Raw genomic sequence first — 72089 nt, forward strand, 5'->3', positions numbered from 1 at the left:
TCTTTGTGTTGGTGATGTATCATTCCACCGGCCTCTTTTCCACTCTGATAGACCGGTTTGGTCGGGATGTTGCTCCCCATATACCCATCATCCTGGCCAGCCTCTATGTGCTTGTCCCCACCATGCTCAACCCGATCAAAACCAAAGAGCTTCGTGACAAAGTGACCAAACACATCATCACACTGTGATCACAGTGCACCTCTGAATTCTAACTGTGTGACAGAAGTGGGAAAGTTTCCTCCTCATGAATCAAAATGGCTTTCTGCCACTTTGCTCACATTGTGGAAATTCACATTTGAAGGAATTCATGACATTTCACATCTTGTCTTTCCATCCCCAAGTGCAGCTCTCTCCATTGCTTATTTCCTGCTCTCTGTCACCTGATCTGCTTAACTGTCACTTGAAAGTGATAACCTCACACCCGCTTTATCCTGCCTTTCTATGACTTTCAGAGCACCAGCTTTCTGGTGGAACATCAGTCCCTGTGTGAACAGGGTTCACCATCAGTTAGAAAAATGAAACTAAGCTTTCAGATAGCCACAAAGAATTCAACTAAATGTCAATCTTCTTTTTCATGTATACAGTGATCTGGTGAGGAAGGAGTAAGTCCTTCAGCTGTGATCAGATGGCAATGTGGCATCTTTTTGCCATTAATGTTTGACACCTTAGATAAGTGGAGCAGTAGGGCAGAGTATTATCTATGGATGATTGGTCTTAAGACTCAGGAGAAGCAAGTTCTTATGTTTTGGGTTGAAATTCTTTAAAACATAGAATTCACTGAGGATAAGGGCATTTGTGAACTTGGTCATTTGCTCTACTTTTTTGACAGACAGTAGTGATGCAATCTTGCCTTTCAGAGACTAACAGCAACCAATTAATTGAAAACAAAGTATAGACATCAAGTAGGTTCACTACATATATTTTGAAATGAATAACATGATAATCTGAGTGACAAGGAGTGTTTACTCTGCAAAGTGAAACCAGACTTCTAGATGTTTTTGCAGATACAGACTTAATATGACAAACCCTCTGATGCTTATAAGAATGTTTCTGTTGTTTCATATACATTTTGGGCTCTGTTTTTTGCTCTTTGAGTTATGTGACTCACCCTGTTCTTTGAAACACTTGCCAACTGACAATCAGGATAAAAGGAATGGGGTTTTCGATTTCAATTTGATATTTTTTAGCTTAGTTGGTAATGGGATGAATTCTGCTGAAGCTCATCATGCTTTGAAAATTAAGAAACAAACAAACAAACAAACAAGCAAGCAACCCTGTACAAGGTGTGTTACAAAAGCAGTTATGTTATCTTTGATGTACAAATCAATGTGTCACTTTTAAAAAGTATGTTTCCGTAAATAGTTTGATCTACATTTGGGTGAGTGCGTAAGGGACTTTGAGCTCTTCATGTCCGAGAAATCTCGCATCTTTTCAAGATGGGATGGAGGCAGAGGAGCGGCCGTGAAAACCACAGGGCCCAGAGATGCAGTCAGATGGCAGAGCTGAGCTGGCGGCAGAGCAGCAGTTCTGAGCAGAGCTCGCATAGTACCTGAGCATGTGTGCCATCAGGGAGCCAGCGCTGAGCTTCAGCAGGGAGCTGCATGGCCAGAACCAGTGTATTGGATGCTGGATGTGTAAGAAGCAACATGACAGCCGAGCAGTATGAGCTGTTGTGGGGAGCAAGGCAGAGTCATGGGCACAGGGTCCAGCACAAAAAGAGGTCACCAGACCACAGGGCCTTGTAGTCTGGATTTAGAAAGTGGACATGAGTATGTTAGGATGGCACGTGGGGTGGGTGTAAGGGTCCTGACACTGACAGCCTGATGACATGTGGCACTTCCAGAGCTCATCTGTCACCTGCACTGTCACCGCACCACAGCTAAAGCCTGTTGAAAAAGGGCCTGGTTTTCTGAACAACTTGCTAGTGTAGACCCAGCCATTTTGTATGGGGTTTATTGATTGTTCCTCCCTGGGCTTGTCTCCACTTGCCCCCAACTTCAAAAGGGGCATGCTAATCAGGGCAACGGGAGATTACTAATGAAGATTAGTAATGGGGATTAATGAAGAACTCCCCCTTTAAAATGTGCAGTGTGTTGGGGGATATGATACTGTCTCTGTGTTTTGATCATGTTGCTAATAAAGTCTTCTTTTTTAAAAGGAAAAGGACGCTTCTGACATTTCTGCTCTGGAGGCAACACATATTTTAAGCAAGAAAACTGAAATTAAACATGAGGTAAAATCTTTATAATTAAAAGAGGTTCACGAGTGAAAGTCGGAAAGACAGTGGTACAATGAGACACACATAAAGTGTGAGGAAATAGAATATATAAAATTTGTGAATGCCCTGCAGAAAAAATGTAGCTCATTATAAACCATTTTGTGTTTGCTGTCCTTAAAATAGGAGTTACAGAATAAGGTCTGACATTACTTATTAATGTCTTTCTCATATTCACATGAATTGAAGCTCTTTACTCACTGAGCAGTTTTTCAAATTTCCCCCCCCAAAGAAAAACCTCTTCTTCCTGTTTTGGTTGCCAACCTCTGACCTAACCTTTTCTTACTGGTCATCTTGCACCAACTCTTAGAGCTTGGTTTTTATCAGGATCATCTTAAAAAAAATGTTTCATCACCAGCATTGCTTAAATGAACTGAAAGCACTCAAGGGCTACGTCTACACGTGCACCCAACTTCGAAATAGCTTATTTCGATGTTGCGACATCGAAATAGGCTATTTCGATGAATAACGTCTACACGTCCTCCAGGGCTGGCAACGTCGATGTTCAACTTCGACGTTGCTCAGCCCAACATCGAAATAGGCACAGCGAGGGAACGTCTACACTGCAAAGTAGCACACATCGAAATAAGGGAGCCAGGCACAGCTGCAGACAGGGTCACGGGGCGGACTCAACAGCAAGTCGCTCCCTTAAAGGGCCCCTCCCAGACACACTTTCATTAAACAGTGCAAGATACACAGAGCCAACAACTAGTTGCAGACCCTGTATATGCAGCACGGACCCCCAACTGCAGCAGCAGCAGCCAGAAGCCCTGGGCTAAGGGCTGCTGCCCACGGTGACCACAGAGCCCCGCAAGGGCTGGAGAGAGAGTATCTCTCAACCCCCCAGCTGATGGCCGCCATGGAGGACCCCGCTATTTCGATGTTGCGGGACGCGGATCGTCTACACGTCCCTACTTCGATGTTGAACGTTGAAGTAGGGCGCTACTCCCATCCGCTCATGGGGTTAGCGACTTCGACGTCTCACCGCCTAACGTCGATTTCAACTTCGAAATAGCGCCCAACACGTGTAGACGTGACGGGCGCTATTTCGAAGTTACTGCCGCTACTTCGAAGTAGCGTGCACGTGTAGACGCAGCCAAGGAGACAATTAGCAAATTCATAAAAGTATTTGTTGTCAGAGAAATCAGTGTGTTAAAGAAAAACAATCCAAAAGAGCTCAGTAACATTGTCCTTAGTCTGAGGCCAATGAAACATAGGCAAAACTCCCCCCGGTGCTCAAGTTGTCCAAGGTGTCCACAAAACATCAGCAACCAGAAACAATGGAAAATCACCAAGCGTCATGAAGCTGAAGTATATGCTGGTGTTCTGCAATGCCGAATGACAGGATATGTTGAGTTGCCACTGACGGGAGACACTGAAACATGCCAAGCGATGATCAGCAAGGGGGAGAAATGTGGTTTAGGATGAAGTGATGTTAGGTATGAGGAACTCCTCCAGCTGTGAACCTTGACCAATCTGGGATAGAGCACCTGTAATAAATGAGGAAGTAGCCTGTCCCCTTCAGGTAACATAGTTGAAATTCAATAGCCAAAGATCATCACTTTCTCCAGATGTATTCCTTCACTTTGTCACGAAGCTCTTTGGTTTTGACCCCATAAATCACAGGGTTGAGCATGGAGGGGATAAGAATACAGAGGTTGGCCATGATGACGTGTACGTGGGGAGCGATACTCTGACCAAACCGTGGTGTCATAATGGCAAAAAAACTGGGAATATGATTAAGCAGCAACACACTAATGTGAGATGAGCAGGTGTTGAGGGCTTTCTGGTGGATTTTCTGGGAGGAAATTCTGAGGACCTCTCTGATAATCTGATAATAAGAAAGAGAAATGAGTGTCAGGTCTAAACCAACGTTTACAGATATGATCACCACTCCATACGTACTCTGGACTGTGTAATCTCCACATGAAATCTTTGCCACAGCTATAGGCAGGCAGTGTGTGTGTGCGATAATGCGGTTGCCACAGAATGGCAGCCTGATGAGGGACAGCGGCAGAGGTAGCACGAAGAGGACTCCTCTTATTAAACTGACCAGCCCTATTTTAGCTATACAATCATGGCTTAGAATGATGGTGTACCTCAGAGGCTTAGAGATAGCAATGTAGCGATCAAAGGCCATTGCTACAAGCACATTTGACTGTATCACAACAACTATGGTATAGAAGGCAGCCTGGGTGAGGCAGCCACCCCAAGTAATGACTTTCAAGTTGAACCAAAATATACACAGTGCCTTCGGTATGACAGACGTAGTAGTGATGATGTCTGTGAGCGCCAGCATGCAGAACAGCAGGTACATCGGCTTGTGCAGGGTCTGATCTTTGCCTACAACAAACAGAACTGTGAAATTTCCCAACAGGACGACTATGTAGCATATAGAGAAAGGGATGGAAATCCAGATGTGTGCATGTTCCAGACCAGGGATGCCTGTTAAGAGGAATGTTGGTGCTTCAGAGACAGTGAGGTTGAAAGTTGCCATTAGGTGGATGATGAATCAATGGAGCTCAGAAATGCGTGAGACACCTGGACAGAAACAGAAGTACAGCAAAGCAGGTCATACACTTTACATCAAAAGCACAGTAGGTATCTCACGTCTATTTAACAAGCTGGAAAGGGAGGTGAGCACTAAGGTAGCATCATTTGCAGTGTGCAGCGCAACTCCCAGTCCTGCCAACTTCTCTGAATACGCCCACAGCCTGTCTCACAACCTCCCCGGCTCCCTCCTCTCACACGTACTCCGCCTCCCTGCTCCCTGAACCTCGGTTGTACCCTCATATCCCCAGCACTCACAACCCCTATCCCAGCCACACACTGACACCCCTCACGCAGGCCAACAACCAAGTGCCAGAAACCACAGTGAGAGCTCACAGAAACAGCGCCTCAGACCATGTTCCACACGGCGCCTGCGGCACCATGGCAAAGGGGGAGATCAGCCTCAACTCCCCCTCTGGTGGCAAAGGGAGCTCAGCGGCAGCAGCTCAGCCTGTCTAGGGAAGGAGACGAGATACAGAGGGAAGGAGAGAAAATGTGACTGATAGAATCATAGAGCTGTACAGCTGGAAGGTACCTCAGGAGCTCATCTAGTCCAGCCCCCTGCTGAAAACCGGATCAAGCCTCAATAAATCATCCCACCCATGACTATGTGAAGCCGGGACTTTTAAAAGACCTGTTGGGGTGGAGATTCTCCCACCTCTCTTGGAAACACATTCCAGCCCTTCACCACTCTTCTGCTGAAATAGTTTTTCCTCATATCCAACCTAGTCCTCTCATTTTGTAACTTTGGACCATTGCTCCTTCTTCTACTGTTGTCACCATTGAGAACAGTCTCTCCCCTTCCTCTTTGGATCCCACTTTCAGAAAGTTGAAACCTACTATAAAATTGCCCCTCGGTCTTCTCTTCTGCAAACTAAATAAGCCCAAATCCCTCAGCTTCTCCTCATAGGTCATGTGCTCCAGCCCACTAGTCATTTTTGTTGGCCTCTGTTGACCCCTCTCCAATGCATCCACCTCCTTTCTGTACTCAGGGGCCCAGAAATGGACACAATATTCCAGATCTGACCTCTCAAGTTCCAAGTAGAGGGGAATAGTAACTTCTCTAGATTTCCTGGAGATGCTCATCCCAATGCACCCCAATATGCATTAGTCTCACTTTGCTGCAGTTTTTCTGATTCTTATCTCAGTTCTCATTGTGTCTGTTGGCTTTATATTAATTTTACTGGGTGTAAATCAACTGTGATAGTGGGGTAGGACCGGTTACATAATTCTGCTAAAGTAGGTTATGATTGGCTAGTAAGATTCCGCCAAAACAATTGGTCAAGGTAGAACCAAAGAGGACACAAGTTTCCTGACATAAACTGGGGTCCAGGAGTGAAAATATCAGAAAGGCAAGAAGAAGAAGAAGAAGAAAAGCTGGGAGAAGAACTCACCTTCAGGACACAGCCGAATACCAGAGATACCAGAATTCCCCTGCCTGACCATGAGATGCAGCACTCGGCATTCAGAGACACTGACTTTGTCCAGCATGTGCTCAGCATGTATTCCACTTGCTGGGTAATTGTCAATAAAGAGGGAATAAGCATCTGACTGTGTAAGGCTTTATCAGTAACAAAGATCCTGCAGATCCACAGGAAGTTTCACACTGAGCCTTCGGGTCTGTGGAAGGGAGGGAATTTGAATTAATAGGGCTACCCCTGGAGGCCTAAGAATTGGGTAAAGGTGTGTTACAGTTCTGAAAGTCCCTGAAAGGAAGAACACCATTTCTGTGGCACTCTCAGACTGAAGATGGAATCTGGAGATTTCAGAACATGTAGGCACAAGCTTTGTAACCAGGGAAACCTGTATCTATCTGGAAAGACCCAGTGAAGGGAGAATGTGAGAGCAGACTGTGGCCACTGTGTGACTCACTCTTGTGAATCCCCTGCTAATGTAAAAAAACAGCAGAAATATCAACTTTCAAGAGTTGTTGGAGTACAGACTAACACGACTACCTCTCTGATACTATTCACACTGCTAATGCAGTTACTCACGGCAGGAGCTTTGGCTGTACTTTCCAACAGTTCAGGGAAGTTGCTGAATTCCAAAGTTTCACAGAACCAAAGCAAAAAATCACATGAACGAAAAGAGCTGGTGAGACAGCGAGAAGGACACTGTCAGAAACAGGGAAGAGATTTAAATTATTATTTATTTATTTGTTTGTTTATTTATTTATTTATCTCTTATTTAAATTATTAAATTTTACTTATTTATTCCACAGCCTCCCAGCATAACCCTACAGTGTCCCTGAAGCCGCTCATGCTCCCCAGCGCAGGTTGGCCTCCTCCCGGTCATGGCGGAGCCTCTCATCCGCTACCTCCACCTGCTACTGGAAAGTCTTCAGAGTTGTCTAAACTTTTCCTCCATATACCTGTTGTTTCAATGTAACCTGTTAAATCTCTCTGTGTTTCTCACAATCACCAGAAAATCAAGCTCTGGTGAAATCCTGCCCACATCGATCAAGACCCAAACCCTTGAATTTCTCCTCAGTCTTTGGAGCTGACATTAATGCAGAAACAGGCAACTCACCACAATCCCACTGAGCCAAGACAGGAAACCTTCCACTGGCAGTAAGGCAGGGATAAGGGAATCAGCATATGAATCTCACAAGCATGACACTCAGCAGGCGAAACAATCCGTTTTATAATTCCTCTGTTCACTCCCTGTGGGCTTTCAGGTTGGCCAGGATTCACAGACTATTCCCACGGCTCTGTGTGCTGAGGGATGAGCACAAATTAAACCCTTGGAGGACTGCAGCCTGAAAGCCTCCGCTGGGGGTGAAGAAATTTTCTGGAAAGAGGAGTTCAGCTTGTCAGGGCAAATTGGAAACCAGCTTTCCAGAGTGTTAGAGGGATGAAGGAGAAAAAAAATATTCACCTTTTTCTGTGATGACAGAAAAAGAAGCAAAAGCTCAAACTGCAATACATAATGGTTAGTATGGACATTTGGAAAAGTTCCGAACTCTCAGGCTGTTTGAGGACAGGAATAAATTGCCTCAGAAGTTTGTGCAATCTCCACAATTGGAGAATTTTCAGAGTTCTTTAGGCAAACATCTGTCATGGTCTTATGACCTTTCAGGGTCCCTCCACAACTAGTGTTCTATGATTCATGAGTCTTACAAATGTTCCTTTGAGTTTGTTATTTGTGAGCTTTATTTTATTGTGTTCACTCCTGTCATTGACACTGTGGGTGGGAATGCTGCCACAATATTCAGGGCCAGAAACTGTGTTCAGGTGATTGTAACAGTGTATACTGAATGTGACCCATGCCACATCAGTCCATTGGCCTCAGAAACATCACTGACTCCCTGTTTGTGAACGTGAATTGAGTCTGTTTTGGTTCAACAGGTTATAGTATCCTGAACCTGAACCAGAAGCATCAGTCTTCTCTACTTACTCTGTAGTCCCTTCATGAGTCTCAGGGCATAAATGACCTGTAGTTCATCTCACATGATATCCCACATTTCACAAGGAAAGAGTCAAACCTGGGTTCATTTCTGTAGGGAGGCATTTTTGGCAGGTGTGCCCTTCTGGGGAGAGCTCAAACCTGAAAATGTTCTACATTGGCTACATCTACATAAAAATGCTACTTTGAAGTAGCCTTTTTTGAAGTAACAGCATGAAAATAAGCTACTGTGTACACATCCTCCAAGGTTGGTTCCGTCAATGTTCAACTTCGAAATACTGAAGGGGAACGTTGAAAGGGGCTGCCCCGGATGGAAGATCAGAGCATCTACACACACAAGCAGCCCAAGAGCTGTTTAATGCCCTCCTGAATCATGCCTGCCAGGTGTTGGAGAGGACCTTTGACCATTTGAAGGGCTGGTGGCGCTGCCTCCTCACCCACCTGAACATCAGCCTGCAGAACATCCCCCAGGTTGTGGGTGAGTGTTGCATGCTCAGCAATATTGTTGAGAGGAAGGAGGAAGCCTTTGTCCATGGGTCGGCAGTTGATGAGGGCATAAGCTGATCCCAGCCTGCTGTCTTGTCCAGTCGCCAGGCCCACGAGAAAGGTCTATTGATCAATGCATAAGACTAAAAATTAGCTATGAAGAAAGAAATATCAATACATACAGAGTAATTTATTTACCAACAATTGTAGTATTGTACACTGTAAACTTACATCCTATTTGCTGTATTTATTTATAATTACTTTCAATACACAGTATTTATGGAAAATGTAAACAAAATTTAATAGCGTCGATCTCAACGTCGAAGTAGCGTACAGCACGTGTAAACGCGATGCATGCTATTTCAACATCTTGCCAGCTACTTCGAAGTAGCCACCTAGCGTAGACGCACCCTTAGAGTTAAAATGCTGGTTGAGATTTCTGCATGATAGAATGCCGGCTACGACAGGGTTTCCTGTACATGTCCCCGGACTGAGAGTTTGGCAAATGTTAGAAACCATATGGTGACTCCCAGTGTTGAAACAGACAAAGCAGAGTGAACATTCTATGTAGTTTCGCACTTCTAGCTATCAGAGGGGGAGCAGTGCTATTCTGTGTCTGCAAAACTAATGAGGAACCCTGAGGTATTTTAAAGAGCAACAGATTTATTTCGGCATAAGCTCTCGTGGGCAAAGACCCACTTTATTGGATGCACCTGACAAAGTGGGGGCAGTGACAGTATTTGCTGCCTGTACTTAGTTTTGAATCAATTTGTTTCTATTTGTCTCCAAAAGGCAACATTTCATCCTGCCTGTCTTTGGCAGAAGTAGCATTCTACTGGTAGGGTTCAAACCTTCCACCTGACAAAGTGTAAACATTTGTTTTGTTGGTGAAGGCCCACCAAGGGGTGAGCAACGGCAAACGTCAGCAGGGTGCGGCATTCCAAAGGGGCACCCAGGTCCCACCGTCTCCCACTGGTGCTTCAGCAGTGTCCTCATTCCGAGTCTCTGGGCCTTTTGAAATGCCAGACAGTGCTGCTCTGCAGGGCTCTGAAGGATTGGCCATCTGAGGCATGCTGCAGTCTGGGCAGCACTCTGGCATGAATGCTCAAGAACCCACCCCTGCCACCCTATACCCCAAAACTTAGGGGGCATAGAGCCAGGTCCCCCATAACCTGCTTATCTCAGGGCCTAGGCTGGCTGGCTGCTCTGCTGTAATGGTGTAAAATACACAGAGCACATTTAGTGTTGTTTCAGGTAGGCCCTAGCACAAGGTTTTACATCCTGAGACTCCAGAACCACGTGAGGCTCTTTAAGGACTTTGTTGTGGCTTCCAATGCTGTCACTGCAAAGCATGAAAAATCTCCTGATTAGTTCTGATAAATGGAGAATGTCTAAAAGCCCAGCAATGAACAGCTCAGATCGCAAGAGGAAACGATATGTGACCTTGAAACGGTGGATAACTCCCCCTTTAAAATGTGCAGTGTGTTGGGGAACATGATACAGTCTCTGTGTTTTGATCATTTTGCTAAAAAAGTCTTATTTTTTAAAAGGAAAAGGAAGCTTCTGACATTTCTGCTGTGGAGGGCAGCACACATTTTAAGCAAGAAAACTGAAATTAAACATGAGGTAAAATCTTTATAATTAAAAGAGGTTCGTGAGTGAAATTCGGAAAGACAGTGGTACAATCAGACCCACATAAAGTGTGAGGAAATAGAATACATAAAAATTTGTGAATGCCCTGCAGAAAAAAAGTAGTTTATTACAAGCCATTGTGTGTTCACTGTCCTTAAAATAGGGGTTAGAAAATACGGATTGACATTACTTATTGAGGTCTTTCCCACATTTACAGGAATTGCAGCTCTTTACTCGCTGAGCAGTTTATCAAATTAAAAAAAAAAAATCTCTTTCTCCTATTTTGGTTCCCAACCTCTCCCCTAACCTGATGAATGTTTTCCTACTGGTCATCTTGCACCAAACCTTACAGCTTGATTTTTCTCAGGATTATCTTAAAAAACAATGTTTAATCACCAGCATTGCTTAAATGTACTGAAAGCAATGAAACAGAAATTCGTAATAGTATTTGTTGTCAGAGAAATCCATGTGTTTAAGAAAAACAATCCAAAACAGCTAGGTTAGCTTGTCCTCAGTCCGAGGCCAATGAACAACAGGCGAATCTCTCCTCTGTTGCTCAAGCTCTCTAAGGTGTCCACAAAACATCAACAAACATGAAGTATGGAAAACCACCATGAGTGAGGAAGCTGCAGTATCTTCTGGTGTTCTTCAAGGCAGAGAATGGCTGAATGACAAGATATGTGGAGTTGGCACTGACGGGAGACACTGAAATAGGCCAAGTGTTAATCATAGAGTCAGAACTCAGCAAGGGTGAGAAACATGGTTTGGGATGGAGTGATAAGATGTCAGGTGTGAGGAACGCCTCCACCTGTGAACTTCGCCCAAACTGGGACACAGCACCCCTAATAAATGAGGAAGAATCCTTTCCCCTTCATGAAACATAGCTGGGGTTCAATAGACAGATATTATCACTTTCTCCAAATGCATTCCTTCACTTTGTCACGAAGCTCTCTGGTTTTGACTCCATAAATTATAGGGTTGAGCATGGAAGGGATAAGAATATAGAGGTTGGCCATGATGACGTGTGTGTGGGGAGCAATGCTCTGACCAAACCGCGGTGTTATAATGCCAAAAAATCTGGGAATATGATATAGCAACAACACAATAATGTGAGACGAGCAAGTGTTGAGGGCTTTCTGGTGGGTTTTCTTGGAGGAAATTCTGAGGAGCTCTCTGATAATCTGACAATACGAAAGAGAAATGAGTGTGAGGTCTAATCCAACATTCACAGGTACAATCACCATTCCATACATACTCTGGAGTGTGTAATCTCCACATGAAATCTTTGCCACAGCTATAGGCAGGCAGTGTGTGTGTGCGATAATGCATTTGCCACAGAATGGCAGCCTGATCAAGAGCAGGGGTAGAGGTAGCATGAAGAGAACACCTCTAATTAAACTCACCAGCCCTATTTTAGCTACACATGCATTGCTTAGAATGACGGTGTACCTCAGAGGCTTACAAATAGCAACGTAGCGATCAAAGGCCATTGCTACAAGCACATTTGCCTGTATCATAGAAACTATGGAAGAGAAGACAGCCTGGGTGAGGCAGCCACCCCAAGTAATGACTTTCAAGTTGAACCAAAATATACACAGTGTCTTTGGTATGAGAGATGTAGTAATGATGATGTCTGTGAGCGCCAACATGCAGAGAAGCAGGTACATCGGCTTGTGCAGTGTTTGCTCTTTGCCTACAACAAACAGAACTAAGAAATTTCCCAACAGGACGACTATGTAGCTTATAGAGAAAGGGATGGAAATCCAGATGTGTGCATGTTCCAGCCCAGGGATGCCTGTTAAGATGAATGTTGGTGCTTCAGAGACAGTGAGGTTGAAAGTTGCCATTAGGTGGTTGATGAATCAATGGAGCTCAGAAATGGAGACACCTGGACAGAAACAGAAGTACAGCAAAGCAGGTCATACACTTTACAGCAAAAAGCACAGTAAGTATCTCACGTCTATTTAACAAGCTGGAAAGGGAGGTGAGCACTAAGGTAGCATCATTTGCAGTGTGCAGCGCAACTCCCAGTCCTGCCAACTTCTCTGAATACGCCCACAGCCTGTCTCACAACCTCCCCGGCTCCCTCCTCTCACACGTACTCCACCTCCCTGCTCCCTGAACCTCGGTTGTACCCTCATATCCCCAGAACTCACAAACCCTATCCCAGCCACACACTGACACCCCTCACGCAGGCCAACAACCAAGTGCCAGAAACCACAGTGAGGGCTCACAGAAATAGTGCCTCAGACCATGTTCCACACGGCGCCTGCGGCACCATGGCAAAGGGGGAGATCAGCCTCAATTCCCCCTCTGGTGGCAAAGGGAGCTCAGCGGCAGCAGCTCAGCCTGTCTAGGGAAGGAGACGAGATACAGAGGGAAGGAGAGAGAATGTGACTCACAGAATCATAGAATTGTAGGACTAGAAGGAACCTCAGGAGCTCAACTAGTCCAGCCCCCTGCCGGAAGCAGGATCAAGCCTCAATAAATCATCCCACCCATAACTATGTCAAGCTGGGACTAAAACACCGTTTGGGATATGGAGATTCTCCCACCTCTCTTGGAAACACTTTCCAGTCCTTCACCACTCTTCTGGCCAAATAGTTTTTCCTAATATACAACCGACTCCTCTCTCTCTGTAACTTTCAGCATTACTCCTTGTTCTACCATTGTCACCATTGAGAACAGTCTCTCTCCTTCCCCTGCAGAGCCCCGTTTCAGAAAGTCGAAGCTCAGTATAATTTTACCCCTCATTCTTCTCTTCTACAAATCTCTGTGTCTCCTCATACGTCATGTGCTCCAGCCCACTAATTGTTTTTGTTGCCCTCTGTTGACCCCTCTCCAGTGCATGCACACCCTTTCTGATGCGGGCCAAGAACTGGACACAATACTCCCGATCTGGCCTTTCTCGTGCCAAGTAGAGGGGAATCATAACTCCTCTAGATTTGCTGGAAAGGCTCCTCCTAATGCACCCCAATAGGCTGTTAGCCTCCATGACTACAAGAGCAAGCTGTTGACTCCTATCTAGCCACTCATCCACTGTAACCCCCAGCTCCTTTTCTGTTGCACTTGTACTTAGTCAGTCAGTACCCTGAAACAATGCTTGGCATTCTTCGGTCCCAAGTGAAGGATTCTCCACTTGTCCTCATTGAAACTCATTACATTTTTTTGGCCCAATTCTCCAAATTGTCTCAGTCACTCTGGGCCTATCCCTACCCTCCAGTGCATCTACCTGACCCAATAGCTTAGTGTCATCTGCAAATTCGCTGAGGTTGCAATCCATCCCATCATATAGGTCATTAATAAAGATGTGGAAAAGTACTGGCCCAAGCTCAGATGCTTGGGGCATTCCATTTGAAATCAACTGCCAAACAGACACTGAGCAATTGACCTCTACCCATTTTTAGCATCCATCAAGCCAGTTTCTTACCATCTTCCTGCCCATCAGTTCTCCCAGGGAGTTGAAGTTTGCTCTTTTAAAGTCAAGGGTCTGGAATTTACTGCTCACCCTTCTTCCTTTTGTCAGAATCCTGAAATCTACAATCTCATGATCACTGCAGCCCCGGCTGCAACCCACGTCTGTTTCTCCTCTATTTCATCTCTATTTGTGAGCAGCAGGTAAAGCTGCGCACGGGCCCTGTTGAGTTCCTTCAACACTTGTACCAGGAAGTTATCCACAACATTCTCCAAAAACTTCCTGGATTGTCTGTGTGCTGCTGTATTCATCTCTCAACAAATGTTTGAGTGATTAAAGTCTCCCATGAAAACCAGCACCTGTGATTTGGAAGCCTCTCTTAGATGTCTGAAGAAATCCTCTTCTACCTCATCTATCTGATATGGAGGCCTGTGGCAGACACCAAATGCAACATCGTTTCTGTTGCTTCTGCCCCTAAGCTTAACCCAAAGACACTGAAAGTCTCTTCTCCCTCCATATACTGGACCTCTGAGCAACGATACTGTTCTCTCACATAGAGCGCAACTCCTCCTCCTTTTCCTCCCTGCCTGTCCTACCTGAAAAGTTTATACCCTTCCATGGCACTGCTCCAGCTATGTGAGTCATCCTTACAAGTCTCCACTGTTCCAATCACCTCATAACTTCTTTGGCGGTGCCAGGGCCTCTTATTCTTCCTGTTTGCTTCCCAGGCTTATGGCATTTCTGTACAACTACCTTAGGTAAGAAACTCATTGGCTTACTCTCTCCTTTGGAATGTGTGGTCCTCCTTTGTTCTACCATCTTACTTCCCTGCTAAAGACTAAGAGGAGCCAGAGGTAGGAACTCTTCCTCCAGATGACACAAAGTGTTAATGTATTGCAGCCCATTGGAAACTCAGACCTTCTGAGGTTACTTGTAATTGCTGACATTTGCTCACATTCTCAGGAAGCTCCTGTGGGGGTTGCTCAGGGAAGTCTCAATGGTCTGGAAGGCAGATATTGTCAGAACCAATCAGCTGCATTGCAGTCCATGATACATTGACTTTTGAGATACCTGCTGACCTTAGTGCACTTCTCTGGTCTGTGCACTAAGTAGGATGTCCATTCCCTATTGACCTGGTTTCAGGCTCCCTGACACTGTGTTCTAGATACTGCATCTCTTCCTCAGAGCGCTCACACCCACTGTGCATCCCTGCAGCTGTCCCACTGAGATTGCCAGTGCTCCGATTTTCTCTACGCCAGATTCAGAAATATGATTTTCTTTTCATGCTGTCTTCCCTCAGACTGAAGTTGCAGAGGCACAGAGCGAACAGACCTCTCACCCTCCTGGAGAGAAACTCTTATCCCCATTATGTTGAAACTTAATACTCATGAGTCTGAGATTTCAGCAATTGTCCTGTCAGTTCTTTTTTTGACGCACATAAACTTACCTGTCCTTTGACGCCAGGGGATTGCTCCAGCTGAAGGCACTGGAGGCTCATGGGTGGTTTATATGTAAGTCAGTAAATGTTGATTTAGGTTAATCTAAAGGGGTTCAATATTTCACTGTTTTGTTTGGCTTTCATGGAATACAAAGCACTGCTCTATAAGGCTGAGTCAACACTACATTCCCCTTTCGAAAGGGGAATTCAAATGAGCTAGATTGAAAGCGCTAGTGAAGCAGTGACTTACAAATCACACACCTCATTTGAATAATGAGTGTGATCGCATTTCCAAAACAAAATGAACCACGGACAAGAGGGTTCTTGGAAAACCACCCGATATTCAAAAGAACCCTTCTTCCTGAAAAAGTAGGAAGAAGTGTTCCTTTGAAAATGGGGTTTAATTTGGAATGAACACCATCAACACAACATTTTTTGCTTTGGACAGAGCCTCCCCTGGAAGCTTGACTGTGTGAGAATATGCAAAAGTGGCATTAGATCTGTAAAACACCACTTCATTTACATTTTTGATCTCCCTCATTAGAATTCCCCTTTCAAAAAGGGAATGTAGTATAGATGCAGCCAAACAGTATTACCAGCTGTTTTTTTCTATAACCTTATGGAAAATCTGTCCTTTGCAGCCAGAATGAAGAGCAGCCACCATTAACTATAAATCTGGGAGTCACATACTCACATTCCATCTACGTTTGATTCCAGTAGTGTCACACCAGGCAATTAGAAGGAGATGTCTTCGTCATGCCACCCATCATTACCAGATAAAAAACAGATCTCCAGATGGGTAATGAATACTTAAATAATAGCTTTTTAAGTGGCAACAAATTACTTATTAATAGCCGAGGTTGATGACTACAAGAAATCCTGTGGCACCTTGTAGACTAACAGATATTTTGGGGCATAAGGTTTTGCGGGCAAAGACCCATTTCAGCGGATGCATGAGTGTCCATGAAAGCTTATGCTCCAAAACAGGACTTCTTTTTGTCCTCAAAGATACAGACTAACACAGCTACCTCTCTGATACTTGTCTTCCTTTGGTGATTATTCTCACTTTCCTGCTGTTTGTCTGTCTGATTCCTATCTCAGTTCTCATTGTGTCTGTTGGCTTTATATTAATTTTACTGGGTGTAAATCAACTATGGTAGTGGGGTAGAACTGGTTAGATAATTCTGTTCAAGCAGGTTATGACTGGCTAATCAGATTCTACCAAAACAATGGTTCAAGGTAGAACTAAGCAAGTTACAATATTCATTACATAAACCACACTCCAAGAAGGAAAATATCAGAAAGGCAAGAAGAAAAAGAAGAAGAAGACAACCTGGGAGAATAGCGCAAGTCGAGGAGACAGCCTAAGATCAGAGGTGCCAGAATTCCCCTGTATGACCACGAGATGCAGCACTTGTCATGAAGAGACACTGACTTTGGCCAATAGGGGAAGTCAGCCGGCCTCTATCAGGATTGTTGAGCACAACAATGCGTGCGCAACATGTATTCCACTTTCTGGGTAATTGTCAATAAAAGGGAAATATGCATCTGACTGTGAAAGGCTTTATCAGCGAAAAAGATCCTGCATATCTGCAGGAAGTTTCACCCTGAGCCTTTGGGACTTGGTACAGGTGGGAGTTTAAATTAACACATTTACACCTAGAGGCCTAGGAATTGGGAAAAGGTGTGTGTGTCCCTGAAGAGTGTAAAGGATATTGAAACAGGTGCAGGTAAAAGTTCCTCTGGGGTGCACAAAGTTCCTGAAAGGAAGCCCCCTGTTTCTGTGGAATTCTCAGCCTGAAGATGGAAGCCAGAGATTTCACAACACAAGGACACTAGTTTTGCCCTCAGGGAAACCAATAACCAATAAGGAAGTGAGGAAACAGATCAATAAAGCCAGATATGTACCCAGAAGCCACGTGCTACAAGACAAGGCCTCGCAAGGATAGCAAGAGTACACCACTGACTATCACATACAGCCCTCACATGAGGCCTCTCCAGCACATCATCAGTGATCTACAACCCATTGTGAACAATCATCTTTCACTCTGACAGACCTTGGGAGTCAGGCCTCTCCTCGCCTATAGACAGCCTGCCAACCTTATACAAATCCTCACCAGCCACTACAAATCACAAACCAGTGACTCTAGGCCTGGAACCAACCCCTGCAATAGTCCTCGCTGCCAACACTGCTCACATATCTACACCAGTGACATCATCACAGGATCTAAAACCAACTATGCCAGCAGGGGCTCCTTTACCTGCACGTCTACTAATATAATATATGCCATCATGTGCCACCAATACCCCACTGCAATTTACATTGGCCAAACTGGACAGTGTCTCCATAAAAGAATAAATGGACATAAATCAGACATCAGGAATGGTAACACAGAGGAGCCTTTAGGGTACACTTCAATCTCCCTGGACATTCAGTGACAGATTTAAGGGTGACAGTCCTGAAACAAAATAATTTCAAAAATCAAATGGAGAGAGAAATCTCTGAGCTTCAATTTATTTGCAAATTTGACTCCATTAACCATGGATTAAACAGAGAATGGGAGTGGCTCCCAGTGAGTTTCTCTGCTTTGAGTGCTAATAGCTCCCCATTACACTCTGACAAAGGCTCACATCCCCCTGTCTGATCTGACTTGTTTTTTCCTCTTTTGATAAGTACTGTTGATACTGGGCCATTTCCACCTTGCTGAATAGACCTTGTCAGCTCTGGCCCTCCCTTTCACTGGGACCCCACTCTTTCAATACCCCTCTGAAACCACCCCCCCCCCACTCATGCGTCTGATGAAGCAGGTCTTTGCCCACAAAAGCTTATGCTCCAAAATATCTGTTAGTCTATAAGGTACCACAAGACTTCTTGTTGTTCTCAATAACTCTCTGAAGTGCCCCAGCGAAGGAAGAACGTGAGAGGAGATTGTGGCCACTGTATGACCCATTTGCTAACGTAAGAAAAAAAAAACAGAAATATCAACAACATCAACTTTCAGGAGTTGTTGGAGTACAGACTAACACGGCTACCTCTCTGTTACTATCCATCCTGCTAATGCAGCTCCTCACTGCAGGAACCTTGACTGTATTTTCAGCAGTGCAGGGAAGTTGCTGAATTCCAAAGTTTCACTGAACCAAAGAAAAAAAATCACGTGAATGAAAAGAGCTGGTGAGACAGAGAGAAGGACACCATCAGAAACAGGCAAGAGATTTTAAAGAGAAATGTTTGTCTAAACCTTCCTTCCATATACCTGTAGTTTAATTTTACCTGTTAAATCCCTGTGTGTTTCTAACAATCGCCAGAAAATCAAGCTCTGGTGAATTCCTGCCAACATGGGTGAAGGACCTGAACCCTTAAATTCTTCCTTAGTCTTTCGACCTCACATTAATGCAGAAACAGACAACGCACCACAATCCCACCGAGCCAAAAAAGAAAAATCTTCCACTGGCAGTAAGGCAGAAGTAAGGGAATCAGCATATGAATCTCACAAGCCTGACACTCCTCAGGCTGAGCCCTCAGTTTTATCTTTCCTCTGTTCACTCCCTGTGGGCTTTCAGGTTGGCCAGGATTCACAGACTATTCCTCCTGCTATGTGTGCTGAGGGATGACCACAAATTAAATTCCTGGAGGACTGCAGCTTGAAAGCCTCCCCTGGGGTGGGGGATGTGAAGAAAGTTTGTGATAATAGGAGTTCAGCTTCTCAGGGCTAATTGGACAACAGCTTTCCAGTGTTGGAGGGATGACTGAGAAAAATAATTCACTTTAATCTTTGATGACAGGAGAAGAAGCAGAGGATCAAACTGCAATAAGAGATCAAAAAAAAAAAAAGCTGTCCAGCAGCACTTTAAAGATGAACAAAATAATTTATTTGTTTTGGATGGACATTCGAAAAAGTTCCTAATTCTCAGACTGTTTCAGCACAGGAATAAATTGCCTCCGGAGTTTGTGGAATCTCCACAACTGGAGAATTTTCAGAGCACTTTAGTTAAACATCTCTCATGGGCTGATGGCCTTTCGAGGTCCCTCCACTACTGGTTTTCTGTGCTTCATGAACCTTAAAATGTTCATGCATTATTTGTTATTTGTGTGCTTTGTTATTGTGTTTACTCCTGTCATCTCCAGAGGATGTTGTGGGAATGATGTCACAACATTCAGGGCTGGAAATTGTGTTCAGGTGATTGTAACAGTGTATTGCTGCATGTGACCCATGTCTTCTCAGTCCATTGGCCTCTGAAATGGCACTGACTCCGTGTTTGTGGACAAAAGTTGAGACTGTTTTGATGAAATAGGTTGTAGTACCCTGAACCTGAACCAGTAGCACTGGACTTCTCCACTCACTCTGTAGATCCTTCACTAGTCCCAGGGCATAAATAACCTGTAGTTCATCTCACATCATATCCCACATTTCAAAGTAGGAGGGATCTTTTCCAAAATGACTCCATGTAGATGAGCCTGACGCGATCGAAAGCAGCACTTTCCAAGTGCTGCGGCTGCCATAACGCTAATGAGAAGTGGCATATTCATTGCAGTGCCTCATTAGCATATCCTGAATTGTATCACCCTGGGTGCAAGACACCACAGTGACAGCTTACGGAAATGCCTCCTCAGACGAAGTTAAGCACAGTGTGTGTCTACACCAGGGAAAAGGGGGAGATAAGCTGGAATTGCCTCTTGGGTTTAAGGGGACACCAGCGGCTGTTCAGAGAATGGGAAATGGACAGACTTGGAGTGAGGAGAGGATGTGGAGACTAAAAGGAGCCACCTTAACTCTTCCTGAAAAGTACACAGTTTTAATGTATTGCAGCCCGTAATGAGCTCAGACACACATTGCTGAGGGTGGCTTTTCATGTTGGAAGGTCCTCAGCTTGTCATGAGTTAAAATAAGATCTAGAACAGCCACCAGTAGTAGCTTTCTCCATCTTCTGATGGTTTTTTTAGATGTCCCCAATAAATTTCAAGATCTTGCTCCACAATCTATGCCCAAGTTTGTTATTTTCACAACTATCAGATGGACAGATAAAGACCCATAAACACCAAGTCCTTCACTATGGATACATTTATAGGTGTTGCAAAGAGCCTCATCCAACTTCTCTTCCTTGTTAGCCAATGTTCACAGCACCCTTATTATCCACCCCTTTCATAATTACCCAGAGGTTCTCAACAAGTGTGTCTCCTATATCCATCTCATCCTCTGCCCCACTACGTATAATTCGAAAATATACATAAGAATATCTCCTCCCTTTGCTCCTTTCCTGTCCTTTCAGAGCTAGCTGTACCTTTTGGTACCAATACTGCAGTCATGCATGTTATCCCACCAACTCTCCGTCCTGCCAACTATTTCATAGTTCTCTTTCCTTACTAGTATTACAAGTTCTTCCTGCTTGGTCCCCATACTATTCACATTAGTATACCAACAACTAAGCCACTAATTTCATTTTCCACCTCCAAATCTTTCTTTGCTCTCCTTTATCCTTCCCATTGTAGCTCATGCTTTGATGTTGAACCTATCATTAAGTTAGCCACTCTGGATCCAAATACTCTCTTCATTTTCCTTTTCCTTCTCCTCCTCCTCCTCCTCCTCAATAGGTGGACCTCATTTCTGCTTAGTAGTCCCTTCTGGAACAGCATTCCGTGGTGAAGGAAGTCAAAGCCCTCTTTACACTACCATCTTCAAACCCACGCATCACTTACAGGATGAGTCTGTCCGTTCCTGAGTCTCTATCTGGGACTGGAAGATGAAACATGCTCTGACTGATCTCATGGTATTACATTGTCTGGATGGTTTCCCATATCACTCCTCCGAGGTCCAGGGTCTTTCTGAGATTATGTCAGGGTGAGCATTTTGAACAGGGTGTCAAAAAGCTGTGTGTCATGTTGACCACACCTCTGACTTCAGTTCACACAATTAAATTAGAATCTTGTTATGTATTTGAGGAGTTCAGATTTTCCATCCAATGCACAGACAAGTTGTAGCAGTCAACATCAAAGTTCATCTGCCATTATGCTGCTGATTCACCTGGCTTGGATAGCTCCTTCTGAGGGCTTTTCTGGCCTTGACTTTGATCTAAATAATTTGGTGACATTTTGAAATGTTACCACTTCATTGTTCACCTTCTTTCTAATTTGTTTAGTAATAATGATAAAATATTTAATTTAGTATTTCTTATAAACTGTGGTCCTCCCTTTTCGATGTTTCTGCTTTTTTCACAGGTGCCTTGAGAATTTCTGAGCACTGGGTTGACCACCTCATGGCAGCTTTCCACCTAACCCTGTCTGATGCACCAACATTCGTCCTCACTGGCCTCCCTGGCCTGGAAGATGCCCATGCCTGGATTTCCACGCCTTTTGCAATATGTTACATTATTTGCCTTTTGGGAAATTTCATTAATCTGTTTGTTGTAGGGAAAGAGCAGACCCTGCACAAGCCAATGTACCTGCTGCTCTGCACGTTGGCCCTCACAGACATCGGCATGTCTACCCGATCGTGCCAAAGGCACTGTGTATATTTTGGTTCACCCTGAAAGTCATTACTCTAGGTGGCTGCATCACCCAGATTATCTTCTGTAGCATGGTTTCTATGACACACTCAGCTCTGCTTGTGGTTGTGCACTTTGATCGCTACGTTGCCATATGTAATCCTCTGAGATACAGCCCCATCCTCTCCAGTACAAAACCAGCTAAGCTTGGGCTAGCGTGTTTAATAAGAGGCATCCTCTGCATGCTGCCCTGCCTGTGCTCCTGAGCAGGCTGCCATTCTGTGGCACCCGCGTTATCCCCCACACGTACTGTGACCCTAGGATTCTGGCAAATATTTCATGTGGGGACCTCACAGTCTTCCGGTATTACGGGTTGGCGCTCGGCTTTGTAGTCAGTGGGCTAGACCTGACACTTGTTGCCCTGTCCTATTGTCTGATCATCAAGGTCCTCTTCAGAATCTCATCCAGGAAAGCCCACCAGAAAGCCCTCAGCACCTGCACAGCCCACGTCTTTGTGTTGGTGATGTATCATTCCACCAGCCTCTTTTCCACTCTGATAGACCGGTTTGGTCGGGATGTTGCTCCCATGTACCCATCATCCTGGCCAGCCTCTATGTGCTTGTCCCCACCATGCTCAACCCGATCAAAACCAAAGAGCTTCGTGACAAAGTGACCAAACACATCATCACACTGTGATCACAGTGCACCTCTGAATTCTAACTGTGTGACAGAAGTGGGAAAGTTTCCTCCTCATGAATCAAAATGGCTTTCTGCCACTTTGCTGACATTGTGGAAATTCACATTTGAAGGAATTCATGACATTTCACATCTTGTCTTTCCATCCCCAAGTGCAGCTCTCTCCATTGTTTATCTCCTGCTCTCTGTCACCTGATCTGCTTACCTGTCACTTGAAAGTGATAACCTCACACCCGCTTTATCCTGCCTTTCTATGACTTTCAGAGCACCAGCTATCTGGTGGAACATCAGTCCCTGTGTGAACAGGGTTCACCATGAGTTAGAAAAATGAAACTAAGCTTTCAGATAGCCACAAAGAATTCAACTAAATGTCAATCTTCTTTTTCATGTATACAGTGATCTGGTGAGGAAGGAGTAAGTCCTTCAGCTGTGATCAGATGGCAATGTGGCATCTTTTTGCCATTAATGTTTGACACCTTAGATAAGTGGAGCAGTAGGGCAGAGTATTATCTATGGATGATTGGTCTTAAGACTCAGGAGAAGCAAGTTCATATGTTTTGGGTTGAAATTCTTTAAAACATAGAATTCATTGAGGACAAGGGCATTTGTGAACTTGGTCATTTGCTTTTCTCTTTGACAGACAGTAGTGATGCAATCTTGCCTTTCGGAGACTAATAGCAACCAATTAATTGAAAACAAAGTATAGACATCGAGTAGGTTCACTACATATATTTTGAAATGAACAACATAATAATAATCTGAGTGACAAGGAGTGTTTACTCTGCAAAGTGAAACTGGAGTCCTAGATGTTTTTGCAGATACAGACTTAATATGACAACCCCCTGATGCTTATAAGAATGTTTCTGTTGTTTCATATACATTTTGGGCTCTGTTTTTTGCTCTTTGAGTTATGTGACTCACCCTGTTCTTTGAAACACTTGCCAACTAACAATCAGGATAAAATGAATGGGGTTTTCGATTTCAATTTAATATTTTTTCACTTAGTTGGTAATGGGATGAATTCTGCTGGAGCTCATCATGCTTTGAAAATGAACAAACAAACAAACAAGCAACCCTGTACAAGGTGTGCTACAAAAGCAGTTATGTGATCTTTGATGTACAAATCAATGTGTCACTTTTAAAAAGTATGTTTCCGTAAATACTTTAATCTACATTTGGGTGAGTGCGTAAGGGACTTTGGGCTCTTAATGTCTCTTAAGAGAAATCTTTTCCTACTGGTCATCTTGCACCAATCCTTACAGCTTGGTTTTTATCAGGATCATCTTAAAAAAATGTTTCATTAGCAGCATTTCTTAAATGAACTGAAAGCACTCAAGGAGACAATTAGCAAATTCATAATATTATTTGTGGTCAGAGAAATCAGTGTGTTAAAGAAAAACAATCCTAAACAGCTCAGTAAGCTTGTCCTCAGTCTGAGGCCAATGAAACATAGGCAAAGCTCCCCCCTGGTGCTCAAGTTGTCCAAGGTGTGCACAAAACATCAGCAACCAGAAACAATGGAAAACCACCAAGCGTCATGAAGCTGATGTATATGCTGGTGTTCTGCAAGGCAGAATGAGAGGATATGTTGAGTTGCCACTGACGGGAGACACTGAAACATGCCAAGTGATGATCAGCAAGGAGGAGTAATGTGGTTTAGGATGAAGAGACATTAGGTTTGAGGAACTTCTCCAGCTTTGAACCTTGCCCAATCTGGGATAGAGCACCTGTAATAAAGGAGGAAGTAGCGTGTCCCCTTCAGGTAACATAGTTGAAATTCAAAAGCCAAAGATCATCACTTTCTCCAGATGTATTCCTTCACTTTGTCACGAAGCTCTTTGGTTTTGACCGCATAAATTATAGGGTTGAGCATGGAGGGTATAAGAATATTCAGGTTGGCCATGATGACGTGTATGTGGGGAGCGATGCTCTGACCAAACCGTGGTGTCATAATGGCAAAAAAACTGGGAATATAATATAGCATCAACACACTAATGTGAGACGAGCAGGTGTTGAGGGCTTTCTGGTGCATTTTCATGGAAGATATTCTGAGGAGCTCCCTGATAATCTGATAATAAGAAAGAGAAATGAGTGTCAGGTCTAAACCAACGTTTACAGATATGATCACGACTCCATACATACTCTGTAGTGTGTAGTCTCCACATGAAATCTTTGCCACAGCTATTGGCAGACAGTGTGTGTGTGCGATAATGCGGTTGCCACAGAATGGCAGCCTGATCAGGAGCAGCGGCAGAGGTAGCATGAACAGAAGTCCTCTTATTAAACTGACCAGCCCTATCTTAGCGATAGATTCATGGCTGAGAATGACGTTGTACCTCAGAGGCTTACATATCGCAATGTAGCGATCAAACGACATCGCTAAAAGCACGTTTGCCTGTACCAAAGAAAGTGTAGTGTAGAAGACAGCCTGGGTGAGGCAGCCACCCCAAGTAATGACTTTCAAGTTGAACCAAAATATACACAGTGTCTTCGGTATGACAGATGTAGTAATGATGATGTCTGTGATAGCCAGCATGCAGAACAGCAGGTACATCGGCTTGTGCAGGGTCTGCTCTTTGCCTACAACAAGCAGAACTGTGAAATTTCCCAACAGGACAACTATGTAGCTTATAGAGAAAGGGATGGAAATCCAGATGTGTGCATGTTCCAGACCAGGGATGCCTGTTAAGATGAATGTTGGTGCTTCAGAGAAAGTGAGGTTGAAAGTTGCCATTAGGTGGCTGATGAATCAATGGAGCTCAGAAATGCATGAGACACCTGGACAGAAACAGAAGCACAGCAAAGCAGGTCATATACTTTACAGCATGAGTGTCCAACCTGTGGCCCACGGGCCGCATGCAGCCCTGGACAGCTGGTAATGCAGCCCCACAGGATCGTAAACTTTTAACATTATTATGTGATTTATATACATTACCTATGTTATATATTTTGTACGTGGCCCAAGACTATGTTCACTCAATGCAGCCCAGGCAAGCCGAAAGGTTGGACACCCATGCTTTACAGCAAAAAGCACAGTAAGTATGTCATGTCTATTTAACAAGCTGGAAAGGGAGGTGAGCACTAAGGTAGCATCATTTGCAGTGTGCAGCGTAACTCCCAGTCCTGCCAACTTCTGTGAATAGGCCCACAGCCTGTCTCACAACCTCCACGGCTCCCTCCTCTCACACGTACTCCGCCTCCCTGCTCCCTGAACCTCGGTTGTACCCTCATATCCCCAGCACTCACAACCCCTATCCCAGCCACACACTGGCACCCCTCACGCAGGCCAACAACCAAGTGCCAGAAACCACAGTGAGAGCTCACAGAAACAGTGTCTCAGACCATGTTCCACACGGCGCCTGGTGCACCATGGCAAAGGGGGAGATCAGCCTCAACTCCCTCTCTGGTGGCAAAGGGAGCTCAGCGGCAGCAGCTCAGCCTGTCTAGGGAAGGAGACGAGATACAGAGGGAAGGAGAGAGAATGTGACTGATAGAATCATAGAGCTGTAGGGCTGGAAGGTACCTCAGGAGCTCATCTAGTCCAGCCCCCTGCTGAAAACCGGATCAAGCCTCAATAAATCATCCCACCCATGACTATGTGAAGCCGGGACTTTTAAAAGACCTGTAGGGGTGGAGATTCTCCCACCTCTCTTGGAAACACATTCCAGCCCTTCACCACCCTTCTGCTGAAATAGTTTTCCCTCATATCCAACCTAGTCCTCTCATTTTGTAACTTTGGACCATTGCTCCTTCTTCTACTGTTGTCACCATTGAGAACAGTCTCTCCCCTTCCTCTTTGGATCCCACTTTCAGAAAGTTGAAACCTACTATAAAATCACTCCTCGGTCTTCTCTTCTGCAAACTAAATAAGCCCAAATCCCTCAGCCTCTCCTCATAGGTCATGTGCTCCAGCCCACTAGTCATTTTTGTTGGCCTTCGTTGACCCCTCTCCAATGCATCCACCTCCTTTCTGTACTCAGGGGCCCAGAAATGGACACAATATTCCAGATCTGACCTCTCAAGTTCCAAGTAGAGGAGAATAATAACTTCTCTAGATTTCCTGGAAATGCTCATCCCAATGCACCCCAATATGCCTTTAGCCTCCTTGACTACAAAGGCAAGCTGTTGACTCATATCCAGCCTCACATCCACTGTATCCCCAGGTCCTTTTCTGCTGCACTGCTACTAAACAAGTCATTACCCTGTAACCATGCTTGGGATTCCTTGGTCCCAAGTGCAGAATTCTACACTTGTCCTCATTGAACCTCATTACATTTCTTTTGGCCCAATCCTTCAATTTGTCTAATCCTCTCTGGGCCTTTCCCTACCCTCAGGTGCATGTACCTGAGCCCTTAGTTTAGTGTAATCTGCAAATTTGCTGAGGTTGCAATGCATGCCCTTGTGCAGGTCAAGAATAAAGACATGGAACAATACTGCCCCTAGAACACATCCTTGGGGCACTCCACTTAAACCAACCACCAAACAGATACTGAGCCATTGACAATTAACTGCAGGGCCCATTCATCAAGCCAGTTTTCTATCCATCTTACAGTTCATTTATCCAATCCATACTTCCTTAACTAACGGGCAAGAATATTGTGGGAGACTGTATCAAATGCTTTGTGGAAGTCAAGGTACATCACATCTGTTGACTTCTCCGTGTCCACAGAGTAAGTTATCTTACCATGGAAGCTAATCAGATTGGTCAGGCACGACTTGCCCTTGGTGAATACACGTTGACTGCTCTTGATCACTTTCCCCTGTTCCAAGTGCTCCAAAATGGATTCCTCAAAGATTTCCTCCATGATTTTTCAGGGGACTGAGGTGAAACTGACCAGTCTATAGTTCCCAGGAATGTCCTTCTTTCCTTTTTTTAAAGGTGGGCACTATGTTTGCTTTTTCACTGTCACTTATTGTTAACATAGTTTTAGAATCCCTTCTTCTTGCCCTTCACATTACCTGCTAGCTGCAGTTTCAACTGTGCTTTCACTTTCCTGATTATCCCCCAGTATTCTCCAACTATATATTTATACTCCTCCTTAGTCATCTCTCCAAGTTTCCACTTCTTATACCCATCCTTTTTGAGTTTAAGCTCAACAAGGATTGCCCTGGCAATGCACATTGGATGCCTACCATATTTGCTTTTCTTACTGTGCATCAGGATGGTTTATTCCTGTGCCTTCCATAAGACCTGTCTACAAAACTACCAGTTTTCCTAAACTTCTTTCCCCTTCATAGAAGCTTCCCAGGGGATCCGGCTCATAAGTTCTCCCAGGGAGTCCAAATCTTCACTTTTGGAATCAAGGGTCTGGAATTTACTGCTCACCTTTCTTCCATTTCTTAGAATCCTGAAACCTACCTTCTCATGATCACTGCAGGCCAGGTTTCCACTCACTTCTGTTTCTCTTACTATTTCTTCCCTGTTTATGAGGTGGTCAAGCTGTGCCTGGCCCTTGGTCGGTTCTTTCAGCACTCGTACCAAGAAATTATCCCCAACATTCTCCAAAAACTTCCTGGATTGTCTGTGTGCTGCTCTATTCATCTCCCACCAAATGTCTGGGTGATTAAAGTCTCCCATGAGAACCAGCACCTGTGATTTGGAAGCCTTTCTTAGATGTCTGAAGAAATCCTCTTCTACCTCATCTCGCTGATCTGGTGGCCCATAGGAGACACCAAATACAACATCGTTTCTGTTGCTTCTGCCCTTAAGCTTAACCCAAAGACTCTCAAATGTCTCTTCTTCCTGCATACACTGGAGCTGTGAGCAATGATATTGTTCTCTCATATAGAACGCAACTCCTCCTCCTTTTCTTCCCTGCCTGTCCTTCCTGAACAATTTATACCCTTCCATGACCATGCTCCAGCTATGTGAGTCATCCCTCCAAGTCTCCGTTATTCCAATCACCTCTTACTTCTTTGGCTGTGCCAGGGCCTCTTATTCTTCCTGGTTTTTTTCCTGGCTTCTTGCATTTCTTTGCAAATACTTCAGGTAATAAACTGATTGGCCTACTCTCTCCTTTTGAATGCGTGGTCCTCCTTTGTTGTAACATATTGCTTCCCCACTAAAGACTAAGAGAAGCCAGGGGTAGGAACTCTTCCTCCAGATGACACAAAGTGTTAATGTATTGCAGCCAATTGGAAACTCAGACCTTCTGAGGTTATTTTTCACTGCTGACATTTGCTCACATTATCAGGACGCTCCCATGGGGGTTGCTCTTGGAAGCAACAATGGTCTGGAAGGCAGATAGTGTCAGAAACAATCAACTATATTGCAGTTCATTCTATATTGCCTGCTGAGACACATGCTGACCTCATTGCATCTCTCTGGTCTGCGTATTAGGTAGGATGTCCATTCCCTATTGACCTGGTTTCAGGCTCCCTGACACTGTGTTCTGGATACTGCATCTCTCCCTCAGAGCACTTACAACCACTGTGCATCCCCACGGCTGCCCCTCTGAGATTGCCAGCACCACCTGATTTCCTCTACGCCAGACCCAGAAACATGATTTTTTTTTCAATATTTTTTGTCCTCCCTTGGACTGAAATTGCAGAGGCACAGAGTGAGTAGACCCCTTGCCGTCGCTGAGAGAAACTCTGATCCCCATTGTGTTGAAACTTAAGATTTGCGAGTCTGAGATTTCAGCAATTTTCCTGTCAGTTCTTTCTGTGACCCACACAGGCTCACCTGTCTTTTGAGGCCCTGGGATTGCTCCAGCTGAAGGTGAAAAAACAGAATAATAAGTTAAAGATTAGCATGGTGAGCAACAAAATGGTATAATGAGGGGGGAAAAACTCGGAATACGATTATGAGCCGTGAGGATAAAAGGCCTCATCAGCCAGTCACTCCTTGTCAGCTTGAGGACAAGGTATATTAAGGGCTTTAAGCTTGCCATTCAGGGCTTCTCAATAGGACTGCTGAGCGCTGCCATTGCCGGTCCATACAACAAGGTACAGGGACCGTCTGCAACTTCCGGATGCCTAAGTACCTCTATGTTCTGTGAGAATTCGGCTTAGGGAAGACCTCGCATGGCTACGGGTTCAGGCCCCAGTCATTTGTTACGGCTCTAAGGAGCAGTAAAATAGGCCTAAATAAATGCAACCTGGAACCAAGGTTGCCCTCAGGAACAAAGACATTAGGGGAACCACCAATAGAGGGTTCCCACTGTAAAAGCTGGTGATGATCATCAAGAAGTAGGCCTCTTTAGCCCACCTTGATCCCGGAAACTCTGAATCTTTAGCTGTGAGCTCAGCTGTAGCATAGTTAGAAATAATTAAATGGCTGATGTAACCAAGAATTACCAGGAAGGCATTCTTTCTCTTTGTGTTGTAAACACCTGTATATATTTAATTCTTCTTCTTCTGATCTTATCTTTAATACTAATAAGCTTTATAAAGAATAAATCACAAAACTTAAGGTGTAATCTCTGAAATTCCTAATCAATACATAATAATAAATAATTATTTTAAATAAACAAACAAAAACAAACAAACAAACAAACAAACAAATAAATATGTAAAAATTATTAATAAATAATATTGAGGTAAAAGTCTGTGCTTGGCCAAGACACCAATAAGGGCCCCGACCCTTTACCTCTCACAATTCTTTGATGATTAGTCTCACTTTCCTGCAGTTTGTCTCATTCTTATCTCAGTTCTCATTGTGTCTGTTGGCTTTATATTAATTTTACTGGGTGTAAATCAATTGTGCTAGTGGGGTAGGACCGGTTACGTAATTCTGTTAAAGTAGGTTATGATTGGCTAGTAAGATTCCACCAAAACAATTGGTCAAGGTAGAACCAAAGAGGACACAAGTTTCCTTACATAAACCGGGTTCCAGTAGTGAAAATATCAGAAAGGCAAGAAGAAGAAGAAGAAAAGCTGGGAGAAGAACTCACCTTCAAGACACAGCCGAATTCCAGAGATTCCAGAATTCCCCTGTCTGACCAAGAGATGCAGCACTCGGCATTCAGAGACACTGACTTTGTCCAACACGAGAAGTGAGCAGGCCACTGTTAGGATTAGTGAGCACAGCAATGGGTGCTCAGCATGTATTCCACTTGCTGGGTAATTGTCAATAAAGAGAGAATAAGCATCTGACTGTGTAAGGCTTTATCAGTGACAAAGGTCCTGCAGATCCACAGAAGTTTCACCCTGAGCCTTGGGGTCTGTGGAAGGGAGGGAGTTTAAATTAACAGGGCTAGACCTGGAGGCCTAGGAATTGGGTAAAGGTGTGTTACAGTTCTGAAAGTCCCTGAAAGGAAGAACCCCATTTCTGTGGCACTCTCAGACTGAAGATGGAATCTGGAGATTTCACAACATGTAGACACCAGCTGTGTAATTAGGGAAACCTGTATCTATCCGGAATGCCCCAGTGAAGGGAGAATGTGAGAGCAGATTGTGGCCACTGTGTGACTCACTCTTGTGAATCCCCTGCTAATGTAAAAAAACAGCAGAAATATCAACTTTCAAGAGTTGTTGGAGTACAGGCTAACACGACTACCTCTCTGATACTATTCACCCTGCTAATGCAGTTACGCACGGCAGGAGCTTTGGCTGTACTTTCCAACAGTTCAGGGAAGTTGCTGAATTCCAAAGTTTCACAGAACCAAAGCAAAAAATCACATGAACGAAAAGAGCTGGTGAGACAGAGAGAAGGACACTGTCAGAAACAGGGAAGAGATTTAAATTATTATTTATTTATTTGTTTATTTTATTTATTTATTTATTATTTAAATTATTAAATTTTACTTATTTATTCCACAGCCTCCCAGAATAACCCTACAGTGTCCCAGAAGCCGCTCATGCTCCCCAGCGCAGGTTGGCCTCCTCCTGGTCATGGCGGAGCTTCTCATCCGCTACCTCCACCTGCGACTGGAAAGTCTTCAAAGTTGTCTAAACTTTTCCTCCATATACCTGTTGTTTCAATGTAACCTGTTAAATCTCTCTGTGTTTCTCACAATCACCAGAAAATCAAGCTCTGGTGAATTCCTGCCCACATCGATCAAGACCCAAACCCTTGAATTTCTCCTCAGTCTTTTGAGCTGACATTAATGCAGAAACAGGCAACTCACCACAATCCCACTGAGCCAAGAAAGGAAACCTTCCACTGGCAGTAAGGCAGAGATAAGGGAATCAGCATATGAATCTCACAAGCATGACACTCAGCAGGCGAAAAAATCAGTTTTATAATTCCTCTGTTCACTCCCTGTGGGCTTTCAGGTTGGCCAGGATTCACAGACTATTCCCACGGCTCTGTGTGCTGAGGGATGAGCATAAATTAAACCCTTGGAGGACTGCGGCCTGAAAGCCTCCCCTTGGGGTGAAGAAATTTTGTGGAAAGAGGAGTTCAGCTTGTCAGGGCAAATTGGAAACCAGCTTTCCAGAGTGTTAGAGGGATGAAGGAGAAAAAAAATATTCACCTTTTTCTGTGATGACAGCAAAAGAAGCAAAAGCTCAAACTGCAATACAGAATGGTTAGTATGGACATTTGGAAAAGTTCCGAACTCTCAGGTTGTTTGAGGACAGGAATAAATTGCCTCAGAAGTTTGTGCAATCTCCACAATTGGAGAATTTTCAGAGTTCTTTAGGCAAACATCTGTCATGGTCTTATGACCTTTCAGGGTCCCTCCACAACTAGTGTTCTATGATTCATGAGTCTTACAAATGTTCCTTTGAGTTTGTTATTTGTGAGCTTTATTTTATTGTGTTCACTCCTGTCATTGACACTGTGGGTGGGAATGCTGCCACAATATTCAGGGCCAGAAACTGTGTTCAGGTGATTGTAACAGTGTATACTGAATGTGACCCATGCCACATCAGTCCATTGGCCTCAGAAACATCACTGACTCCCTGTTTGTGAACGTGAATTGAGTCTGTTTTGGTTCAACAGGTTATAGTATCCTGAACCTGAACCAGAAGCATCCGTCTTCTCTACTTACTCTGTAGTCCCTTAATGAGTCTCAGGGCATAAATGACCTGTAGTTCATCTCACATGATATCCCACATTTCACAAGGAAAGAGTCAACCCTGGGTTCATTTCTGTAGGGAGGCATTTTTGGCAGGTGTGCCCTTCTGGAGAGAGCTCAAACCTGAAAATGTTCTACATTGGCTACATCTACATAAAAATGCTACTTTGAAGTAGCCTTTTTTGAAGTAACAGCGTGAAAATAAGCTACTGTGTACACATCTTCCGGGGTAGGTTCCGTCAATGTTCAACTTCGAAATACTGAAGGGGAACGTTGAAAGGGGCTGCCCCGGATGGAAGATCAGAGCATCTACACACACAAAAAGCCCAAGAGCTGTTTAATGCCCTCCTGAATCATGCCTACCAGGTGTTGGAGAGGACCTTTGACCATTTGAAGGGCTGGTGGCGCTGCCTCCTCACCCACGTGAACATCAGCCTGCAGAACATCCCCCAGGTTGTGGGTGAGTGTTGCATGCTCACCAATACTGTTGAGAGGAAGGAGGAAGCCTTTGTCCATGGGTCATCTGTTGATGAGGGCACAAGCTGATCCCAGCCTGCTGTCTTGTCCAGTCGCCAGGCCCACGAAGAAGGTCTATTGATCAATGCATAAGACTAAAAATTAGCTATGAAGAAAGAAATATCAATACATACAGAGTAATTTATTTACCAACAATTGTAGTATTGTACACTGTAAACTTACATCCTATTTGCTGTATTTATTTATAATTACTTTCAATACACAGTACTTATGGAAAATGTAAACAAAATTTACTAGCGTTGATCTCAACGTCGAAGTAGCGTACAGCACATGTAAACGCGATGCATGATATTTGAACATGTTGCCAGCTACTTCGAAGTAGCCACCTAGCGTAGACGCACCCTTAGAGTTAAAATGCTGGTTGAGATTTCTGGATGATAGAATGCCGGCTACGACAGGGTTTCCTGTACATGTCCCCGGACTGAGAGTTTGGCAAATGTTAGAAACCATATGGTGACTCCCAGTATTGAAACAGACAAAGCAGAGTGAAAATTCTATGTAGTTTCGCACTTCTAGCTATCAGAGGGGGAGCCGTGCTATTCTGTGTCTGCAAAATTAATGAGGAACCCTGTGGTATTTTAAAGAGCAACAGATTTATTTCGGCATAAGCTCTCGTGGGCAAAGACCCACTTTATTGGATACACCTGACAAAGTGGGGGCAGTGACAGTATTTGCTGCCTGTACTTAGTTTTGAATCAATTTGTTTCTATTTGTCTCCAAAAGGCAACATTTCATCCTGCCTGTCTTTGGCAGAAGTAGCATTCTTCTGGTAGGGTTCAAACCTTCCACCTGACAAAGTGTAAACATTTGTTTTGTTGGTGAAGGCCCACCAAGGGGTGAGCAATGGCAAACGTCAGCAGGGTGCGGCGTTCCAAAGGGGCACCCAGGTCCCACCGTCTCCCACTGGTGCTTCAGCAGTGTCCGCATTCAGAGTCTCTGGCCCTTTTGAATTGCCAGACAGTGCTGCTCTGCAAGGCTCTGAAGGACTGGCCATCTGAGGCATGCTGCAGTCCGGGCAGCACTCTGGCATGAATGCTCAAGAACCCACCCCTGCCACCTTATACCCCAAAACTTAGGGGGCATAGAGCCAGGTCCCCCATAACCTGCTTATCTCAGGGCCTAGGCTGCCTGGCTGCTCTGCTGTAATGGTGTAAAATACACAGAGCACATTTAGTGTTGTTTCAGGTAGGCCCTAGCACAAGGTTTTACATCCTGAGACTCCAGAACCACGTGAGGCTCTTTAAGGACTTTGTTGTGGCTTCCAATGCTGTCACTGCAAAGCATGAAAAACCTCCTGATTAGTTCTGATAAATGGAGAATGTCTAAAAGCCCAGCAATGAACAGCTCAGATCGCAAGAGCAAACGATATGTGACCTTGAAACGGTGGATAACTCCCCCTTTAAAATGTGCAGTGTGTTGGGGAATATGATACAGTCTCTGTGTTTTGATCATTTTGCTGAAAAAGTCTTATTTTTTAAAAGGAAAAGGAAGCTTCTGACATTTCTGCTGTGGAGGGCAGCACACATTTTAAGCAAGAAAACTGAAATTAAACATGAGGTAAACTCTTTATAATTAAAAGAGGTTCGTGAGTGAAATTCGGAAAGACAGTGGTACAATCAGACCCACATAAAGTGTTAGGAAATAGAATACATAAAAATTTGTGAATGCCCTGCAGAAAAAACGTAGTTCATTACAAGCCATTGTGTGTTCACTGTCCTTAAAATAGGGGTTAGAAAATACGGATTGACATTACTTATTAAGGTCTTTCCCATATTTACAGGAATTGCAGCTCTTTACTCGCTGAGCAGTTTATCAAATTAAAAAATCTCTTTCTCCTATTTTGGTTCCCAACCTCTCCCCTAACCTGACGAATGTTTTCCTACTGGTCATCTTGCACCAAACCTTGCAGCTTGAAACTCATAATGGTATTTGTTGTCAGAGAAATCGGTGTGTTTAAGAAAAACAATCCACAACAGCTAGGTTAGCTTGTCCTCAGTCCGAGGCCAATGAACAACAGGTGAATCTCTCCTCTGTTGCTCAAGCTGTCTAAGGTGTCCATAAAACATCAACAAACATGAACTGTGGAAAACCACCATGAGTGAGGAACCTGCAGTATATTTTGGTGTTCTTCAAGGCAGAGAATGGCTGAATGACAGGATATGTGGAGTTGGCACTGACGGGAGACACTGAAATAGGCCAAGTGTTAATCATAGAGTCAGAACTCAGGAAGGGTGAGAAACATGGTTTGGGATGGAGTGATAAGATGTCAGGTGTGAGGAATGCCTCCACCTGTGAACTTCGCCCAAACTGGGATACAGCACCCCTAATAAATGAGGAAGAATCCTTTCCCCTTCATGAAACATAGATGGATTTCAATATATAAATATCATTATTTTCTCCAAATGCATTCCTTCACTTTGTCACGAAGCTCTTTGGTTTTGACTCCATAAACTATAGGGTTGAGCATGGAGGGGATAAGAATATAGAGGTTGGCAATGATGACGTGTGTGTGGGGAGCAATGCTCTGACCAAACCGCGGTGTTATAATGCCAAAAAATCTGGAAATATGATATAGCAACAATACTATAATGTGAGATGAGCAGGTGTTGAGAGCTTTCTGGTGGGTTTTCTTGGAGGAAATTCTGAGGAGCTCTCTGACAATCTGATAATACGAAAGAGAAATGAGTGTGAGGTCTAATCCAACATTCACAGGTACAATCACCATTCCATACATACTCTGGAGTGTGTAATCTCCACATGAAATCTTTGCCACAGCTATAGGCAGGCAGTGTGTGTGTGCAATAATGCATTTGCCACAGAATGGCAGCCTGATCAAGAGCAGGGGCAGAGGTAGCATGAAGAGAACACCTCTGATTAAACTCACCAGCCCTATTTTAGCTACACATGCATTGCTTAGAATGACGGTGTACCTCAGAGGCTTACAAATAGCAACGTAGCGATCAAAGGCCATTGCTACAAGCACATTTGCCTGTATCATAGAAACTATGGAAAGCAAGGCAGCCTGGGTGAGGCAGCCACCCCAAGTAATCACTTTCAAGTTGAACCAAAATATACACAGTGTCTTCGGTATGACAGATGTAGTAATGATGATGTCTGTGAGCGCCAACATGCAGAGAAGCAGGTACATCGGCTTGTGCAGTGTTTGCTCTTTGCCTACAACAAACAGAACTGCGAAATTTCCCAACAGGATAACTATGTAGCATATAGAGAGAGGGATGGAAATCCAGATGTGTGCATGTTCCAGCCCAGGGATGCCTGTTAAGATGAATGTTGGTGCTTCAGAGACAGTGAGGTTGAAAGTTGCCATTAGGTGGCTGATGAATCAATGGAGCTCAGAAATGGAGACACCTGGACAGAAACAGAAGTACAGCAAAGCAGGTCATACACTTTACAGCAAAAAGCACAGTAAGTATCTCATGTCTATTTAACAAGCTGGAAAGGGAGGTGAGCACTAAGATAGCATCATTTGCAGTGCGCAGCGCAACTCCCAGTCCTGCCAACTTCTGTGAATACGCCCACAGTCTGTCTCACAACCTCCACGGCTGCCTCCTCTCACACGTACTCCACCTCCCTGCTCCCTGAACCTTGGCTGTACCCTTATACCCCAGCACTCACAACCCCTATCCCAGCCACACACTGACACCCTTCACCTAAGCCATTGTTTGCCGGTGGCCGAGTAATGTGCGGTGAGGTACCAACTATGCCCTTGTTATCATCCGAGTTTAAAACTGCGAGAGCAGGGAGCTCTTCTCTGCAAGCAGCCAAGACAGGCTGACGGATTTCCCTGGGTCCTAAGCAACCCAGTTTTTTTACTGTTAGAGCAGGGACCTGCTAACACTCTCACCTATGGCCAGGCTGTCGTAACCAAACCGTTAAAGTTCTTTTTGTTGTTTCAGCTGTGTTGCAGTGACAAAAGCTTTAACAGCAGTCAGGGTCAGAGCTTAACTAGTTACAAGTTTATTGAGCTACAGTTATAAGCATGTGGTTACAAAAGGCTATTGTCTACTTCTCATATGCTAGCAAAGTACAGGTGTTAACAAGTTACGTTACAATCCAATACAAAGATATCTGTAACCATTTAACACAATGATATCTTGATACAACGACGTCTAGTTACAGAGCTCTAATTCTTTAGCTGTGCACAAAAAAACGGAGACCTAGCATGGGTGTATCTTACCTTCTCTGCGTCTCTCGATACCAGCCTAGCCAAGCTGGATCGGTCACTCAATTCCGTGGAAAGACAAATACGATGTTGGGCGTCCCCAGTTGTGGAGCTTGGGAGGCAATCACCTGACCCGACCAGCAGGTAGTTGGTGGAATGCACTCCAAGTTTATACCCCATTTTGGGTCACTTATTCTCTTTCTTATCTAAGGTGCCAGATCGTACCGGTCTGTCTTTTGTGACGCCAGTTTGTTACAAGGGCAATTCTTCCTTAATTTGCACTTGTAAGACAGGAGATAAGCAATTTAGGAGTACAGGACATTCTTTTTGTGTGGGCGGAGATTTCCTCTTCAGGGATGGCTGTGTGTGTGCATCATATTCATCAATGCCAACTGGGGCGATTTCCTGAGGGTCCCCCCCCTGCCTCGTGTTGACAGTTTGGCGTGTTAGCCTTCTATCTGTACTTTCTGCTTCTCAGGGTCACGATAAGCTCGCACATCTGAGCCTGAATGAGGGAATAAAAGACTGTGCTGTCAGCAGCCGTTTCCGTGCCCTGAGTGCTTCTCAGTGGGGGGGCGGGCAGCGAGCAAGCTGGCTTATAAGGGGGAGACTTTGTCTGGCTACAGCCATCAATCAAGTGCCAGAAACCACAGTGAGAGCTCACAGAAACAGTGCCTCAGACTAGGTTCCACACGGGGCCTGCGGCACCATGGCAAAGTGGGAGATCAGCCTCAACTCCCTCTCTGGTGGCAAAGGGAGCACAGAGGCAGCAGCTCAGCCTGTCTAGGGAAGGAGACGAGATACAGAGGGAAGGAGAGAGAATGTGACTCACAGAATCATAGAATTGTAGGACTAGAAGGAACCTCAGGAGCTCAACTAGTCCAGCCCCCTGCCGAAAGCAGGATCAAGCCCCAATAAATCATCCCACCCATGACTATGTCAAGCCTGGACTAAAACACCGTTAGGGATATGGAGATTCTCCCACCTCTCTTGGAAACACTTTCCAGTCCTTCACCACCCTTCTGGCCAAATAGTTTTTCCTAATATCCAACCAACTCCTCTCTCTCTGTAACTTTCCAGGATTATTGCTTGTTCTACTGTTGTCACCATTGAGAACAGTCTCTTGCCTTCCCCTGCAGAGCCCCGTTTCAGAAAGTTGAAGCTTACTATAATTTTGCCCCTCATTCTTCTCTTCTACAAATCTCTCAGTTTCGCCTCATACGTCATGTGCTCCAGCCCACTAATCGTTTTTGTTGCCCTCTGTTGACCCCTCTCCAGTGCATGCACATCCTTTCTGACTCGGGCCCAGAACTGGACACAATACTCCAGATCTGGCCTCTCTCATGCCAAGTAGAGGGGAATAATAACTCGTCTAGATTTGCTGGAAAGGCTCCTCCTGATGCACCCCAATAGTCTGTTAGCCTCCATGAATACAAGGGCAAGCTATTGACTCCTATCTAGCCTCTCATTCGCTGTAACCCCAGCTCCTTTTCTGTTGCACTTGTACTTAGTCAGTCAGTACCCTGAAACAATGCTTGGGATTCTTCAGTCCCAAGTGAAGGATTCTCCACTTGTCCTCATTGAAACTTATTACATTTTGGGTCAATCCTCCAAATTGTCTCAGCCACTCTGGGCCTATCCCTACCCTCCAGTGCATCTACCTGACCCCCTAGCTTAGTGTCATCTGCAAATTCGCTGAGGTTGCAATCTATCCCATCATATAGGTCATTAATAAAGATGTGGAACAGTACTGGCCCAAGATCAGATGATCGGGGCATTCGACTTGAAATCAACCGCCAAACAGACACTGAGGAATTGACCTCTACCCATTTTTTCCATCCATCAAGCCAGTTTCTTACCATCTAACTGCCCATCAGTTCTCCCAGGGAGTTGAAGTTTGCTCTTTTGAAGTCAAGGGTCTAGAATTTACTGCTCACCCTTCTTCCTTCTGTCAATCCTGAAGTCTACAATCTCATGATCACTGCAGCCCCGGCTGCAACCCACGTCTGTTTCTCCTCCATTTCATCTCTATTTGTGAGCAGCAGATAAAGCTGTGCATGGGCCCTGGGGGGCTCCTTCAGCACTTGTACCAGGAAGATTTCCACAACATTCTCCAAAAACTTCCTGGATTGTCTGTGTGCTGCTGTATTCATCTCTCAACAAATGTTTGAGTAATTAAAGTCTCCCATGAAAACCAGCACCTGTGATTTGGAAGCCTCTCTTAGATGTCTGAAGAAATCCTCTTCCACCTCATCTATCTGATATGGAGGCCTGTGGCAGACACCAAATGCAACATCGTTTCTGTTGCTTCTGCCCCTAAGCTTAACCCAAAGACACTGAAAATCTCTTCTCCCTCCATATGCTGGACCTCTGAGCAACGATACTGTTCTCTCACATAGAGCGCAACTCCTCCTCTTTTTCCTCCCTGCCTGTCCTACCTGAAAAGTTTACACCCTTCCATGGCACTGCTCCAGCTATGTGAGTCATCCTTACAAGTCTCCACTGTTCCAATCACCTCATAACTTCTTTGGCTGTGCCAGGGCCTCTTATTCTTCCTGTTTGCTTCCCAAGCTTATGGCATTTCTGTACAACAACCTTAGGTAAGAAACTCATTGGCTTACTCTCTCCTTTGGAATGTGTGGTCCTCCTTTGTTGAACCATCTTACTTCCCTCCTAAAGACTAAGAGGAGCTAGAGGTAGGAACTCTTCCTCCAGATGACACAAAGTGTTAATGTATTGCAGCCCATTGGAAACTCAGACCTTCTGAGGTTACTTGTATTGCTGACATTTGCTCACATTCTCAGGAAGCTCCTGTGGGGGTTGCTCAGGGAAGTCTCAATGGTCTGGAAGGCAGATATTGTCAGAACCAATCAGCTGCATTGCAGTCCATGATACATTGACTTTTGAGATACCTGCTGACCTTAGTGCACTTCTCTGGTCTGTGCACTAAGTAGGATGTCCATTCCCTATTGACCTGGTTTCAGGCTCCCTGACACTGTGTTCTAGATACTGCATCTCTTCCTCAGAGCGCTCACACCCACTGTGCATCGCTGCAGCTGTCCCACTGAGATTACCAGCACCCCGATTTCCTCTACTCCAGATTCAGAAACATGCTTTCTTTTCATGCTGTCTTCCCTCAGACTGAAGTTGCAGAGGCACAGAGCGAACAGACCTCTCACCCTCCTGGAGAGAAACTCTTATCCCCATTATGTTGAAACTTAATACTCATGAGTCTGAGATTTCAGCAATTGTCCTGTCAGTTCTTTTTTTGATGCACATAAACTTACCTGTCCTTTGAGGCCAGGGGATTGCTCTAGCTGAAGGCACTGGAGGCTCATGGGTGGTTTATATGTAAGTCAGTAAATGTTGATTTAGGTTTATCTAAAGGGGTTCAATATTTCACTGTTTTGTTTGGCTTTCATGGAATACAAAGCACTGCTCTATAAGGCTGAGTCAACACTACATTCCCCTTTCGAAAGGGGAATTCAAATGAGCTAGATTGAAAGCGCTAGTGAAGCAGTGACTTACAAATCACACACCTCATTTGAATAATGAGTGTGATCGCATTTCCAAAACAAAATAAACCACGGACAAGAGGGTTCTTGGAAAACCACCCAATATTCAAAAGAACCCTTCTTCCTGAAAAAGTAGGAAGAAGTGTTCCTTTGAAAATGGGGTTTAATTTGGAATGAACACCATCAACACAATATTTTTTGCTTTGGACAGAGCCTCCCCTGGAAGCTTGACTGTGTGAGAATATGCAAAAGTGGCATTAGATCTGTAAAACACCGCTTCATTTACATTTTTGATCTCCCTCATTAGAATTCCCCTTTCAAAAAGGGAATGTAGTATAGATGCAGCCAAACAGTATTACCAGCTGTTTTTTTCTATAACCTTATGGAAAATCTGTCCTTTGCAGCCAGAATGAAGAGCAGCCACCATTAACTATAAATCTGGGAGTCACATACTCACATTCCATCTACGTTTGATTCCAGTAGTGTCACACCAGGCAATTAGAAGGAGATGTCTTCGTCATGCCACCCATCATTACCAGATAAAAAACAGATCTCCAGATGGGTAATGAATACTTAAATAATAGCTTTTTAAGTGGCAACAAATTACTTATTAATAGCCGAGGTTGATGACTACAAGAAATCCTGTGGCACCTTGTAGACTAACAGATATTTTGGGGCATAAGGTTTTGCGGGCAAAGACCCATTTCAGCGGATGCATGAGTGTCCATGAAAGCTTATGCTCCAAAACAGGACTTCTTTTTGTCCTCATAGATACAGACTAACACAGCTACCTCTCTGATACTTGTCTTCCTTTGGTGATTATTCTCACTTTCCTGCTGTTTGTCTGTCTGATTCCTATCTCAGTTCTCATTGTGTCTGTTGGCTTTATATTAATTTTACTGGGTGTAAATCAACTATGGTAGTGGGGTAGAACTGGTTAGATAATTCTGTTCAAGCAGGTTATGACTGGCTAGTCAGATTCTACCAAAACAATGGTTCAAGGTAGAACTAAGCAAGTTACAAGTTTCATTACATAAACCACACTCCAAGAAGGAAAATATCAGAAAGGCAAGAAGAAAAAGAAGAAGAAGACAACCTGGGAGAATAGCGCAAGTCGAGGAGACAGCCTAAGATCAGAGGTGCCAGAATTCCCCTGTATGACCACGAGATGCAGCACTTGTCATGAAGAGACACTGACTTTGGCCAATAGGGGAAGTCAGCCGGCCTCTATCAGGATTGTTGAGCACAACAATGTGTGCGCAACATGTATTCCACTTTCTGGGTAATTGTCAATAAAAGGGAAATATGCATCTGACTGTGAAAGGCTTTATCAGCGAAAAAGATCCTGCATATCTGCAGGAAGTTTCACCCTGAGCCTTCGGGACTTGGTAGAGGTGGGAGTTTAAATTAACACGGTTACACCTGGAAGCCTAGGAATTAGGTAAAGGTGTGTGTGTCCCTGAAGAGTGTAAGGGATAAAGAAACAGGTGCATGTAAAAGTTCCTCTGGGGTGCACAAAGTTCCTGAAAGGAAGCCCCCTGTTTCTGTGGAACTCTCAGCCTGAAGATGGAAGCCAGAGATTTCACAACACAAGGACACTAGTTTTGCCCTCAGGGAAACCAATAACCAATAAGGAAGTGAGGAAACAGATCAATAAAGCCAGATATGTACCCAGAAGCCACGTGCTACAAGACAGGGCCTCGCAAGGATAGCAAGAGAACACCACTGACTATCACATACAGCCCTCACCTGAGGCCTCTCCAGTGAATCATCAGTGATCTACAACCCATCGCGAACAATCATCTTTCACTCTGACAGACCTTGGGAGTCAGGCCTCTCCTCGCCTATAGACAGCCTGTCAACCTTATACAAATCCTCACCAACGGCTACAAATCACAAACCAGTGACCCTAGGCCTGGAACCAACCCCTGCAATAGTCCTCGCTGCCAACTCTGCTCACATATCTACGCCAGTGACATCATCACAGGACCTAACACCAACTATATCATCAGGGGCTCCTTTACCTGCACATCTACTAATATAATATATGTTCCAGCAATGCCCCACTGCAATTTACATTGGCCAAACTGGACAGTCTCTTCATAAAAGGATGAATGGACATAAATCAGACAACAGGAACGGTAATGTACAGAAGCCTTTGGGGGAACACTTCAATCACTCTGGACACTCAGTGGCAGAGTTAAGGGTGACAGTTCTGAAACAAAAAAAATCAAAACTCAATTGGAGAGAGAAATCTCTGAGCTGCAATTTATTTGCAAATTTGACTCCATTAACCATGGATTAAACAGAGACTGGGAGTGGCTCGCAGGTTACAAAGTCTGTTTCTCTGCTTTGGGTGCTAATAGCTCCCCTTTACACTCTGACAAAGGCTCACATCCCCCTGTCTGATCTGACTTGCTTTTTTTCTTCTTTTTATAAGTACTGTTGATACTGGGCCATTTCCACCTTGCTGAATAGACCTTGTCAGCTCTGGCCCTCCCTTTCACTGGGACCCCACTCTTTCAATACCCCTCTGAAACCACTCCCCCACTCATGCGTCTGATGAAGCAGGTCTTTGCCCACAAAAGCTTATGCTCCAAAATATCTGTTAGTCTATAACGTGCCACAGGACTTTTTGTTGTTCTCAATAACTCTCTGAAGTGCCCCAGTGAAGGAAGAACATGAGAGCAGATTGTGGCCACTGTATGACGCATTTGCTAATTTAAGAAAAAAAAAACAACTGAAATATCAATAACATCAACTTTCAAGCAGAGCAACGAAGGGTCCTGTGGCACCTTATAGACTAACAGAAAAGTTTAGAGCATGAGCTTTCGTGAGTTAACTCACTTCTTCAGATGCTGGTCCTGGAAATCTGCAAGGCCAGGTATAAATAGGCCAGAGTAAGGCTGGGGATAACGAGGTTAGCTCAGTCAGGCAGGCGGAGTTGTATTGTCATCAGTAGATCTGGAGGTGTGAACTCCAAGAGAGGGGAAGCTGCTTTTGTATTTAGCCAGCCATTCACAGTCTTTGTTTAATCCTGAGCTGAGGGTATTAAATTTGCAGATGAATTGTAGCTCAGCAATTTCTCTTTGGAGTCTGTTCTTGAAATTTCTTTGCTGCAGGATAGCTACTTTTAAATCTGCTACTGTGTGTCCTGGGAGATTGAAGTGCTCTCCTATGGGTTTTTGTATATTGCCATTTCTGATGTCTGATTTGTGTGCATTTATTCTTTTACGTAGGGACTGTCCAGTTTGTCCGATGTATATGGCAGAGGGGCATTGCTGGCACATGATGGCATAAATTACATTGGTAGATGTGCAGCTGAATGAGCCCACAATGGTGTGGCTGATCCGGTTAGGTCCTGTAATGATGTTGCTGGTGTGTATATGTGGGCAGAGCTGGCAACGAGGTTTGTTGCATGGATGGGTCCCTGAGATAGAGTGACTGTGGTGCGGTGTATAGTTGCTTGTTAGGATTTGTTTTAGGTTGGCAGGTTGTCTGTGAGCAATGATAGGTCTGCCTCCCAAGGCCTGTGAAAGTGGGGGATCATTGTCCAGTATGGGTTGTAGATCCCTGATGATGCGCTGTAGAGGTTTTAGCTGAGGACTGTAGGTGATGGCTAGTGGTGTTCTGTTGGTTTCTCTCTTGGGCTTGTCCTGTAGTAGGAGGCTTCGTGGCACACGTCTGGCTCTGTTGATTTGTTTTCTCACTTCCTCAGGTGGGTATTGCAGTCTCAGGAATGCTTGGTGCAGATCCTGTAGGTGTTTGTCTCTGTCGGAGGGGTTGGAACAAATGCGGTTATATCTAAGTGCTTGGCTGTAAACGATGGATCGTGTGGTGTGTCTGGGATGGAAGCTGGAGGCATGGAGGTAGGAGTAGCGGTCAGTGGGTTTACGGTACAGGGTGGTACTGATGTGTCCATTGTGTATAAGCACGGTAGTGTCAAGGAAGTGGATCTCCTGTGTAGATTGGTCCAGGCTGAGCTTGATGTTGGGGTGGAAGTTGTTGAAGTCCCGGTGGAATTCCTCCAGAGTCTCCTTCCCATGGGTCCAGATGATGAAGATGTCGTCAATGTAGCGTAAATAGAGCCGGGGTGTTAGTGGACGAGAGTTGAGGAAGCGTTGTTCTAGGTCAGCCATGAAAATATTGGCATATTGAGGGGCCATGCGGGTACCCATAGCTGTGCCGCTGATTTGAAGGTATATATTGTCACTGAATCTGAAATAGTTGTGTGTGAGTATAAAGTTACAGAGCTCAGCCGCCAGATGTGCTGTAGCATCATCAGGGATACTGTTCCGGACAGCATTTATTCCATCTTTGTGTGGGATGTTGGTATACAGAGCCTCTACATCCATGGTTGCTAGGATAGTGTTTTCTGGTAGGTCACCAACGTATTGCAGTCTTCTCAGGAAGTCAGTGGTGTCGCGGAGGTAGCTGGGGGTGTTGGTGACATAGGGTCTGAGGAGAGAGTCCACATAACCAGACAGTCCTTCAGTGAGAGTGCCAATACCGGAGATGATGGGGCGTCCAGGATTTCCAGGCTTGTGGATTTTGGGTAGTAAGTAGAATAACCCTGGACGGGGCTCTAGAGGTGTGTTGGTGTAGATCTGTTCTTGTGCTTGTGTAGGGAGTGTCCTGAGCAGACGGTGTAGTTTTTTAGTGTATTCCTCGGTGGGGTCTGAGGAAAGTAGCCTGTAAAATCTGGTATTGCAGAGTTGTCTGGAAGCCTCCTTCTGGTAGTCAGACCTGTCCATGATGACAGTAGCTCCTCCTTTATCTGCCTCTTTGATTATAATGTCAGGGTTGCTTCTGAGGCTGTGGATGGCATTGCGTTCTGCACGACTGAGGTTGTGAGGCAAACGATGTTGTTTCTCTACAATTTCTGTCTGTGCGCGTCGGCGGAAGCATTCTATGTATAGGTCCAGACTGTTGTTTCTGCCCTCGGGAGAAGGTGCCACAGGACCCTTCGTTGCTCTACAGATCCAGACTAACACGGCTACCCCTCTGATACTTGACAACATGCAAGGCACTGCATTTAGCCGTATGGAATGGAAATCTATCAATCTCACGAGGAAGCTTGCACAAATTCAGACAGACATCATCTTTCTCTCCAAATGCAAACGAATGGACATCATACCGAATGGACTGAAGGTGAAAAATCCTTTGCAATCTACATACTGCACAGACTACAGTGAGAGATTATGCCACACACTCTCAAAGAAACTGAGGAACCACCTGATCAGCGTCCTGTACAACAAACAGGAGAACATCAAAAAAGAGCTCTCCAATCTGGAGTCTTTCATCAATAACCAACCTTCAACACAAACTTCCACGCCGCTGAACTTTACTAAAATAAGACAAGAGATTTACACTAGACACTTCACTACTATACAGAAGAAAAAGGACTGCAAACTTTCTAAACTCCTGCCTGCCACACAGAGCCACAGCAGTGGTACCACTAACTCAGCCAGCAATATCATCAATCTGTCCAGCTACACACTCAGCTCAGCAGAAGAGTCTGCCCTTTCTCGGGGACTCTCTTTTTGCCCCACCACACGCACAAACATGATACAGTTCTGCGGTGATCTGGAAGCCTACTTTCGCCGTCTCAGACTCAAAGAATACTTTCAACACAACACTGACCAACACACCATTACACAGACAACCTCCCAGCAGCACAAGAAGAGTAACTCCACGTGGACTCCTCCCGAGGGCAGAAACAACAGTCTGGACCTATACATAGAATGCTTCCGCCGACGCGCACAGACAGAAATTGTAGAGAAACAACATCGTTTGCCTCACAACCTCAGTCGTGCAGAACGCAATGCCATCCACAGCCTCAGAAGCAACCCTGACATTATAATCAAAGAGGCAGATAAAGGAGGAGCTACTGTCATCATGGACAGGTCTGACTACCAGAAGGAGGCTTCCAGACAACTCTGCAATACCAGATTTTACAGGCTACTTTCCTCAGACCCCACCGAGGAATACACTAAAAAACTACACCGTCTGCTCAGGACACTCCCTACACAAGCACAAGAACAGATCTACACCAACACACCTCTAGAGCCCCGTCCAGGGTTATTCTACTTACTACCCAAAATCCACAAGCCTGGAAATCCTGGACGCCCCATCATCTCCGGTATTGGCACTCTCACTGAAGGACTGTCTGGTTATGTGGACTCTCTCCTCAGACCCTATGTCACCAACACCCCCAGCTACCTCCGCGACACCACTGACTTCCTGAGAAGACTGCAATACGTTGGTGACCTACCAGAAAACACTATCCTAGCAACCATGGATGTAGAGGCTCTGTATACCAACATCCCACACAAAGATGGAATAAATGCTGTCCGGAACAGTATCCCTGATGATGCTACAGCACATCTGGCGGCTGAGCTCTGTAACTTTATACTCACACACAACTATTTCAGATTCAGTGACAATATATACCTTCAAATCAGCGGCACAGCTATGGGTACCCGCATGGCCCCTCAATATGCCAATATTTTCATGGCTGACCTAGAACAACGCTTCCTCAACTCTCGTCCACTAACACCCCGGCTCTATTTACGCTACATTGACGACATCTTCATCATCTGGACCCATGGGAAGGAGACTCTGGAGGAATTCCACCGGGACTTCAACAACTTCCACCCCAACATCAAGCTCAGCCTGGACCAATCTACACAGGAGATCCACTTCCTTGACACTACCGTGCTTATACACAATGGACACATCAGTACCACCCTGTACCGTAAACCCACTGACCGCTACTCCTACCTCCATGCCTCCAGCTTCCATCCCAGACACACCACACGATCCATCGTTTACAGCCAAGCACTTAGATATAACCGCATTTGTTCCAACCCCTCCGACAGAGACAAACACCTACAGGATCTGCACCAAGCATTCCTGAGACTGCAATACCCACCTGAGGAAGTGAGAAAACAAATCAACAGAGCCAGACGTGTGCCACGAAGCCTCCTACTACAGGACAAGCCCAAGAGAGAAACCAACAGAACACCACTAGCCATCACCTACAGTCCTCAGCTAAAACCTCTACAGCGCATCATCAGGGATCTACAACCCATACTGGACAATGATCCCCCACTTTCACAGGCCTTGGGAGGCAGACCTATCATTGCTCACAGACAACCTGCCAACCTAAAACAAATCCTAACAAGCAACTATACACCGCACCACAGTCACTCTATCTCAGGGACCCATCCATGCAACAAACCTCGTTGCCAGCTCTGCCCACATATACACACCAGCAACATCATTACAGGACCTAACCGGATCAGCCACACCATTGTGGGCTCATTCAGCTGCACATCTACCAATGTAATTTATGCCATCATGTGCCAGCAATGCCCCTCTGCCATATACATCGGACAAACTGGACAGTCCCTACGTAAAAGAATAAATGCACACAAATCAGACATCAGAAATGGCAATATACAAAAACCCATAGGAGAGCACTTCAATCTCCCAGGACACACAGTAGCAGATTTAAAAGTAGCTATCCTGCAGCAAAGAAATTTCAAGAACAGACTCCAAAGAGAAATTGCTGAGCTACAATTCATCTGCAAATTTAATACCCTCAGCTCAGGATTAAACAAAGACTGTGAATGGCTGGCTAAATACAAAAGCAGCTTCCCCTCTCTTGGAGTTCACACCTCCAGATCTACTGATGACAATACAACTCCGCCTGCCTGACTGAGCTAACCTCGTTATCCCCAGCCTTACTCTGGCCTATTTATACCTGGCCTTGCAGATTTCCAGGACCAGCATCTGAAGAAGTGAGTTAACTCACGAAAGCTCATGCTCTAAACTTTTCTGTTAGTCTATAAGGTGCCACAGGACCCTTCGTTGCTCTACAGATCCAGACTAACACGGCTACCCCTCTGATACTTATCAACTTTCAAGAGTTGTTGGAGTACAGATTAACACGGCTACCTCTCTGTTACTATCCATCCTGCTAACGCAGCTCCTCACTGCAGCAGCTTTGGCTGTATTTTCCAACAGTGCAGGGAAGTTGCTGAATTCCAAAGTTTCACTGAACCAAAGAAAAAAAATCACATGAACGAAAAGAGCTGGTGAGATAGAGAGAAGGACACCGTCAGAAACAGGCAAGAGAGTTTAAAGAGAAATGTTTGTCTCAACCTTCCTTCCATATACCTGTAGTTTCAATTTTACCTGTTAAATCCCTGTGTGTTTCTAACAATCACCGGAAAATCAAGCTCTGGTGAATTCCTGCCAACATGGGTGAAGGACCTGAACCCTTAAATTCTTCCTTAGTCTTTAGACCTCAGATTAATGCAGAAACAGGCAACACACCACAATCCCACTGAGCCAAAAAAGGAAATCTTCCACTGGCAGTAAGGCAGTGGTAAGGGAATCAGCATATGAATCTGACAAGCCTGACACTCCACAGGCTGAACCCTCAGTTTTATCTTTCCTCTGTTCACTCCCTGTGAGCTTTCAGGTTGGCCAGGATTCACAGACTATTCCCACTGCTACGTGTGCTGAGGGATGACCACAAATTAAATTCCTGGAGGACTGCAGCTTGAAAGCTTCCCCTGGGGGTGGGGCGGGTGTTGAAGAAAGTTTGTGATAATAGGAGTTCAGCTTGTCAGGGCAACTTGGACACCAGCTTTCCAGAGTGTTAGAGGGATGAGGGAGAAAAATAATTAATTTTAATCTATGATGACAGGAGAAGAAGCAAAGGCTTTAACTGCAATAAGGGATCAAAGAAAAAAAAAGCTGTCCAGTAGCACTTTAAAGATGAACAAAATAATTTATTTGTTTCAGAGGGACATTCGGAAAAGTTCCTAACTCTCAGGCTGTTTCAGCACAGGTATAAATTGCCTCGGGAGTTTGTGGAATCTCCACAACTGGAGAATTTTCAGAGCACTTTTGGCAAACATCTTTCATGGGCTGATGGCCTTTCAAGGTCCCTACACTACTGGTGTTCTGTGCTTCATGCATCTTACAAATGTTCATGTGTTATTTGTTATTTGTGTGCTTTGTTATTGTGTGTTCACTCCTGTCCTCTGCAGAGGATGTTGTGGGAATGATGCCACAACATTCAGGGCTAGAAATTGTGTTCAGGTGATTCTAACAGTGTATTGCTGCATGTGACCCATGTCGTCTCAGTCCATTGGCCTCTGAAATGTCACTGACTCCCTATTTGTGAACATAAATTGAGACTGTTTTGACGCAACGGGTTGTAGTACCCTGAACCTGAACCAGTAGCACTGGACTTCTCCACTCACTCTGTCGTCCCTTCACCAGTCCCAGGGCGTAAATGACCTGTAGTTCATCTCACATCATATCCCACATTTCAAAGTAGGAGAGATCTTTTCCAAAATGACTCCATGTAGATGAGCCTGACGTGATCGAAAGCAGCACTTTCGAAGTGCTGCGGCCACCATTACACTAATGAGGTGTGGCATATTCATTGCAGTGCCTCATTAGCATATCCTGAATTGTATCATTAGCATCCCCCTTTCGAAAGCAGGGGGCGGGGGAGCTAGTGGAGTCGTAGCCTTAGTGTTTAACTTCGTCCTCCGATGTGTGAAATCTGTGACTTCAAGTCCTGCTCCAAAGAGCGCCATGCTCTTAGGGTGGTAAATATATCCGAAGAAAACCCTGAGCTTAAGTGGAATTCTGAGACCAGGTGTGAAAAATGTGGATTTCAAAACACATGGGCTTGGCTTTTGCTCTCAAGGGCCGCGTCTACACGTGCACGCTACTTCGAAGTAGCAGCGCCAACTTCGAAATAGCGCCCGTCACGGCTACACGTGTTGGGTGCTATTTCGAAGTTGAAATCGACGTTAGGCGGTGAGACGTTGAAGTCGCTAACCCCATGAGGGGATGGGAATAGCACCCTACTTCAAAGTTGAACGTCGAAGTAGGGCATGTGTAGCCGATCCGCGTCCCACAACATCGAAGTAGCGGGGTCCGCCATGGTGGCCATCAGCTGAGGGGTTGAGAGACTCTCTCTCTCCAGCCCCTGCGGGGCTCTATGGTCGCTGTGGGCAGCAGCCCTTAGCCCAGGGCTTCTGGCTGCTGCTGCGGCAGCTGGGAATCCACGCTGCATGCACAGGGTCTGCAACCAGTTGTCGGCTCTGTGGATCTTGTGTTGTTTAGTGCAACTGTGTCTGGGAGGGGCCCTTTAAGGGAGCGGCTTGCTGTTGAGTCCACCCTGTGACCCTGTCTGCAGCTGTTCCTGGCACCCTTACTTCGATGTGTGCTACTTTGGTGTGTAGACGTTCCCTCGCAGTGCCTATTTCAATGTGGTGCTGCCCAACATCGAAGTTGAACGTCGACGTTGCCAGACGTGAAGGACGTGTAGACGTTATTCACCAAAATAGCTTGTTTTGATTTCGCTACATCGAAATAAGCTATTTCGATGTAGTGTGCACGTGTAGACGTAGCCAAGGAAACCAGTGTCAGTCTGGACTGACATAATGAAGAAAGAATTAGAGAGCAGTATCTCACCAGCAAGTAAAACTTCTGGTTACATAGATATCTACTGCAGATGCTTCGACCCTGATACAAGGGGTCTGGCGAGGACTGAATGAACTGTGCCACCAAGGAGACACTAATGTATGGATGGAATGGACAATGGATCCCAGTTATGAGGAAACCTACTTTGCAAGAGGGTCACATACTCTCCCGTTATGGGTACCGGAGAGGAAGCCCACAGAGTGAGAAGGACAGCAGATACTGCTTGGGCAATTACGGTGAGCCCAGCAGTGGCAGTGCGAGGCCCAGGAATATCTCCGGCCTCATACTCCACCTCCTAAAAGAGGAAATCTGGAGGGAAATGCAGTTATGGCAGGAGAAGGCTGCATGGCAAGTTTATTGGGAAGGAATCATACCAGCAGCGAAAGGTTTACATCTACCATGGCAATGCAATGTAAGACATAGCAATACCTTAGAAACGGTTCTTTGTCATAAGCAAGCCTCACATTCACAAATATGCACGGGAAATTCCTCTGCTGGACCCACACAGCCCCAGCTGGCAAATCTGAAGGTGATTAGCAATCAATAGATGTCTCCACATCTCCTCATTGGGTCTCTCAAAACAAGGCCTTGCTTGTCTGGAAAGCCCTCTGGTTCACAGATCCATCACTGCCTTCTTCAGGTCCTAGAATTCCCACCACCAAATAAGCTACATTGTTGGATTCTTTATTTTTGAACAACCTTTCCCTCAAAGGAGTCATATGTCTCAAAAGCCTGCCCAGCAATTGTGCAGTTATTAATTTGTACTTAATTAGTATTTTAGAAGGGAGTATGTGGGATGGTATCCAAAATCACCCCAAATCTACTGATTCATCAGTCATTGACTCTGGCCTTTGTGTGACCTTCTTCTGTTAGGCTTGGTTGACAAAGTCAGCTTGTGCTCCTTGCTGAAACTTCACTCGTGATATTTACTTTTGGAAGAGCCTATCTTTATTGATCAGTAAGTCCAGTTTTGACTGTGTGGGCTGTCCAGTCTGAAATCTTTGACAGTTGGACTCATCAAGTTTCTTTCCAGGCACTTCTGTTCTGATACGACCTGTTCTGAGAATCCTCTGTTGTTCGTCCATGTTTAAGTTATGTCTAGTCATGCTCACATCATTCTGTCAATATAACCACACTAATCTGGCAGCCTCCCATCAGGCTTCTAGGTGATGCCATAGTTATCCAAGGGTTTCATAACCTCCAATTAGCAGCAGCAATTTAATTATCTCACTCCAGGAAGTGTCAGGACAGGAACTCTGTCTGATTAAGCACACTATCCTCTAATGGTGCAGTTTCTTAGATTTAAGCACACACAGAGGTAAGAAATAGGTTTAGAACACACCAGATATCGACCTATCATCTGGAAGAGAATTGACTAACAGTAGGCTCACAGCGGCCAGTTGCTCACTGTCATGATCATGAGGGTGAGCCACCAGCCTGGGAGTAAAAGGGTTAACCCCCGGAGCCAGGTGGGGTTGGCCTATAGGAATGTAGGTAAAAATTGAATTTTGGCTCCTCTCTCTTCTGTTCTCTGTCTTCCGTTTTTAATTCTTCTTCTTTGCAGCCATGAGGGAGAGAGAGACAGAACATCTCCCTCCAAGAACAGGCCCTCCAATCTTCTGTAAGTAGGGTAAAGTTTAGATAGATCCGTTAGGCTTTATTGTTTTATTGTTTGGGAAGTGGGGTCTGGTGTCTATGCACTTTTTAGAAATGTTCTTTTACTCTCCTTGTAACTAAGTTCTTGGCCCATGGTGGAGACTCCCCATGGGTTTTACTTTGTGACTCTTCCATCTGGTCATGAGGCTTGCAACATGAATATTGTTGTAATAATAAAAGTTCTTTCTTTTTCTTTTTATTAAACTGATATTGGTTAATGTGTGTGTCCTGGCTTTTACTTTTGGGGCTGAGATTTCCCAAGTAGTCTCTCCCTGGTTTTCTTATTATTACTTGGGTGGTGGCAGCGAATTTTATCCCCAAAATCTAAGGTTTTTAGGATTTTTGGGGGGGAAGTTTTTACCAAAACCTGGTAGATAAGGTTTTGGAGGTACTTTTACTGGCCCCCACTTCTGCATTTATCTTGCTTGAGTGGGGAAGGAGCCATGACTCTCACCCACTACCAAGAAAGAATATCAGGAAAAAGGTCTCTAAACAGGGCAGCTTCAAAGTACAATCTATTAGCTAATTATTTATAGTTTTACAAAATACTTGTCATAGTGTTCCCTACTGGATCATCACTTCTCTTAACTTCAAAAACCTTCTAATTTCAGAGGCATCAATAGTTATTTTTGTATGCCTTCTTTCATTATCAAACAAATTTACTTTTCCAATTCCCTGCTCAGGATGTTCCCCACTCTGACACTCTGAGTACAGCAGTTGGAGCCCACAAAATAACTTAAAAACACCTTACTCCTATAAGCTTCTGCTTAAAAGTTTCCCTAGATGATAGATTCACTGACCCTGGGAGGTAGCTGCCACCACCTAAGTGAGAAAACCCCATTTAGAACCCAGAAAGACACACTTGGGATGTCTCCCTGTGGGTTAACCCAAACTCTTAACCATCCCTCAGAAGAGAGTCTAGAAACAAAGATGTAAAGATTAAGCTTCAATCTGATAGCTGAACTTTCAGTCTTAGGTCTGAATATACAAAGACTTTTCTTGCAGACACAGGCATCAAATCATTGCCTTAAAAATAATTTAATAACCAAACAAAAAATAAAGTATGCCAATAATGTGATACAGCATACTTGGTTGCTAGGTGTTACAAAGCACCTAAACAAGAAGGTAGTTAAAAGCACAGGTAATTACTCCTCTTGCATTCAGTATACAAGTTACAGAGTGGAGAATAAGTCATGCAGCATAACCAATTGAGCACCAAAACCAATAATAAAAAAAAAGGAAAAATAACCTGATCACATCTGACTGAACATTTCCTTTCTACTTAAATATCTGTGTGCCCAGGTCATGATGTGTCCTGAATATTTACTGGATTCATTAGGCCAGTTCAGTGCCTCCTTTGCATTTTCGATTTCCTTCATTTACATTCTTCTTTGGAAAGAGGGATGTAAGTGTAGACATAGCCTGAGGGTCCAATGGAAAAATTGTCACGCTTCAGAAAACTGCAGTTGATTCTAGTGGCCTGGATGTCACAGAATGGCCAAATGAAGGGGCATGTGTTGTGGGGAGAGGGCTGACAAGTGACATAGGGAAAAATGGTTGGAGAAAGGGAACTCACCTGAGGACAGAGCTGTGCTTGGTGATGGAGGGACTAGGTTTTTGATGTGAGGAACTTCCAAGACTCTGAACTCCTTAATTACTGAGGAGATACATCTTCCCTTGTTGTAACTGATGTTTAAAGTTAGTGGCTACAGGTGATCACATTCTACAGGTGTATTTGCCCACTTTGTCACGAAGCTCTTTGGTTTTGACCCCATAAATGATAGGGTTCAGCATAGGTGGGACAGTGATATAGAAGTTATCCAAGATGACGTGAATGTGAGAAGCGATTCCCTGACCAAACCGATAGGACAGGCTGGAGAAGAGGCAGGAACTGTAAGAAATCAGCATCACACAGATGTGAGCTGTGCAGGTGTTGAGGGCTTTTTGATAGGCTGTCTTGGAGGACATTCGGAGAACAGCCCTGATAATGAGACCATAGGAAATAGCAATGAGTGTCACATCTAACTCAATGACTACTAATGTTATAACCAAGCCATAAATCCTGTTAAATGTGATGTCCCCACATGAAATCTTTGCCACAGCCATGTGGTCACAATATGTATTGGGGATAAAGCGTTTGTCACAGTAGGGCAGCCTGGTCAGGAGAAGAGGCATGGGCAGAATGAAGAGAACAGCTCTTATCAAACCCAAGAAGCCTAGCTTAGCTACACGCCCATTGGTAATGACAGTGGTGTATCTCAGAGGGATACATATGGCAATGTAGCGATCAAAAGCCATTGTCAGAAGAACAGATGAGTATATAACAGAAACTGCATTAAGGATGAATGTCTGGGTGAAGCAGCCACCCACAGTGATGTTTCTCAGATTGAACCAGAATATAGATAGTGCCTTTGGCACAACAGAGGTAGACATGGCGATGTCTGTGAGCGCCAGCATGCAGAGCAGCAGGTACATTGGCTTGTGCAGGGTTTGCTCCTTGCCCACAACCAAGAGAACCATGAAATTTCCCAAGAGGTCAATAATATAGCATGTGGCTAAAGGGATGGAAAACCACATGTGGGCGGCTTCCAGGCCTGGGATGCCCATAAGCATGAATGCTGATGTGTCAGACGAGGTAAGGTTGAGAGTTGCCATGAGGTGCTCAATGCGTCAGTGAGGCTCAGAGATGTTCAAGGTGCCTGTGAAGGAACAAAATTGTGACTATTATCATTACATACTTTATAGCAAATAATTTTGCTAAATGTTTTAGAATCATTACTCATCTAAAATGGGGATTGTTCAGTGAGTTGCCAACATTTACTGATGACACAATTAATGAAGAGTTAACCTTGTTCATCTGTATCTTAACAAAAGTAAAAAAGCAGTCATGTAACACTTTAAAACTAACAGAATAATTTATTGGGTGATGAGCCTTCTTGGGACAGACACACATCTTTAAATCTGGAGATAGTGCTGAACTGGAAATAGTGCTGAAAGTGAATGGGAATGATGATGATATAAGAGAGATAGAAACCAAAAAAAAAATGAAATGAAAACTGACAAGTCAGGTCCGTAGTACAGAAGGAGGGTTGGGGGAGCAAAAATTGTGGAGGAGGGGGAGACACCAGCTTATTTCAATCATAATGAAGTCCAGAGAGGTCCTTGGAAGGAGCTGACTCACTTGGTGAATGGATTCACATTTAATGGTATGAAGTCACAGCAATGACCTGGATGTCATTGTACATACCTGTGTGCAACCTGTTCCCAGTGTAAGCCTGGATGGAAACATAGCAAAATATTGGACCCAAAATGAATGGGAAGAAGAACCATACGGAAAATATGTCTTGAGACCAGCAACTCAATGTTTCACCCTCTTTTGGACTCCTCTGTGTTCTACTGGCATTCATCTCACAGTGAATATTGCAGAACAAAGGGGTTCAGGGAAAGGCAATGAGAATCATCAAGTATCCAGGGGCACTCTCATGAGAGAGTGCAGAAAGACTGAGATTGTTACCTTTCAATGGAATTGATAAGAGGGGACATGAGAAGTCTGTAAACCAGTGACAGGTACAGAGGAGATAGGGAATGTGTTCTCCCCGTCTCTTGACACAAGATCAAAGGATATTTGACTGAGCTGAATCACAGCTAATTCAAAAGAAAAAAGCAGTTAAGTACCACTTTAAAGACTAGAAAAATAATTTATTAGGTGAGCTTTCGTGGGACAGACCCACTTCTTCAGACCATAGCCATACCATAACAGACTCAATATTTAAGGCATAGAGAACCAAAACCAGTAATCATGGAGGACAAATCAGAAAAAAATGATCAAGGTGAGTAAATCAGAGAGTGGAGGGTGGTGGGGGGAGGTCAAGAATTAGATTAAGCCAAGTATGCCCCTATAGTGATTCAGAAAATTCCCATCCTGGTTCAAACCATGTGTTAGTGTGCCGAATTTGAATATAAAAGACAGCTCAGCTGTCTCCCTTTGAATAGCGGTGCGAAAATTTTTCTTCAGTAACATTCAAACTCTTAAGTCATTAACAGAATGGCCCACTCCATTAAAATGTTGACTAACCAGTTTGTGGATCTGGAGTGTTTTTATGCCTGTTTTGTGCCCATTAACCCTTTTTCTAAGGGAGTTAGAAGTCTGTCCAATGTACAAAGCATCTGAGCATTGTTGGCACATGATGGCATACATGATGTTAGTTAAGGAACATGAGAATGTGCCGGTGATTCTGTGAATAACCTGGTTAGGTCCAGTGATGGTATTTCCAGAGAAGACGTGGACAAGCTGGCAGGGGGCTTTATTTCAAGGAAAGCTTTCAGGACTGGTCTTCCTGGGATATAGACTGTGGCTGTTGGTGAGGACCCTCTTAAGGTTGGGAGGTTGTCTTTAGGAGAAAACAGGCATGTCACCTAGGGCCTTCTGGAGTGTAGCATCCTGATTAAGGATAGGTTGTAGGTCTTTAATAATTTGTTGCAGTGGTTTGAGTTGGAGTTGCAGGTGATGACCAGTGGTGTTCTGTTCCTGGCTTTTTTGCGCCAATCTTGGAGTAGCTGGTCTCTGGGTATTCGTCTGGCCCTGTCCATTTGTTTTCTTACTTCTCCTGGTGGGTAATTCAGGTTTATGAATATTTGGAAAAGATCTTGTAGTTTTTGGTCTCTGTCAGTTGGATCAGAACAAATGCAATTGTATCTAAGGGCTTGACTGTAAACAATGGATCAAGTTATGTGGTTATCTAGTTATCACTATAGGTGCTCGTTTGCATACTTGGCTTAATCTAATTCTTGACCTTCTCCCCCCACTACCCCTCTACTCTCTGATTTGCTCACCTTGATCATTTTTTTTCTGATTTGTCCTCCTTGATTACTGTTTGTGATTCTCTGTGCCTTAAATATTGAGTCTGTTCTGGTATGGTTGTGGTCTGAAGAAGTGGGTCTGTCCCACGAAAGCTAACCTAATAAATTATTTTGCTAGCTTTTAAAGTGCTATTTGACCGCTTTTTTTGTTTTGATAGTACATAGACTAGCACTGCTCCCTCTCTGTTATAATTCAAAATAGATTAATAAAAAATGCTTCTTTCTCTCCTTCAGTGAAGGAATGCTTTGCCGCAAGAGGATGTTGAGGCTAAACTAGAATCCGGAAGACCTTGTTCTTTCACATGAGAGTAAAATTATACAACTACTATAGTTACAATGCAATAGGTAGGCATCCTTCAGTCTGCATAGACTGTGGATCGCGCCCTTTAAAGTTTCAATTGAGGACTTCATTTACAGCGTCTATTGTGACTATGAAGACCCACACGAGAGAGACAGTCCTTGTTGCATCTCTTGCAGGTGTAGTGGGTGTCTGGCAAGTCCTTATGGTGCTTTCTGTGAGCTCGCTTCTCCTCTGCTAGCTGTCTGATCTTCATCTTGCCCTTCTGAAGGCCCTTGTGTAACCCCTGCCTTCATCTGCTGCGGTCGTCTGCTAGTTCTTCCCAGTTGTCCAGCTCGATGTCTACCTCTCTGAGATCTCTCTTGCAGGCATCTTTGTAGTGCAGCTGGGGGCGTCCGGGAGGTCTTTTGCCAGAGGCTAGCTCACCATACAGGATGTCTTTTGGAATCCTTCCATCATTCATCCTGTGGACATGGCCAAGCCAGTGGAGTCGACGCTGCCTGAGGAGGGTGTGCATGGTTGGGACTCCAGCTTGCTCGAGGACGGCGGTGTTGGTCACTCTGTCCTTCCATGATATTCCAAGGATGCGCCTGAGGCAGCGCAAGTGGAAGACGTTCAGCCTCTTTTGCTGGCAGGCATACAGGGTCCAAGTCTCGCTGCCATAAAGGAGGGTTCTGAGGATGCAGGCTCTGTAGACTTGCATTTTGGTGTGAGTGTACAGCTTGTTGTTATTCCACACTCTCTTGCTGAGTCTGGACAGAGTTGTGGCCGCTTTTCCGATCATCCTATTTAGCTCAGTGTCCAATGACAGGGTGTCAGTGATGGTGGACCCGAGGTAAATGAACTCGTGGATGACCTCTAACGTATAGTTGTCAATGCTGATTGATGGGGATTCAGCAACATCCTGACCGAGTATGTTTGTCTTCTTTAGGCTGATGGTAAGCCCAAAGTCCTTGCATGCTTTGGAGAACTGATCCAGTAGTTTTTGAAGCTGGTCTTCTGTGTGAGACACTGCAGCAGCCTCGTCTGCAAACAGCATGTCTCTGATGAGGGCTTCTCACACCTTAGACTTAGCTTTCAGCCTTGCAAGGTTAAACAGTTTCCCATCAGATCTTGTGTGCAGCAAGATGCCCTCTGTTGAAGATCCAAAGGCATGCTTCAGGAGGAGTACGAAGAAGATCCCGAAAAATGTCGGAGCAAGCACGCATCCATGTTTGATGCCGCTCCTGATTCTGAAAGCATCCGATAATGCGCCGTCATATTGGATGGTTTCTCTCATTTCTTCATGGAATGACTGGATCATCTTGAGTAACCGTGGAGGACAGCCTATCTTGTGGAGCAGTTTGAGCAGACCATCCCTGCTGACCAAGTCAAAGGCCTTGGTCAACTCGATGAAGGCTATGTAGAGTGGCTTCCTCTGCTCCCTGCACTTCTCCTGCAGCTGTCTTAGAGAGAAGACCATGTCAAAGGTAGACCTCTCTGCGCGGAATCCGCACTGAGATTCAGGGTACACCCTCTCAGCAATCTTCTGGAGTCTGCTGAGGATGATGCGAGCAAACAGTTTACCAGTGACGCTTAGGAGGGAGATTCCACGGTAGTTGTTGCAGTTGCTTCTGTCTCCTTTGTTCTTACACAACGTTACAATGTTAGCATCGCGCATAATCTGTGGAACCTCACCATCTTTCCAGCACAGGCACAGTAGCTCTTGTAGCGGTTCCAGGAGTGTGTCCACGGACCATTTGATTACCTCTGGTGATATACCATCCTAACCAGAGGCCTTTCCTGCTGCAATGATGTCGATGGCTCTCTTCAGTTCATCCACAGTCGGTTCTTGATCCAGCTCATCCATTACTGGTAGGAGCTCGACGGCATCGAGGGCTGTGTCAACCACAATGTTCTCGTGTGAGTACAGCTCGGAGTAGTGCTCAACCCAGCACTCCATCTATTTGGCTTTGTCAGTGATTACTTCACCAGATTTGGATTTCAGAGGTGTCCTCTTGTTCTGGGTGGGTCCTAATGCCTTCTTCATACCCTCGTAAATTCCTCTGAGATTACCAAAGTCGGCACAGGTCTGGATGCTGCTGCATAGCTGGAGCCAGTGGTTGTTGGGACAGCGCCTGGCTGTCTGCTGTACTGTTCTTCTGGCCTCTGTAAGTGCTTGCTGGGTACTCTGGCTCGGTGAGCGTTTGTACTCCAGGGCTACGTCTACACGTGCAGCCAACATCGAAATAGTCTATTTCGATGAATAAAGTCTACACGTCCTCCAGGGCCGGCAACGTCGATGTTCAACTTCGACGTTGCTCAGCCCAACATCGAAATGGGCGCAGCGAGGGAACGTCTACACGTCAAAGTAGCACACATCGAAATAGGGATGCCAGGCACAGCTGCAGACAGGGTCACAGGGCGGACTCAACAGCCAGCCGCTCCCTTAAAGGGCCCCTCCCAGACACAGTTGCACTAAACAACACAAGATACACAGAGCTGACAACTGGTTGCAGACCCTGTGCCTGCAGCGTAGATCCCCAGCTGCCGCAGAAGCAGCCAGAAGCCCTGGGCTAAGGGCTGCTGCCCATGGTGACCATAGAGCCCCGCAGGGGCTGGAGAGAGAGCATCTCTCAACCCCCCAGCTGATGGCCGCCATGGAGGACCCAGCAATTTCGACGTTGCGGGACGCGGATCGTCTACACGGTCCCTACTTCGACGTTGAACGTCGAAGTAGGGCGCTATTCCTATCTCCTCATGAGGTTAGCGACTTCGACGTCTCGCCGCCTAACGTCGAAGTTGGTGCCGCTACTTCGAAGTAGCATGCACGTGTAGATGCAGCTCAGGAGTGCAGCGCGCTTCTTTTCAATGAGTGGAATCATGTCATCGGAGTTAGCTTCGAACCAGTCATTTGTGTTTCTAGCTCTTCTTCCAAACACCGACAAGGCCGTGTTGTAAACTGTATCCCTCAAATGTTGCCATTTGGATGTCGCATCGGCGCCTCCAGGGCCGCTGCGCAGATTTTCCTGGAGGGTGTCTCTGAACTTTTCAGCTTTCTCCGAGTTTGCCGTCTTTCTGGCGTCAATGAGGGGCCTTCCCGCAGGTTTAGAGCGGTACAGCTTCTTGGGTCTCAGCTTGAGCTTGGATCAAACTAGCGAGTGATCTGTATCACAGTCAGCACTATGATAGCTGCATGTCAGAAGAACATTTTTGAGGTTATTATGCCTAGTGATGACCACGTCTAGTTGATGCCAGTGCTTCAAGCGTGGGTGTCTCCACGACTCTCTGTGCTGTTGCTTCGTTTGGAAGAAAGTGTTTGTGATGCACAGGTTGTGGTACGTGCACAGTTCAAGGAGACGCTGTCCATTGTCATTCATTTTTCCCACACCGAAGTGTCCTAAGCAGGAAGGCCATGAGGCCCAATCAGCTCCAACTCGTGCATTGAAGTCACCCAAGATGTACAGCTGTTCACGAGCAGGTATTTGTGCTACAGCAGCACTAAGCACATCATAGAACTTGTCTTTTACTTCTGGTGTGGCGTACAGGGTTGGAGCATAAACGCTGATCAGGTGGACAGGACCGGCGCAAGTTTGAAGCGTGATCCGAAGAAGTCTTTCTGATCCGCCCATGACTAAACCCACCATTCGTAGAAGGGTTTTTCTGAGAGCAAAGCCAACACCATGCTCGCTGGGTTCTTCTTGGGCTTTACCCTGCCAGAAAAAGGTGTAGTCCTTTTCCTTTAGAGATCCCGAATCTGCGAGTCGCGTGTCTTGCAGTGCAGCGATATCAACTCTGAGCCTCTTCAGTTCCTCGTTGATGACAGCGGTCTTGCGGGTGTCACTGATGGCCTGAAGGTCTTCAGTCAAGCCCATCAGCATGGTCCGTATGTTCCAGCAAGCAAGCTTAAATGGTTGATGTTTCTCATTTCTTGTTGATTTTCTTATTGGTTTGCCTGGTGCCCAAATTTCAGTCACTTGTCAGGTTCAGGAACCTTAAGCCTCATGCACCCAGCGAGGCAGGTGAACTGTGGCAGAACAGTACCCTATTGGCTGGGGGCTGCCCAGCTTGAGACAGGCGGTGACTGTCCAGTGAGATGCAAGGATCTCTCCCACCATCGAAGGCAACCCCTGGCGCTCGTTCTCTCTGCCAGTCAAGCAAGAGCTTATAACCGGTATCTGTTGCCTCCCATGTTGACACAACGCTGTTCAGCGATGCCGGAGTACCTCTCCGGGCGCGAGCCTGGGCACTTATTATGGAGACACTGGGCTGCCCAGACACCAGTGTCCCCCTCTCGGCTTTACTAATATAGTCCAAAGGAGAGGATAACCTCCACGTCTGGTACCAGCTCAGCTGCAGGAGTTGCCGGGACAGTGCCAGAAGTTGACACCGAACCGCCTTCAGACTCCACTCCGGATTTTCTGTCAGGGTTTACTCCCTTAGCCTTTCTCCTTCCTTGTTTACAATGCAATAGCTAAGTATATATTTTGTTAACCCTAACACATATTTCTGGACAAAAGGCAAACTTTATCTCTGTCTCTTAGGCATTTGGGTGATACCCACAGGTCAGTCAAATCACCACTATCCTTCTACTTTCTTACCATCTCTTCTGTAGCATCATGGGCTCTCACTGTCAGAGAGAGGACACTGGGCTAAATGGCCTGTATGCCTCATCCATGATGCATTTCCCACATTGGAAAGGAGCCAAGATTCCTCCAATGTCAACAGGCACTAACAAACTGACTCTGACTTTGTGCTCAGTAGAATGGCCGTGAAAGGTACAAAGGTCTTTTATTCACTGATAAGAGCTGCATCATTAGTATTTCCCACTGTTGTTTATGAGAAACTTTCATGCAGACTCCTAGCTTTGTCTGAGACTTAATCTAGGGATGAGAACTCCCACATGGAAGCAGAGTCACATGTCGGAACTCATCACCTCGCCCTTCTCAGGTTTCAGCATTGACCTATTTTGCAGATGACAAAATGAATGGTAACTAAATAATGAACAGGAGCAGTTACTGACAGAGCCATGTGAATTGGTTGTTCATCTGGTTTATAGAAACAATGTGTCTTCAAATGAACTTGTGTAGATGTCTATAGTTAGGAACAAAAAAATGTGCCTTATTCTTATAGGATTGGTGACTATCATGAGAAGTACAATGACTGAACCAAATTTGGGGGCATGATGGGACAATTACCTACACATGACCTACCAGTGTGTCCCTGTGGTCAAAGGAGTGAATGTGATCCTTGCATGAGAACCAGGGGAATCTCAGGGAGAGATAGTTTGTGTCTATAGTAGCCTCTTCCTTTCTGAAGAAGCATGGTAATGAGTGAGTTGGTAAGATGTTAATGGGGCACTGACATGAATTCGTAGCACCTCATTAGCATGGTGGCGGCCGAGCACAACTTTAAAGCACCACTTTCAAATCACACACCACTCATATAGACTGGGTCCTTTAAAAAGCACCACCTGGACTTCCAAAGCCCCTTCTTCCTATTTGAAAACAAAAAGCAGTCAGGTAGCACTTTAAAGACTAGCAAAATGGTTTATTAGGTGAGTTTTCCTGGGACAGACCCACTTCTTCAGACCACAGCCAGACCAGAACAGACTCAATATTTAAGGCACAGAGAACCAAAAACGGTAAGCAAGGAGGACAAATCAGATTGTAATGGGTTTTTCACTGTCAGTCCCTTGGGTACAATGTCCATTTTCTTGCATTTGGAGAGAAAGATGAAGCCCTTAAATATTGAGTCTGTTCTGGTCTGGCTATGGTCTGGAGAAGTGGGTCTGTCCCACGAAAGCTCACCTAATAAACCATTTTGCTAGTCTTTAAAGTGCTACTTGACTGGTAACAGAGAGGAAGCCGTGCTAGTCTATATACTATCAAAACAAAAAGCAGTCAAGTAGCACTTTAAAGACTAGCAAAATAGTTTATTAGGTGAGCTTTCGTGGGACAGACCCACTTCTTCAGACCATAGCCAGACCAGAACAGACTCAATATTTAAGACACCGAGAACCAAAAACAGTAAGCAAGGAGGACAAATCAGAAAAAGATAATCAAGGTGAGCAAATCAGAGAGTGGAGGGGTGGGGGGGAAGATCAAGAATTAGATTGAGCCAAGTATGCAGACGAGCCCCTATAGTGACTCAGAAAGTTCCCATCACAATTTAAACCATGTGTTAATGTTCCGAATTTGAATATAAATGTCAGTTCGTCCGCTTCCCTTTCTACAAAGGAGCGATAATTTCTTTTCAGTAACACACATACCTTGAGGTCATTGACAGAATGCCCCATTCCATTAAAATGTTGACTAACTGGTTTGTGGATCTGGAGTGTTTTGATGTCTGTTTTGTGCCCATTTGCTTTTTGTTTTGATAGTGTATAGACTAGCACGGCTTCCTCTTTGTTACTATTCAATATGTAAGGCACTACATTTAGCCGTTTGGAATGGAGATCCAACAACTACATGAAAAAACTCACCCAGATCCAGACAGACATCATCTTTCTTTCCAAATGCAAGAAAATGGACATTGTACCCAAGGGACTGACAGTGAAAAACCCATTACAATCTGATTTGTCCTCCTTGCTTACTGTTTTTGGTTCTCTGTGTCTTAAATATTGAGTCTGTTCTGGTCTGGCTGTGGTCTGAAGAAGTGGGTCTGTCCCAGGAAAGCTCACTTAATAAACGATTTTGCTAGTCTTTAAAGTGCTACCTGACTGCTTTTTGTTTTGATAGTGTATAGACTAGCACGGCTTCCTCTTTCTTCCTATTTGGTTTTAGGAAGAAGGGTCTTTAGAAGTCCAGGGAATCCTTTAGGAAGGCCCCCATCTACATGGGCAGCATATGATTATGCTAATGAAACACTGCTTATTCCTGGCAGGGCCTAATTAGCATCTTCCCAAGTCATTCATTACCATGCCCCTTCTGAAAGGAAAGGGCTAGTGTAGTACGGCCATACAGAAGTTATTTTACCTCTTTGTCATTGGTGTGACTGCTGCTGAAATCCTGTGTCTGGTAATAATGTCCACGATGAAGGATAGATGTTGATACATTGAAGAGAGTTATGAAGAGTCACAAGAATTAATAAAAAAAGATAAAACCTGCCTTGTAGAGAGAATCTCAAAGATTATAACTATATATTTTAACAAAGATGGTTAAGGCCTAACTAGATAAAATTCTCTAAGTACCTACATAGGGAATTATTATTTAATAACAGTTAGTACAGCCTAGCGGACAAAGGTGTAAAACAATCCAATGGCTGGAAGCTGAAGTTAAAGAAATTCCAACTGGAATAAGGCATATGTATATTTTTAAAGGGTGAGAATTATTGCCCATTAGAGTGTCTAACGAGGGTCTTGGAGGATTCTCCATCACTGAGAATTTTTAGCTAAAGGTTGGATTTTTCTTTGGGCTGCTCAGGGAATAATTTAGTTGACTTTCTGTGGCATATGCTCCAAAAGAATCAGAGAAGATGATCATAATGGTCATTTCTGGCTTTTCAGTTTCTCATATGTCCCTGGGAGGACAGGCAGGACATTTTGTCTTCAAGCTTCTACCTGCAGCTATAGAAAGCGTGCTTCTATTCACAAAAAGGTAAATTAAACCCAAAGGAGAAAAGTTCTTATATGACTTCAGGATTTTGGAAATATTACACCTGGTTTGTCTTTTACAAAGCTGAAGAGTCCCAATACTCACTGCATGGATGAATGATTTCATTCAGAAAGAAAATGACTTGTCCAAATAAAATCTTCACACTAAACAACAAATTTACAAACCTCATCATTAAAGGCTACCAGAGCTGTTTAGATAATCATCTGGGAATATCCCAGTTTAATTTCATTTTGCAATGGTCTACTCTTTCCAGCCCCTACCAGTGACTCCTGCACATTGCAGTTGAATTTACCCAGCCCCTCACAGGTTCTGGAGTTGTCAGCTGCCATATTATAATTTGCAAACTTCTCAGCTTGTGAGTACATCCTGTGCAGCAGAGCCTGAAATCACATTTGGTGTGGACAGGTTCCACAAAAGTAACAGCTGAGGTTCCTTGGCTCTTTCAATTCACCGTGTGAGTAACGTTCCCTCTCAGCTTTTCCATCCACGTGCAGATATTTTCTTTTTTTTTTGAACCAAAGTTGAAATATTTTTACATGCGCTAAGGTATGTGGGAATGTGCAACCCCAGCACTAACTCTGGGTGCTCTGCAAATCAGCTGGGTAGAACTGGAATTTCTCCTGGGCAGCTGCCCAAATGCAGCGCTTACACTGAGCTCTGTGCGTCAGATTCCCCACTTGTGAGACATAAAATGTGAGCCTACCAAAAGGAGCAAGTGTGACAGGAGCCCCCTCCCCTCCATGCAGAGGTGAGTTCTGGTGAGCCTGGGGAAGATCAGAGGTTGTGGGAATCAGCAGTGTCGCAGGGGTTGGAAAAGACACTGGCGAGCAAAGTTCTGTTGGAATCGGGGCAGCCTGGGATGGAGAAGGAGAGTATGGACAGGGGATCAGAACGTGATGGTGATGGAACCAGTTAAGGAGCAAATGAAGGGTTCTTTTCACTGGGGAAATTCCAACAATCCCAAAGAGAAATTGAATTTCAGCAGCTCTGGTTGCCTGTCCTTCTACACCCCAAAGTCTGCACCTGTAATCCTCATTACTGATCATTTCTCTGTGTAACCCCCCTGCCTCCCTCCAGCCCCATCACTGCTCTCGTCTTTGTGCATCCCCACCTATATGACTCCCATAACCCAGCACTGCCTCCTTCCCGCAGCCTCCAGCATATCCATCCCCTTCCTGCTCCCTCACCTCCACCGCTGTTCATCTCTCAGTGTATGTCCCCCGCTCACTCTCACACAGCCATCCCTGCATCACAGCCCCTAGAACATGCAGGCCCCTGCCAGTCTATGTAGGTCCTCATCCCACAACTTCCTGCCCTCTCACCCAGTGATACGCCTCACTCAGCACCAACCCCAGGTGCGAGGCACCACAGTGACAGCTCACGGTAATGCCTCCTCAGATGAAGTTAAGCACAGTGTGTGTCTGCACCACGGAAAAGGGGGAGATCAGCTGGAATTGCCTCTTGGGTTTAAGGGGACACCAGCGGCTGTTCAGAGAAGGGGAAAGGGACAGACCTGGAGCAAGGAGAGGATGTGGAGACTAAAAGGAGCCACAGTAACGTCCTGAAAAGTGCACAGTTTTAATGTATTGCAGCCCATAGCGAGCCCAGACACACACTGCTGAGGGTGGTTTTCCATGTTGGAAGGTACTCAGCTTGTCATGCGGCTGTTGTGGGGTGACGCGTGGGTGGAGGTATGGTCCATAAAGGGTCTAGTGTCAGGCCCAATTGGCTACAGTGGGTGCCATGTTATGTTACAGTCTGAGACAACCCACTTTCTCATAAAGGAGGCCTTGTTATTCCTGGTTGGTCTGTGAATTACCCACAATCATTATTCCATATTTCACCCAGCTTCAGGATTCTGTACCACTGTGATCTGCAGACTGTGTCCCCTGCCCTCCCAGCCCTCAATCTCCCACAGTGGAATTTTCCTCACTGCCTTTGAGCCTGTGAGTTCTAGATTTCAGAAACTCTCCTGTCAGTGCTTTGATGAAAAGAAGTTTGGCCATTCCTCAAGGCCATGGGATGACTCCTTCTGATGTCTCTGGAGGTTATTGGCCAGTGGAAGTCATGCCATTTATTTGAGTTCCTGCATTTTGGGCGAGGGGTGAAATCCTTTCTCCATTGGGAGATTTTTCATCAGTCTGGCTATGACCAGATTCACCTTTAGTGTGTAACTTTCTGCTCCAATCTGTGAAAAACAAGAATTTGAGTCCTGCTCCAGAGAGTCCTATTCTATTAGGCTGCTTAAAGTATGTGAAGAAAACCCTGACCTTATGTGAAATTCTGAGACCAGGTATGGAAGATGGGGATTTCAAAACACATGAGCTGGGATTTTGCTCTCAAGGAAACCAGTGTGAATCTGGACTGACCCAATGAAGACAAAATTTGGGAGAAGTATCTCACCAATGTGCAACCTATTCTTGTGGTGAAACCTCTGGTAACACAGATATCTACTGCAGATGCTTTGGCTGCCTTTCCTAACTAACAGTGAAGTTGCTGAATTGGTAAACCTGAACAAAGTGATGGAAAATCCACAAAACCCCAAATAAAGAAGCTGCCGAGACAGATAGAAGGACACAGTCAGAGAAAAGGAACTCATCTTCGAACAAATATTTGCATAAACTATTCCCAATGTATCTTTTAGTTCAATTTTACTGGCTAAAAATGTGGATTTTTTTTTTTCAAAAAATAAACAGAGTTTCTATTCTGGTGAATTGCTGCCCAGATGGTTTTTGACTTGATCACTGGAACTCTCCCTGAACTCCCAGCACTAAGAGTAATGCAGAAACAGGCAACTCACCAAACTCCCACTCAGCAGAGAGAGGCAATCTCCTCACTGGACAGGACAGCAGAGCCCTGAGAATCAGCAAGTGACTCTCCCATGTCTGACACCTGCATTGCGGGGAGGAGACATTTATGATTCCCCTGACCAGTCCCTGTGGATTCTCAGAAATCCCGGACAAGTCCCTCAGCTCTGTGAGCATGAGAAAAACAGACTCTGGAGTAATTCAGTTTGAGGGTCTCCCCTGGGAGTGAAGAAATGAACGACTGATCTTAGGGGATTGCATTTCCAGGGCAAATATAGTCTTGCTGACTGTTCAGCCTATCAGTTTTGTATGTCTCCCTTTGCTGTTTGCAGTGTACTGCCATCCGCACAATATTTGGGAATGCTTCCACAAGGTATGGGACAAGAGACCATTTTTTATTATAAGAACAGCGTAATGCTGCATACAGGCCATTCAGATACACTATCCAGTCCATTCGTCTGTGGAATTCAAAGCTACTCTTTGGGCTCAAATGCCACGATCCTAAACTGATGCAAGTTAAAAGGCTCTTTTTCCCCAGTTTTGTAGTATCAAAGGGGTTTGTAGTACCCATTTGTGAGGTCTCAGGTGAGTAGCTATCAAGCAGCTCTGAACGGCTCTGGTAGTTCATGCCCTGATAGTATAAGTGATGAAGGTTCCCTTGGCCTGAAGTGAGATATGAAGAAACAGAACAAATCTGTAATTAGTAAAAATGAGCAATTACCTTTAGCTTCTGGCTTGTATTAATACCATTGACATTTGCTGAAATGCACTTCAGACCAAGTTCTACGACCAGAGTAATCTGTATTATATTTGGGTAGTTGAAATACTAAATGCAATTCAAACTACACAAGCATATTTAATTTCTCTTTAATCCACAGAGTGGACGGGGTAAAATAATTAATGTTAGCCAAGCAGTAATGCTCAAGAGTTGAGCAGTGAGAGGAGAGGTGGGTATGTGATGGGGCGTCTGCCATGCACTGTCCCTGTGAAGGTTAAAACAAGTCCTGGGAGTGGACTGGGGCTGGAGAGCAAGCAACTACAGCCTATAGGAGACAATTAGGGCCCAGCTGGAGCTGTGTAAACAGAGAGCCCCTGGAGAGAGGAGGTAAAGAGAAGAATCTCACTCCTGCTATGGAGCAGGAGTTACCTGGCTACCAGGGAAGCAACAGGGGTTCCAGACACTGATCAGGACTGGGGGAAAGGCAAGCAGAGCTAGGAGACCTGTGGCCAGGCAAGCCTTAGTCTGCAGTACCTGAGACAAGACTTGAGGGTATTATGGATGCAGTGAAGTAGCCAGGGCAGGCGAAGGTAGAAGGTCCAAAGCCCCCTTGCCAGTGAAGAGTGGCCCTTCCAGTTTGCCCCTGAGATAAGGGGCCAGCTGATGACAGGCAGTGGGTCACTTAGGCAAGGTGAGCATTGGAGTTTGGACTTCCTGGAAGGGGAGTACTCAGAGTGTGGGGCACTGAATCAGGGCAGTAGCCTGAGGGAGGGCACTGTGGTCTGGGAGGGGCACAGATGCTAACATAAGCTGGGAGAGAACAGGCAGGTAACATTAGTGGAACACTTGCCAGAAGAGGGTGCTCCAGAGCCTGGAACATCTAATTGCCTTGAGACCAGCAGAAGATGCCAGATCAATGAGCGGTGCCTGGTCAAATGTGGTGGAGAAAGTGGTCAGTTGTGTCTGTCCCTGACACAGGGGGTTTGGTGAGGACTGGATGAACTGTGCCACCAGATAGATACTAATACCAGATAGATACTGGAACTGCAGCTGGCAAGGGATGTGAAGAGTAACAAGAAGGGTTTCTACAGGCATGTGAACAATAAACGGGTGATCAGAGAGGTGTGGGGCCATTACTGGATGAGGGAGGTAACCTAGTGACGGATGATGCAGGAGAAGCTGAGGTACTCAATGCTTTTTTTGCCTCAGTCTTCACAGACAATGTCAACTTTCCAATGACGGTCCTAGATGATGCAGTATGGGAAGGTGGAGGGCAGCTGTCTATGGGGAAGGAACAAGTTCTGAGCTATCTAGAAAAACTAGATGTGTACAAGTCCATGGGTCTGGATTTAATGTACCCAAGGGTACTGAGGGAATTGGCAGAGGTCATTGCTGAACCTTTGGCCATGATCCTTGAAGACTCTTGGAGATCGGGGGAGATACCGGATGACTGGAAGAAGGCAAACATAGTGCCCATCTTTAAAAAAGGAAAGAAGGACAATCCAGGGAACTATAGACCCGTCACCCTTGCCTCAATCCCTGGGAAAATAATGGAGGAAATCCTTAAGGAATCCATTTTGAAGCACTTGGAAGAGGGGAAAGTGATCAAAAGTAGCCAACATGGATTCACCAGGGGCAAGTCCTGCCTGACCAATCTGTTCAGCTTCTATGACGAGGTAACAAGCTCTGCGGACATGAGGAAGTCAGTGGATGTGATATACCTTGACTTCAACAAGGCTTTTGATACAGTCTCCCACAACATTCTTGTGCATAAGTTAAGGAAATATGGATTGGATCCTTGGACTATAAGATGGATAGAAAGCTGGCTTGATGGTCGGGCCCAACGGGTAGTGGTCAATGGCTCAATATCTGGATGGCGGTCTGTTTCAAGAGGAGTGCCGCAAGGCTCGGTTCTGAGGCCGGTGTTATTCAGTATCTTTATTAATGACCTGGATGAGGGACTGGGTTGCACCCTCAGCAAGTTTGCGGATGACACAAAACTAGGGGGAAAGGTAGATACATTGGAGGGTAGAGAGAGAATCCAGACAGACCTGGATAAATTGGAGGACTGGGCCAAAAGAAATCTGATGCGGTTCAGTATGGAGAAGTGTAGAGTCCTGCACCTGGGGCAGAAGAATCCCAGACTTTGTTACAGTCTGGGGACCGACTGGCTCAGCAGCAGTACGATGGAAAGGGACCTAGGAGTTATGGTGGATGAAAGGCTGGATATGAGTAAACAGTGTGCCCTTGTAGCCAAGAAAGCTCATGGCATACTGGGGTGCATTAACAGGAGCATTTCGAGCAGATCTAGAGAAGTAGTTATTCCTCTTTATTCAGCACTGGTGAGGCCACATGTGGAATATTGTGTCCAGTTTTGGGTCCCCCAGTATAAAGAGGATGTGGATTTGCTGGAGCAGGTTCAGCGAAGGGCAACAAAAATGATTAAGGGTCTGGAGCACAAGACCTATGAGGATAGGCTGAGGGATTTGGGCTTGTTTAGTTTACAGAAGAGAAGACTTAGAGGTGATTTAATAGCAGCCTTCAACTTCCTGAAAGGGAGCTCTAAAGAGGAGGGTGATAAATTGTTCTCAGTGGTGTCAGATGGCAGAAAAAGGAGTAATGGTAAGAAGTTGAAGAGGGAAAGATGTAGTTTAGATATTAGGAAAAGCTTCTTCACCAGGTGGGTGGTGAAGCATTGGAATATGTTGCCTAGAAAGGTGGTGGATTCTCCATCCCTTGAGGTTTTTAAGTCCCGGCTGGACAAGGTCCTGGCTGTGATGACTTAGTAGGGTTTGATCCTGCTTGAAGCAGGGGGCTGGACTAGATGACCTCCTGAGGTCCCTTCCAGCCCTATGATTCTGTGATTCTGTGATTTATGGATCATGGGGACCATGGTTCCAAATTTCGCAGAGGATGCCTATTTTGCAGGAGGCTCATGTACTCTCCCAGTATGGGCACCAGAGAGGAAGCCTGCATACCAAGAAGGACTACACATATTGCTTGGGCTATTACTGTGAGCCCTGAAGTGGCAGCAACACCTGCAGGCCCGTGGGGCCCTGT

The 72089-nt window shown here is 45.0% G+C and overlaps 3 protein-coding genes across 3 annotated transcripts; all 3 read right to left on the minus strand.

The window, feature by feature from the left end:
• Positions 1-24172: 24172 nt before the first annotated feature.
• LOC142007614 (olfactory receptor 52D1-like) lies at positions 24173-25111 on the minus strand. Its single transcript, XM_074984301.1, has one exon. It carries the CDS (start codon positions 25109-25111, stop codon positions 24173-24175), a length of 939 nt encoding a protein of 312 aa, XP_074840402.1.
• A 10157-nt stretch (positions 25112-35268) lies between these two features.
• On the minus strand, positions 35269-36027 carry LOC142007615 (olfactory receptor 52D1-like). The gene has a single exon (XM_074984302.1). It carries the CDS (start codon positions 36025-36027, stop codon positions 35269-35271), a length of 759 nt encoding a protein of 252 aa, XP_074840403.1.
• Positions 36028-54467: 18440 nt separating this feature from the next.
• Positions 54468-55406, minus strand: LOC142002567 (olfactory receptor 52D1-like). Its single transcript, XM_074978765.1, has one exon. The coding sequence runs from the start codon at positions 55404-55406 to the stop codon at positions 54468-54470; it is 939 nt and encodes a 312-aa protein (XP_074834866.1).
• Positions 55407-72089: the final 16683 nt, after the last annotated feature.

This window comes from Carettochelys insculpta, chromosome 1 (assembly GCF_033958435.1).
Source record: "Carettochelys insculpta isolate YL-2023 chromosome 1, ASM3395843v1, whole genome shotgun sequence".
NCBI lineage: Eukaryota > Metazoa > Chordata > Testudines > Carettochelyidae > Carettochelys > Carettochelys insculpta.

Coding starts and splice junctions, on each gene's coding strand:
- LOC142007614 (XM_074984301.1), bottom strand. CDS start 25,111: ATGGCAACTTTCAACCTCACTTTCTCTGAAGCACCAACATTCATCTTA.
- LOC142007615 (XM_074984302.1), bottom strand. CDS start 36,027: ATGTACCTGCTTCTCTGCATGTTGGCGCTCACAGACATCATCATTACT.
- LOC142002567 (XM_074978765.1), bottom strand. CDS start 55,406: ATGGCAACTCTCAACCTTACCTCGTCTGACACATCAGCATTCATGCTT.